The following is a 72,089-nucleotide window of genomic DNA, read 5'->3' as shown; positions in this document are numbered from 1 at the left end:
CAAGGTTGCTCAGGGGGACCTCAGGTGGCCCTGGACCTGGGTTCAATCTCTTTCCTAGTTAGGGGAGAGCCTGCCCTGCCTTGCTAGGCTTCTCCTTAGCTCACTGGGTTGGGAGCAGCCTGGTAGTGACCAGAGGGTTTCCAGGCTAGTGTCCTTTACGAGTTTCTTCAGCCTTCACGTACCGCCCTTCTCCAGAGAACAAGGCAGACACAGAAGACTCCCTCAGTCTCTGGCACCCCATCGTTGGTTGTCTACTCCACCTAGGGCGGAAACCACTCTGTCTCTTGGTCCGTTTCTGGGTACCTTCAGCTTAGTGGATGCGCCCTGGGGAGGCAACCATCCCCCCAACCCAGTTCTCCCAGGCTAATTCCTAAAGTCTCCTTGCCTGTGGATCTCACCTTCCTCTAGATGTCTCCTTAAGTATCTTCTGCAGTGATAGCTAGAGAAAGCGGGGGTGGGCCCTCTAGGGGCTAAGCTGAGATTAAGGGGCGCTCCCATTAATTTTCTTTGGAATAATTTTTCATAAGAAACGGCGAAACAAATACGTTTTAGGTTGGGGAGAGTTCTAGAGGCTTTGCAGATGCCGCTCCCCTACTCTCACGATTATTTCTTGTGTCTACAGGACAAGAAGGGGCTTTCTGGGAAACAGAATAATTACGAGCGGAAAGCGGTGTACCAGAGGCAAGTCAGGGCGCCAAGTTTGCTGGCCAAAAGCATTTTAGAAGGTAAACTAACGTCAAGTTGTCCTTTGGCTTTTTGAATCGAGTTGAGGGATGCTTATCATTTAGACGCATGACGTTTGTATTAACCCAGGAAGGAGCTAATCTTCGGGGTTTGCCTCGGGAAGGGAACTCATACCTGGAAAGTGCATGTCACACACTCGCAGCGTTTTTTACCACCAGTTTTTAAACTCTGACTAATTAATGTCCCCCCGTGGCAGTGCCTGTGAAATTTGCCCCAGTGGGAGGGACGTACAAAAATGCACTGTCAGGTGATCCTGGAAGCTACCTTTGGGAAGGAAAACAATTAAAACTCACTCCCACCCGACTCTCATAGTTATTGAAGGAGTTTAATGGGCAGAGCAAGCCAAGCAAGAAGATTACAGCTGTGACCAAGAGTCACCTCTAGCCTCAGGTTTCACTCTTGAGCGTTGCTCTGTTTTCCTCTGGAAATCTAGATGATTGCTGCTTCCCCACACTTCCTTCCTACGGCTCCTGTCAGTCAAAGCTGTAGAGTGGGAAAGGATTTTAATCAAACAAGCAAACTGGGGGCTCCCTGAGCAGCTGCCAGTCAGGGTCTCCCCGGGGCTTATTTTCCACCAATCCTAGAGACACGTGGATTTTTTTCTTAAAATAGCGATGCTTTTCCAAAGCATTTGGATTTAGGCATGGCGTTTATTTATTGACTGGCTAGGCAATGTATTGGCCATCACCAGTTTCTGTGACATTCTTTACGTTTCCTTTGCCTTTATCTAACATGAAGTTACATCCACTTTAATCAGTTCAGCTTAAACAGAAGGGCTTCTGGGTTCCTTGAAGTGGGCAGCTGAGGTTTTTTTTTTGTGTTTGTTTGTTTGTTTTTCTTTTTCTTTCTTCTGAGACTTCTGAGCTTAGCTGATGCTGGACGGTTTTAAAGTTTGTGTCTCAGTCTGTGCTGTGCACTTCTGACCTTGGAGAGTTTTGAATTTGGCTGCAAAGTAGGTAATCATGTATAACCATAGGGACCACACTGATCAGTTGAAAATTCTGCCAGTGCAAGTTGAGACATTCGAGGACTCAATGGAAAAAGTAAATTCAAGGAAATGACTTTCTGGCAAACACTTAGCCTAGAAGTGGAAACAATAATTTTCAATTTGTCTTTTACTTGCAAATGAGTATAATGGGTTTGTCACTGTGTAAATACAAATACCATACTGGGTCTTCTGAAAAATCTGCTAGTGTTGAGTGTTTGGGAGTGGTGAAATACTCCAAGCATTCAATTTATGTTCTGTTAGTTTTTGTTTTTGATTTTGTCTCTGTTTATAAACTGTGCATGACTTCATCTGCATCTTAACGACTGCTTGTTCAGCCCTTTCGGTATTTGGCCAACATGAATGAACTTGAGGTGGGGGAGGATGCTTGAGATCTGTAGCTGGAGATGCTTTCCTCCCTCCCCCCCCCACCCCATTACTGTTTTGTCTTGCTTTGTTTGTTCAAGAGGTCAAGGGGAAGCCTGGCTGGATTGTTAGGTGGGCTGTGTGTTTGGACTAGTTAACAGCTCTTTTTAGTTTTTCTGTGCTTCTCTGTGTCCTCAAGTCTTTCTTCCTTTCCTCCTTACTAATCTTCTTTAACTTTCTTTTTCTTTTTTTCCTAGTTCTCCTTGGATTATTCTACAGCTGTAACAATGTGTACATAATGAGACATCTTTAGAAAATAAAAGTGACATCAGCTGTAGGTATAGATATCTTTTATAATAATGCAAAAAGAAAAAAAAAGATGATACGGGCAATGAAACATTGATGAAAATAGATTTCTCTGTCGATGTCTAGGGACCTGGGAAGAATATTAAAATCTCGGTCGATATAGTACACTTGCTGAAGCAGACAAGCAGACATACCTCTACTAACAAAAACAAGGACAGCCAGAAGCTACCCTAGGGGCACCTTTTCCCAAAGGGAAACCATCTTAAATTAAACCTATACTTCTGCTTTATATATTAAACTATCAGTGATATGGAATTGTAACTGATTATCCTGTGCTTTGTGATGTTACTTTCGCCTTCTGGATCTCCAGATTCTTCTTGTCAGGGTGTTAATCTGCTTTCTTTGCAATACTTGCTTATTTTAGGCTATCGCCCAATAACAGCGGAGACTTACCTGGGAGGAACCCTTCCTCTGCCTCCACCTGTTAGTGATAGGATGAGGAAGAGAAGAGCCTTTGCTGACAAAGAGTTGGAGAACATTATGCTGGAGAGAGAATATAAAGAGAGGGAGATGTTGGAGACTTCCCAAGCTGCCGCCTTGTTCTTGCCCAACCGTATGGTGCCAGGACCCGAATACAGTTCCTACAAAAGTGCCTACAGCCCCACTACGGGGGAGCCCCCAAGCAAGGACTTCTGTAATTTTTTACCAACCTGCCTTGATCTCACCATGCAGTATTCAGGGTCGGGGAATATGGAACTGATTTCTTCTAATGTCAGCGTGGCCACAACTTACAGACAATATCCCCTGTCCTCACGATTTTTAGTTTGGCCCAAATGCGGTCCCATTAGTGACACCCTTCTCTACCAGCAATACCTGCTAAATGCTACCACTTCTGTTCAAGCCCTGAAGCCTGGGGCCAGCTGGGACTTGAAAGGAACCCGAGTTCAGGATGGCCTCAGTGCAGAACACGACATGATGCCACCCAAACCGGAAGGCTCCCTGGTGCTGCCGCATCTACCCGAGACCCCAACCTCAAGAACTGACCTTCAGGCTCACCAGGTTGTCCCTGAGAGGTCTGCCTTCTCCCCACCCAGGCGGAATTTCTCTCCTATTGATATGGACTGCCTGGCAGCTCAAGGGCACGTCTTAACCAAGATCAGCAAAGAAAACACTAGGCACCCTCTGCCACTTAAACATAATCCATTCCACTCAGTATTCCAGCAGACGCTCAACGACAAATCAGGCCTCGAGTTGAAAACACCATTTGTCAAGGAAGCCTTTGAAGGGACCCCAAAGAAGCACAGAGAGTGTTTGGTCAAGGAGAACCAGAAGTACACATTTACAATAGACAGATGCGCCAAAGACCTCTTTGTAGCCAAACAAGTTGGAACGAAACTCTCGGCGAACGAGCCGCTGTCATTTTCTGTTGAATCTATTCTTAAGAGGCCCTCGTCTGCCATCACTCACGTCTCTCAGTGAAAAGGCTGCTTAAATGGAGAGCTGGATTTTTCTACAGTCTCAGAGGGGTCTTTGTAGATGCCTTTTCTGCTTTTAAAGTTAAGATGTTTGTATAAAGAAATTTCTAATGTAAACGATGATTCCTAAGATCCTATGTATTTCCTCTGCATGTATCTTTTCTTATCACATGAGTATATTTAAAGATGGAAACTGCTTACTATGCAAATTGTAAGGTTCTATGCTTTACACGACACTCCAAAAAGCAATAAAAATAACATCGTCTTCCAAAGAGCCAGTATTCATTGAAGCAAACAGCTGTCTAGATCAAAAAGCTTGTGTCTTAGAAATGCGTTCCTTATTTTCCATAAGCCTATGTGCTTTCAAGCACTCTTAATGATCCTTGTGAGCCACAAGAGAATATCTATAAGCTTATAATGCTTTTGTTTGCATTATTTTTAAATTTGCAGATAGTGTGAGTCAAATTCAGGGCCTCACACATGCTGGGTGAGTGCTCTTCTTTATACTACATTCCTGGTGCTTCTTGAAGGAAACATATATATTATTATAGATCTATAATATCTATCTATCTCACTTTAACTTTTCAAGACGGAGGCAAAGGGAGCTTGGGGACGGAGTCGGGGCTGTTTGCATATTGATGGAACCTTGGTTTCATGTGCTTTGACAAAGTTGGAATAATTAGAAGGGGAATCAGGTGCAATAAGATCATGTATTTGATCGTGTATTTAGAGATGGATGGATGTGAATTCTCTGGGCCTGTTTCTTCCTCAGGTAGGACTCTGTACGTCAAGCTCTAAGCCTCCTTTCTAGGAAAGGGACATACCCTTGGACATTTCTAGTTGTTCTAAACACACCATGTCTTTAGTTTCCTGGTGACCACAGATCAGTTCTCCTTATTGGGTGTAGTCCATTTTGCCCACAGCGGGGTCGAATCCCCCCTGGCTCTTGAGTTAGTTCACTAGTCCTGAAAGATTGGTGACAATGGTGGTTTAGATGTAGGCCCTGTCAACTCTCAGCTGGCCCCTAACTACCTGTTTACACCTCTCATGGGTGTACCTGTGTCAAAGGCTGTCAGAGCAATTTTCTTCTGGGATTCAAAACATTTATTATTCAAATGTTATCAACGGACACTTGCTGAAGCCTACGGATGTTTATCCTAGAATGCAGGGAGCTTCTCTCCCCCACCATTTGTAAATTCTTTGTTACCCTCTTGTTTTGCTTCACAAGATATTAAGTGTCGCTTCAGAAGTTTGATAAAATGAGTGTGAGACGGTTGTGAAGATACTAATCTTCGATGGTCACCTGTGGGCTCGGGACGATTTGAGTTCCTGCTTAGCGTGCACAAAGTCCTGGGTCTGAGCCCCTGCACTGTATAAACCAGGCTGCTCTAGTAATCCCCCGCACTGCGAGGTGGAGGCAGGAGGATCAGAAGTTCAAGGTCATCCTTGGCTACCTATCCACTTTGAGGCCAGTCTGGAATTCGTAACACCCTTGTTGCACATATAATTCACGCACTTGGAGGTTGGAGGGTATTGATAGTGGCAGGAGGATGGTGTGTTCGAAGCTGCCGTGGGCTATGTAGCAAGACCCTGTCTCAAAAAACCAAAGCCACACCATTCTCACTTCACTTGTGGATCCAAATCAAGTTCAAGTTTTGGAGCTAAGATGATGGCTGAGTGGTAAAGAAGACCGGTTCCTGCAAGTTGTCCTCTGACCTCCACATGCAAGTACATGAACATTGCACACACACACACACACACACACACACACACACACACACACGTAAATAAACAATGTAACAAGACCTTTGAAGATCTAAGATATCAAAGTCACTTCACTATAGAAGACAAGGTTTAGCTATTTCACCGAGAGAGCTGCCCCTGGGCTCGTCTGGATATCAAAACCGTTTTGGGCTTGTGGAAAAGGGACAGGGATTTCAACAGCATAAAGAGTTTCTTGCTTGCTCTTGAAAACATTTAAAATCTATTGAAAATGCTTGTGCTACTGATTAGCTCATATAAACCTCCAGGGATTCTCTGGGTTGCTGCTTAAAATTAGCATCAGTTTCAAAAACCCAAGCCCAAACCTAGGTTGATTTTCAGTTTGTACTTGTAAAATAATACTTGGTTTTGTTGAGTCAAATTTACTTACTGTTACTCTTGCAAAAGCCAGAGCAAATGGAAGCTTGCCAGGGAAACAGAACAGAAAGCAGGCAGAGATTTCAATAGCTGTTGAGGATTATCATTAAGTGGAAAAGGTGGTTTCCAGCCAAGTCTGCCCCAGCGTTAGGTGTTAGAGGTCTGCCTTTAGTCACCTGGGGTTTATCTACGCAGTCACTCACTTTTGTTTTTCTTCTGACAATTTGCCTTTTGTATAAAGCCTTAAATGTAAACTGAACATTGAACCACACCAGAATCAACAAGGGGAAACTCATTAGAAACATACCATTTTAAAATATCTCAGTGAGAAGGGGTTCTCCATCCAAAGATGGATTTATTCTCATCCCCCCACCCAGCACCCTCTCTCCAGGGTCTCATGTAGTGTAGGTTGTATGGCCGAGAATGACCTTGAACTTCTGGTCCTCCTGCCTCCATCTCCTGAACACTGGGATTACAGGCTTGTGCTACCATGCCTGGTTTTAGGCAGTGCTGGGGATGGAAATGCGGGGCTTCAGGCATCTTAGGGGAACCCTCGACCAACTGCGGGGAATCTTAATTTTGAATACTTCTATTTGTCAATATTTTCCCTTTTGTATCCAATGACCAATTGGGACGTCTTCTTTGTCCTGTCTCTAGATCACTTTAATCCCATTAAGTGAATCCAGTTGGCTGTGGCTCTTAGTGGTTTTTCTCACAATGCAAGTGACTGGAATTTTATTGTCCCTGAATGTTTATGAGGGAGAGTACTTTTCCTGGCAAATTTATTAGTTTTGCTGTGATGACAAGTTCTTAGAATTTCCACCTACCAAATCTACCATTAGCCACGTAATCAGAGCTCTGTTCTTGGCTGGCTGTTTGCTTTTTAAAATCATCGGGCTTCCCTGAAAGCTTCCAGTCTTCAAAGAACTCTCTTTCTGACATATTAAGGCGAACTCCTGGTTCACTTCGATCACTTTCGATGTTCAAGGTAATGGATAGATTTGGCTTGCATCATTTCTTGAGGACTTAAGGGCTAAGAAAACATTCTCCCCTTCTCTCAGTTTAACTCACAATACAATAATGCAGTTTTAATGAGTTGTTTTCCTTCCATGTCAATTGATCAGGTGTTAGTTTTTGCTCTATTTGCAGTTTTCAAAAGCTGACGATAGTGTTTCTTAAACTTTAATGGACAATTGAGTTTCCTGGACCCTTGGAAAAATGCAGACTCTGATCCCGCTGGTCTGGGTGGGCCTATGGTTTTTAGCAAGTTCCCAGATGTTGATGCTACTGGCTTCAGACCACACTTTCAGTAGCAAATGATTACATTTCCATTACTTTAATGCACATCTAATGCAATGTGCCGTGGGTTGTGGATACTAATGCAATGATAATATTATTAGCATGAATAATTCCATATACATTGATATCGAAAAAATTCCCCTTTCTACTAACCCTTTGGTGGCTTGAGTAGGTTAAGACCCAGGCAAAGGCCACAAAAACTGCAGTAATCTCTTCCGAGGCTGGTGCCCCTGAGAGTCTAACCAATTCCCAGAGGTTCCACTTCTTGACCTTCCCACCAGCTTAACATCACCGCACTGGGGGCCGTGTTCCTGGCATGTGACACTTGGTCAGATGCTCGCAGACCACATGCAAGCCACAGCTGCGTGCACATCTCTTTGAACTGCTCCTGGCCACTTGTTTGGGTACAGACATTCCCCTCTCATCACCCAGGCCCCACCAACCTATTTACCCATTTCCTGTCTTTGGAAACTGAATTTTCTCAGGTAGACACCCCTTCCACTCTGTACCTCCCTCAGCTGGTGCAGTATTTCCGGAATCTCAACGCGGTTGTCACACAGAGAGGCTCTGATATCTGTTACATACTTTTTGGTATGAGTCTGAGTGTGTTATCAGTCATTTGAACTTAAAAACTGAATTCCAATTGTGTAAGGAAAGCCTGCAACTTGTATTAAGAAATGTTCCACAACTCCTTAAGCAGAGTCTCCGAGGTGCTAAAGGGAAAAAGAAATGGCTGAAGGTCAAGATGAAGAAACAAGAATCCACAATTCCCAGCTGAATAATAAAGACATCACTTAATGTCAAGGCTGTGTTTTCAATTGAGACAAGAATTATTACAGCCCACCAGATTTCGTGAATTTTGGATCAACTTCTCTATTTCTATTTTAGGTCTACTGCTGTGGCTAACTTCCACAACTGGGGCCCAGTTCATAGAGCTAATAGTTTCTGAGATGGCTGGACTCCCCATTATATAAACCTGGGCCGGTGGCACCCACTTACATTAATTTTTATGATTATATTAAGCTTTTATCATGTTTCACCTGCTTCATTATTTTGGCTTCAAACTTGTTTGGTTTAAACGCATTTAGAACATGCTAGACAGAGACACCTGGAAATGGGTTGGCAAGATGTAGTGGTAAATGTGCAATAATAATAAGCACATGCATTTAGAGCCATCTAATTTAGAAACACATTTGCATTTATTATCTCTAGTATATGACTGGAAAGGAACATTTTTGCTGGCCACAAGAAGAATCTTTTAATAGTCATCCTTAGCTGGGAACTAAGCATGTTATTTATGATATTTGATGAGTCTAAAAATGAGCCCTTGTTATAGGCTTGGGGTGGAAGGCATGCTCACTACCAGTCATGATATAGGACAAAGGACCTGGCATTCGGAGATAAGAACATCCTTACCTACTTTATCGATGGTTACTGTCACCTTGGAGAATAGAACTTAAACCTAGCAGGATGGAGATTTCCTAATGCTAAACTCTCCAGGGACACAGACCGCCCACCTAGAAACACCTGGCCCACCACACCTGTCCGGCATGTGAGCAGTGATTGAGAGTCTGTGGCCTCTGCATGCAGGGTGGTTCTTGACAGGAAGGAGGGAACCAGGAAGAGGTCCCCAAGTCCTTTACCTTCCCAAGACCTGGTAAGTTATTCTCCTTTAAGCTTCTGGCTTAACATGTATGTACTTGTCATTTTCTTTGTTTTGAATTGAGGTCAAATCAAAGACCGTATGCATTTACATTTCATGACTGTGATCAAAATTTAAGTCCTTGCTGAAGATAAGCAAGGGAAAGGGGCACTTCAGATTTACTAACTGCGTTGAAGATTGTGTATATTATTATTTTCAGGGTAACAAAGAGAACTGGAGAAGTGACTTCATCTATATCCCAGTTGGAACTAGCATGCTTAAGACAACATGCCGGCAAGCACTGAGGTATCTTGCAACCATGTAGTCACTGCTTGATGCTGCTAAGTAGCATGGACTGCTCTCAGTCATCTGCCCCTCTCAGTCATCGTCAGATTGTTTACACAGGATATTATCATAAGAAGGTACCTGAGATGTTGTGAAGCTGAGATGCCAAACTAATGTATTGACTCCTTGTTACAGCTATTATGGAGGTACCAAGAGGGCAGCATAGGCAAACCATAAGTCTAGCAAGGCACTTAGGCAAAGTCTTTCAGGATGAAGGGTTTCAGAATTGGTAACTGTGGTTTGAATTTAACTGGTTCCCATAGGCTCAAAGTAGTGGCACTATTAGGAGGTGTGGCTTTGTTGGAGTAGGTACGGCTTTGTTGGAGGAAGTGTGTCACGGTGGGGGTGGGTTTTGAGATCTTATATATGCTCAAGCCACACCTAGTATCTTAGTTCACTTCCTGTTGCCTGTGGGATCAAGACCAAAGATGTAGCTCCTTCTCCAGCACCATGTCTGCCTGCATGCCACCACGTCCCACCGTGATGGTAAATGGACTAAACCTCTGAAACTGTAAGCCTTTATAAGAGTTTTCCATTATAAGAGTTGCCGTGGTCTCTTTATTTTAAGAGTTGTCATGATGTCTCTTCACAGCAATAGAAACCCTGACTAAGACAGTAACAGTGAAGTCATAGGGGTTTGCAGCTGTTTGAACAGCTAGCTTCTACAACATTGAGCAATATATTAATATCAATTTTGTGGAAGGTCATTTGTTTCCTGGCTCCCAGATCCTTTTGTCTTCACTTATATTCTAGTTGGCAGATAAAAGGATAAAATACTGCTTATCAAACTTGTGGGTAGTATTGTTGGGAGGTGGTGGATGCTATAGTTGGTTAGTTGGACTAGCTGAAAATTCTTGATCAAAGGGCAAATCATTTTTTTTTTTTTAAGACAGGGTCTCACTCTATAAGCCTGGCTGTCCTGGAACTCACTATGTAGACCTCAAATTTAGAAGAGATCCACCTGTCTCTGCCGTCTACATGCTGAGGTTGAAGGTGTGCATCACTATGCCCAGCTCAAAGAACAAATTTTATGTCAGATATTAAAATAACTTTCACCTAATAATGAAGCAATCTGTTGAAAGAGAGTTAACTTGTTAGTTTTATGTGAAACTGAGCTGAGAGTCATAGGGGACTGCAAAGTTCAAAAGGGAACAAGAATGAGTCAAAATTGTGAGCAACTGCTAATGCAAACTTGGATTCCATTTAGAACATCCAGATCAAAGGAAATGCTAGCCACAACCCTTCTCTTGCATCAGATCAGATATGGAAGTGTGTAACAAGCTTTGAGCGTTGCATGTTAAGTGTAGCCATTGATGGATTTGGCAGCGAGGGTGGTGAAAGGACTTCCAAATTGTGTCTAATCGTGAAGTTCAGGATGTTGCAGATGTGGCCCTGAGCAGAGATATCTCAGGGGAAAAAGTTTATTTCATGTAGAGGAAATGTTGTCATCTTGAGGGGAGGGGGGAGAGTCAAGTTCCCTTGGAGTCTCTAGAAGAAGCTAGACTGGCTCAGAAGAGGACATGGAGGGGTCAAAGAGGCACAGTGATAGGATGACCCTCTTCAGGTTTGGCTTGTCTGTATGTGAAAAGTACATCTGGAGGTCTTCACGAGGAACAGGGAGCAGACGCCTGCACTACGCGTTAGACTGCACTGGCAGCAGAGACCGCTCCAGCCCGCATCCTACCGAACACCGTGGCACACAAATGCCATGGAGAAGTGTTAGCTGAAGCCAGCTATGGTGGCTCAAGCTACCACAATGGGGAGGCTCAGGCAGGAGGATTGCCATGAGTTTTAGGCCAGCCTGGGCTACAGAGTAAGACATTTTTCTAACACAAGAAGTATTTAATAAGAATTATCTCCAATTCTGGTAATTCATTTTTTTCCCCCAGGGTTTCTCTGTGTAGTTTTGGTGCCCGTCCTGGATCTTGCTCTGTAGACCAGGCTGGCCTCGAACTCACAGAGATCGACCTGGCTCTGCCTCCCGAGTGCTGGGATTAAAGGTGTGTACCACCACCGCCCAGCGTAATTTATGATTTTATGACAACTTTCTGTGAGAATTATAAAGATTAGCAATCTTTATAAATGTTTTAGAATAATTAAAAAATTTTGAGTCTTTAAACAGAGCGTACTCTCTCTCTCTCTCCACACATATATTTAAGATAGGAACATAATGTTTTGAAACACTTATATATAATCAAGCAAATTAACATTATACTCTGATATAGATCTTACATATATGTGGAAACTAAAACTGTATCAAACATAGAGACTGGACAGGTTGGTTCTGGGGGGAAAGAATTAAGGCATGTGTGGTAAGATAAAAACTGAAAGTGCAAATGGACAGTAAATACAAATTTATGGCTAATAATATTCAATTAGATATTAGCAATTCGCTGAAATAGTTTTAGGTGCTTTTGTTTTTTGTTTTTTTTTTCTAGAGATAGGGTTTCTCTGTGTAGCCTTGGCTGTCCTGGATCTCACTCTGTAGACCAGGCTGGACTCCAACTCAGAGATCTGCCTGCCTCTGCCTCCTGAGTGCTGGGATTAAAGACGTGTGCCGCCACCACCCAGCTAAGTGCTTTTACCATAAAATTCTTACAATTTAGAAGAGGCCATAAAGAAACCACCCACTAAAGATCAGAAGTCATGAATCACTGTGAATAAGAACACTGCACCTCTGCTGCATACATTTTCCCTTTTCCTTCTTTTTGTTTAGCTGAATAATAACCTCCCCCCCCCCAAGTATCTAGATGGGCAAATGCCTTACATTTGCTGGTTTTTTTTATTGTGATATTCTTAGGGTTTAGTAGTGTGGAAAGTCATATGTATATATGACCCACTGGTTTGCTTTTGAATAAAATTAATTTATCTTTGAATTCTTAGGGTTGATTAGGTTAAAAATAATTTTTAATGTGATGATAAACACTGAATTCTGAAAATGGTTCCATTAATTTAGCCAACTTAATCAATTTTGATTGAAAAATCAGATTTACTGTGGCTTAAACCAATATAGATTGAATTGACATTCATTAAGGTAAAATCTGACTCTATTCAAGTTTAGTGAAGTTAAGCTTTGGTTTTATTTTCAGGTTAATCAAATCTGTAAATCTGAGTCTTTATATTTGACACACTGCTATCATTTAGCTCCATAAATATTTATTAAGCACCTCCTATAAGCTGGGTAATGTTGAGCTATGAGAGGAATCAACAGTTAAGATACTGCTTTCCAGGCTGGGCGGTGGTGGCGCACGCCTTTAATCCCAGCACTCGGGAGGCAGAGCCAGGCGGATCTCTGTGAGTTCGAGGCCAGCCTGGGCTACCAAGTGAGTTCCAGGAAAGGCGCAAAGCTACACAGAGAAACCCTGTCTCGAAAAACAAAAAAAAAAACAAAAAGATACTGCTTTCCAAAATGTACAATCTGGGGCCTGGTGAGATAGTTTCATTGAGAAAGTACTTGCCATATAGGCATGAGGACCTGAGTTGGATCTCCAATACCCATACCAAAAGCCAAATGTTATAGCTGGTGCTTCTAATCCCAGCCTGGGAAGATGAACATGGGCAGATCCCTGGAGCCCACTGGCCAGCCAGCCTAGCCAAATTGGCGAGTTTCAGGTCCCAGTGAGAGACCCTGTCTCAAAAAACAAGGTGGATGGATGGCTCATGAGCGGTTTCCTCTGGCTTGCATGCACACAGGTGCACCTCAACTCTCAAAAATGTGTAGTCAGGAAATTCAGCAAATCATGTTGGTTATTTTTCTTTCCACATATTCTCTGAACACAGGCCACCATTTTCTTCCACATTCCACTAGAAAACAGTCCACGATGATTCACTGTTACTTCAGGCATGGGTTACTTGGACCAGATTCAGCTTTCTTTCATTTTTCTCTGCACATTTTATTATGGTCAGGGCTTTAAAAACAAGACTTGTGGATTCAGGAGTTTCATGAGAGAGGTAGTGGGCTTTGCCTCAGCTTCCCCAATTTGCTATGGTATTCAAGGATGGTAATTATGAGTATAAAATCAATAGGAGATAATCTATTTTTTAAGTGTGTGTGTGTGTGTGTGTGTGTGTGTGTGTGTATGCTCACATGTGAGTGTGAATACCATAGTGTGTGTGGGGAGGTCAAAGGGCACAGAGGACGACCTAGGGTGTCTTCAGGTGTCAGTCAGTCCTCTCCTCTCACCATATTTGAGACAATATCTCTTGTTGCTCACTGCTGCACACACCAGGCTTCCTCCCACTCTGCCTTTACCCATGGAGCATCTCCCAGCCCTTAGTGGCACTTTAACACTAAAGCCACTGGAGACTCAAAGCATTTAACACACCAGAAGGCACTGGAAGCTTGCTGCTGATTATAGTTTCGTATGAAGGGTTTGCAAAGTCCTAGTGGAAAACAGCTCCAAGCCCTCAGCACGGTAGTCAGGGGTAAGGGGTGGAAGGCTCAAGGCAGGTATGGAGCAACTGTGGATAAGCAACAGAGCTGTATGACTGCCCCTGAAATTCAGTTCAGTTCAACAAATACGTTTAAAACATATTCTTTCATTTTATGTGCCTGTGTGTTTTGCCTGCATGGATGCCAGTGCACGTGTGTTTACAGTGCCTATAGGGGCCAGAAGAGGGCATCTGATCCCCTGGAACTGGAATAACAGGTAGCCACCGTGTGAGTACTGGGAATCCAACCCCTGGTCCTCTTGAAGAGCAGCCAATGCTCCTAACTGCTAAGCCATCTCTTGAAATGCTCCCTGCCCCGCCCAGTTCAATGAATATTTAGTCAGAACATTTTGTGTACAGATATATGCTCAAAATTGGGTTTATGTGTGATTTTTTTCCTTTTCCTTCTTTTTGTTTATTTATTCTTTATTTTTTGAGACATTGTTTCTCTGTTAGCAGCCCTGATTGTCCTGGAACTCACTCTGTAGACCAGGCTAGCCTCCAACTCACAGAAATCTGCTTGCCTCTGCCTCCTGAGTGTGGAGATTAAAGATGTGTGTCACCACACCCAGCTGGTTCTGTTTCTTTTAAGCAGAAAAAAAGTCACAAGTTAACTCCAAGTCATTTAAAAAACAAACAAGCAAACCAACCAACCAACCCCACAGGATTTATTTAAAGGAGACTAGAATAGGGAATGTGAAATCCCAGCATTCAGCAGTTCTCCCAGGTACAAGTTCTCCCAGGTACAGGGCTCGGCCTGGATATGGAAAGATGGCTCAGTGCGGGTGTGGCTCCATTCGCTCCTGAATGCTTACCCTAGTGTTAGTACCAGAAACTGCTTGTTGCCTCTTCATGTCTGCTCTCCCGTCTGTTGGTAACAGAGCTTTTAGACTGGCATGCGCCCAGGTAAAAGGCAACACTTTCCAGGTTAGTTTGCCTTTGCATCAAGGTGTGGCCACGGAGGTGCAGGTGGCCAGTTATGCATGGGACTTCAGGAAAATCTCTAAAAAAAGAGGATGAACACCTTTTGAGTTTTTCTTTTCTCCCTATTTCTTTCTGGAATTCGGACCTCTGCCAGCATCTTCTGACTTGAAGGTTGGCAGCTATGGTTAAAAAAAAAAAAAAAAAAAAAAAAAAGGCTGGAATGGAAAAAACAAAGGATGCTGAATGCCTGTGTGCTTTGAGAATCTGCAAAATCAGCTTTGGACTGTGTTCCTCATTCCACATCCATGCTTTGCAGGAGCTAAGTAACTATTTACACAATAAATCTCTGTCATAGGTCCCAGTTACAAGCAGCTGAATAATAAGAGGGAGGCTTGATGGACTGTGTCTGTCTTTCTTGTGGTCCCCACTGATGACTCTGCATCCTTCTTGCCCTTGAAGTTTCACTGTTTTCTCTGTGTGCATCCTTTGACTTTTGTTTCTCCATCTGACTGTTCTCCGATGCTATACACCCTTCATTCAAATCTGAGAGTGAGATCTAATGGGTTCAGTTAATTCCTGCTGTCTTTTTGTGGGAAGACTTCTACACAGAGACTCTTTTTGTGTGCCTGACCCGTGGTCTTCCCTCCAACTATTTCCATTTCACTTACTGTAACATTACCACCCACAAGGAGAAGTGAGTGGGTTTTAAGAAATAAGCATTGCGGGGGGGGGGGGGGGGATCATTCATGTTACCACAGAACTGTTGCTCATCTCATGTAATTTTAAATATTATAATAAATAAGTTTATTATAAAATACATTACATGTAGGTAGGAAGGCTCTGCAGTAAACACATGGAAACATATGGGCCTCTTTTCTAGATTTAATTTTTTTTTTGGACAGGGTTTCTCTGTGTAGCCCTGGCTGTCCTGGAACTCTCTCTGTAGACCAGGCTGGCCTCAAACTCAGAGATCCACCTGCCTCTGCCTCCTGAGTGCTGGGATTAAAGATGTGTGTCACCACTGCCTGGCTTCAAATTGTGTTTTTAAAGGGGAATTTTACAGCTGATAAGACTACATACTATATTCGGAGCAGAGTGTTTCTTCTTATACTCCGAACTGTGTCTGCAGAAGTTAAACCCTCCCATGTCCCCCCTGATACAGGCTAGGGACATACATCTAAGTACAGTCAGTCTTTCTATGTGACATGAGTGGGAACATGCCTTGAGTTTAGCTCTGCATCTTGCTTTCCTACTGACTGGTATGTCTTGGAGAACATTTCCCACTAGTGCCTACCTTAGGGGTTCTGCTGTGATAAAATACTATGACCCAAAACAACTTGGGGAGGAAAGTGTTTATTTTAGCTTACAACTCCGAGGTCATACTGCATCACTGAGGGAAGTCAGGGCAGGAACTCAAGGCAGGAATCTGGAGCCAGAAACTGAAGCAGAAGTTATGGAGGGGGGCTGCCTGCTGGATTGTTCCTTATGTCTTGTTCAGCCTGCTTTCTTATACAACTCAGGACCACCAGCCCAGGGATGACACTACCCACATGGGCTGGACCCTCCCACATCAATCATCAACCAAGAAAATGTCCCACAAATCTTCCCACGGGGCTTTCTAGTGTGTGTGGGGCATTTTTTCCCTCTTCCCAAATGACTCTAGCTGTGTCAAGTTGACAAAAAACTAGCCAGAACACTACCTGTGAGCTGTTTTAATGTGAACTTAGACCGTCGGGTTTCTCATCATGTAAAGGTTCTTAAGCTGGTTTAGATCAACTTTTCATTGCAAAAAATGAGAACACCGTGTCTCTTCAAGGAGTTATGGATGGTTCAAGGTTTAGGTCCCTTGATTTTTATTCCAATGGACTTTCCTCTCAGCTTATTATAGGCCGTTCCCTTCTATCCTGGACAGAATTCTGTTTATCTGACCATGGAACACAAAGTCACCTGAGCAGTGTGGCATGTGGTGGCATTGATATGAGGAAAGCATCCTTAAGTATCTCATCTCTATTGTGTATCCTAATAAACTTGCCAGAGGATCAGAGGGCAGAGCCATCCACCAGACATAGAGGTCAGATAGTATTGGTACACATCCTTAATGCTGTCACTCAGGGGCAGGGATTGGTCTGGGTCTCTGTGAGTTCAAGGCCACACTAGAAACAGAGCCAGGCATGGTGACACATACCTTTAATCCCAGTACTGGGAAGCACATACACCTTTAATCCCAGGAAGTGATGTCTGGGCAGAGAAAGGTATATAAGGTGTGAGGAAACAGGAACTCACTCTCTTTAGACTGATGATTTCATAGAGGTAAGAACTAGTGGCTGGCTGCTCTGCTTCTCTGATCTTTCAGCTTTCACCCTGATGTCTGGCTCTGGGTTTTTTATTAAAAGACCATCTATGATTCAAACAACACATCTCTGTTTAGAAGACGGGCTTGCTGCTTTAACTTTACTGCCACTGATACCCTTGACTCTTGAGTGGAAGACAATATCAGGAAGCTTTATAAACCAGATGGTAACTGGTGGCTTTTCCTCTGTAGGGAGTTTGAGAATGAGGGCAACTGTGAAGCTGCCTTAGGCCACGAGGAACATTCCTGGGGACGCTGTCTGTGGTCGAGGTTGAGCTTTTTCTTTGTCCTTGAAGAACCTGGGATCTCATTGCTTTCCTTTTGCCTCTGTGTAGCAAAGGGTCTATCTCGGTGGGGCTCCCACTTCATGTCTTGTGCAGAATGGGGAGGTGTGATTCCAGCTGGGTGTTCTGGAGGTAGACTGAAGAGCTTCTGTAAAGTCATTCTTGTTTCTTTCTCTAGCGAACATGAAAAGAACTGAGGCCAGCCCCCAGGAAGGGCATGTCTTGGTTCATTCAATATTCTTCCTTCCAAGCGTGGGTGATATGGGGAAGCACTGGGATGGTGTCTTAGGGTTTTCATTGCTGTGAAGAGACACCATGACCACGGCAACTCTTACAAAGAAAGCATTTAATTGGGGTGGCTCACTCACAATTTCAGAGGTTCAGTCAATTATCCTCATGACAGGGAACATGGCAGTGTGCAGGTAGATGTGGTGCTGGAACTGAGAGTGCTACATCTTGCAGGCAACAGGAAGTCAACTGACACACTCAGTGGTATCTTGAGTATAGGAAACTTCAAAGTCTGCCCCCACAGTGACACAATTCCTCCAACAAAGCCACACCTCCTAATAGTGCCACTCCCTATGAGATTATGGGGTCCAATTACATTCAAACTACCATATTCCATTTCCTGAGCCCAATAAGCTTATAATAATATCATAATGCAAAATGCATTTAGTTCAACTTCCAAAGTCCCCATAGTCTACAACAGTCTTAATAGTGTTTAAAAGTCCAAAGTTCAAAGTCTCTTCTGAGATTCATGCAATCTCTTAACTGTAATCACCTGTAAAATCAAAATAAAAAAAACTGACCACATACTTCCAACATACAATGGCACAGGAAATACATTACCATTCCAAAATGTAGGGAAGGGAGCATAGCAAGGGAATACTGGACCAAAGCAAGACCAAAAATCATCTGGGCAAACTCCAAACTCCATCTCCCTGCCTGGTATCAAAGTCCTCTTCAGATCTCCAACTCTGTTCAGGTTTGCTGACTGCAACACACTCCTTTCTCTTTGGCTGGTTCTATTCCCTGTTAGCAGCTGTCCTTGGCAAGTATCCCATGACTGTGCCATCTCTAACATCTTAGGTTCTTCAAGGCAACCCAGACTTCAACTCCACAGCTTTACGCAATGGCCTCTCTACTAGATCTCCATTCAGGGACACCCATGACACATGCCTGGTCTCAGCAGCTTTCTCTAGGTGCAGAGACAAATTCCATAACCTTTTTTTTTCTGTCTGTAACTCTGAAGTCAGAACCACGTGGCCGAAGCTGCCAAGTTCTGCTGCTTATTTGGGTTGGGACATAGCCCCTTTGTTCAATTACATCTTCACCAGCTTTTTGTCCTTCACTGCCTAAGCTTGGCTATCCTGAAACTTGCTCTGTAGACCAGGCTAGCCTTAAACTCAAAGCCTGCCCACGCAGTGACAAAACTTCCTCCAACAAGGCCATACCCACTTCAACAAAGCCACATCCCTAATAGTGCTACTTCTTATGAGATTATGCAGGCATATTACATTCAAACTACCACAGAAGGTCAAACTCATCCTTAAGTTTCCCCTTTTCTCTGATTGATTCCTAAACTTCTGCTTCTAGTTTTTGGATGAAGACAGCATCCCTAGGAAGAGCAAACCACGGCAGTCCTGGGTGCACTCTGTATTATCTGAGACAGTATCATATGCTGAAAGAACATTTGAAATAAGACACTAACAAACTGGACCAATCCAGAGGAGTATACATATGGGAGAGGCCTAGAACATTTGGCAGGAGAACATAACAGCATTCTGCTTACAGCTGAAGACTTCCCCTAAGGGCAGAATGAACTTCTCCTTTCATAGGGCCACAGGATGGGATTTGAAGGTACTGGTAGAAGTTACAAAGAAAATCTTTCTGATCTCAATACTTTTCAAAAGGGAATGGATGGGCCAATCAAAGTGGCTTACCACAGATGCATGCTGGGATGCAGTTCCTGCTCTTGGAAAGAAGTGGACCAGTCATCCAGAACTCATCAGAATTGCCTAAAAACATTTCAATGCTCTTGTCCTTGGGACTAACTTCAGGAAATTCTGATACAGCAGCTTGTCCCCAAGACCTGAGCTGTGGTGTTTCTGAAGACATCTCTAGTTGATTCTGATAGGTGTCCAATTCATCTATGCCTCAGTCTACAGTGAATTAAGTCCTGTCATAACTTGCATGACTTGGGTCTTGGAACCCTGACAGGGACAGCAAGGGCACGAAGAAATGATAGACAACATAGATATGCATACAGGAAAGCTGGAGTCAGGTGGGGGTGTGCACTCTGATGAAGGGTACATGCTACAGCCCACAACATGGAATGTCAGTATGTTTATTAGGTATAGCACAGGAGAAGTTAGCTAGCTTCAGTAGGAGGTGTCTGTAGGTGGGCAGTCTCAGGCTGTAAATATCTGGGAGGAGGAAGCTGCAGTTGCTAGTTTTATACACAGTGTTCACTCTCTTTCATTTGGACACCTTAAGAAAGCTTTGCAATCCCTCTTGAGCCTGGACCTTATGGCGACTGGTTTGCCAACTTCCCATGGTTCCACAGCCTTGGAGTCCTTGGCGTGGCCATATTCATGTCAGAAACACACATTTACTCAGGTCTTCCCTCAGTCGGGTTCCTCTGATCCCTACGTCTCCCCCTTTCTTATTTCTTAGATGTTCAGGATGGATCTCATGACTGGTCCAGGGGCGGTTTGCTGTTACGCTCAATACAAGACTGTAAAGATAAGAAGCAAGAACATAGCAGCCACTTTGCCCAAAAAACAAAAGGAATGTTTAATAAGCTAAAGGAATCAAAGCCCTGAAGCAAGAGACACTTCTGATCCTATAGGCAAAGGAAGGAGGCTGAGAGCCCAGACCTCTTGGGAGGATGAGATGGTGCCAAGAGGAGGAAAGGGGAGCTATTCTAGGCATTGGCCTTGGCTCTTCCTCTGGGCCGAGGAAAGAGCGGCCTCAGTATCGAAGCCCAGCAAGTAAGGCAGAGGAGAAAGATTGGCTTCTTCTAAAAGAATCAAAAGGTAAGCTATCTCAGCAACACGCCAAAGTGTTGCTGCGTCACGCTGCACACTGTGTCAAGGCTGTCTTCATGCTGTGGTGCTGAGTGCTTTCCTTAGTCCCATGTGACATTCTCTTCTACAGTAAGTGCATCGTGTATACACTCATGCAGTATCAGAACCAGAGAGGATCTTGGATGTGTCTTGTGATTCAAATTGCACTGTCAAGGTCACCAAACTTACTAACAGCAGAGTTAGAGGTAAAACCCAAGGCCAAAATGACTTCAGTTCTGCTTGATGATATTAGGGGCATTTCCATATTATTGTCTAAAGCAAGCAGTGATCAAGTCCAAACTCCTGGTGGGGCGGGGAGGGGGAGAGGAGGAGGTAAGGGGGAGGGGGGTGGGAGAGTGGATGGGATGGGTGGGTAGGTGGGAGAGGCTAAGCCTCCAAAGGATCTGGGGAAGGGGAAGGAGGAGATGGTCAACATTTGGTAACAGGGATCTACTACCATTGGCTAATGCCAGTCAATGTAACAGGTGTGATGCTTAGCAAAATTGTTTTTCATTCTATATCATAAGCTTAATACTCAATTCCATCTCTACCATTACCAGTTCTTTACTTTTGATGATTTTAGAAATAATTAAAATAAATTTAATTATAAAAGACAAAGGATAGCAAAGCAGTGAATAGCATTGGTCATAAAGGTAAAATAACTAAAAACTCCATACTGTCTATATCAGTTACTCTGTTTTATTAATAGGGCAAAACACATGGTTGAAGCAACTTCAGGGAGGGAAGATTTATTTTGGCTCATGGTGTGAGGGGATTTCAGTTGATTATGGTGGGGAAGGTGTACGGACGTGACTCAGTAGAGGTGGGAGAGTGGAGCAGTGGCTTCTTAGACGGTGTTGACCAAGAAAGCGACAATGTGACAGGAAACAGCCAGGGGATAATGAGGGTCTGCCCTCAGTGAGCTAGTTCCTCCTGCTGGGTCTCTCCTAACATTTCCAAAGTCTTTGAAAAAAGTGCTACCAGTTTGAGACCAGGTATCCAAACACATGAGATTATGGGAAACATTTTGGAATCAAACCATAACATTCTACTTCTGTCTTCCATAGGCTCATGGTCAGCTCAGAATGCAAAATGGGTTTAGTCCAATTTCAAGAGTCTCTACAGTCTTAATTGTACCAACACCATTCAGGAGTTGAAGCCTCTGCTGGTACTGAAGGAAAACCCTTAGTTGTTGAGCCCCTGTAAAGTAAGAAATAAAATTGCATGCTTTCAATATTCAACCATACTGAATAAACATTTCCATTCATAAAGGAGACTAAAGCCACACAAAAGCCCTGAAGCACCAAGTCCAGCATCCAGAGCAGGTGCTGGTGTGATATGAACTCTGACAGTCTTGGGTAGCTCCAGCTTTTTTTTTTTTCTTTTTTTTTTCTTCGAGACAGGGTTTCTCTGTGTAGCTTTGCGCCTTTCCTGGAACTCACTCCATATCCCAGGCTGGCCTCGAACTCACAGAGATCCACCTGGCTCTGCCTCCCGAGTGCTGGGATTAAAGGCATGTGTCACCACTGCCCAGCTGGGTAGCTCTAGACTCCAGCATTTACAATGTATATGGTTTCAGCCCTGCCACACATTGCTCCACCTCATCAGTGGTTTTCTGGAACCTTGTTATGAGCCTCTATGATGGCACCACTCTTGCCTTTTACATTTCTGCAAAACCCAAACCATGTGGATGATGTGCAGTTCTATTGTTGTCTCCACATGTAGCTGGGCCCTCTTGGACCAGCACTGCAGCATCCTTTGAGTGCCTGTGCAGATTAACCAGGGAAAACACTTCCTCAAGTTGCCCTTATTGAAGCAGGATGCTCTGAAAGCTCCCTTCTTTCAGACACTCAAATTTCTAAATGAATTTACATTTTCATTCCTTGGAAACTTCCATGAGTGGGGTCTTATAGTCAAGATACCTTTCTATTGTTCTGTACAAGTGTATGTCTTTTATTTAATAGCCCTAAGCTTTTAAATAATTACAGTTACGTTGTCTACACACAATGCCTTGGCCACAACTTTAAATACATTTATGATCCTTTTCTGCACCAAACTGCACGTTCTCTGCTCTTTGCTCTGGATTTTCATTATTAACTCGGTTAAAGGAAGCCAATGACAGCCACACTACGGTCTAAATACTATGCTGTTGTGAAATTTTCTCCAACAAATAAATTAGCCCATCACCTTCTAATCTAAAGTTTGAGGAAACAGACCATAGCTAGAGTCTTCGATTGATAGAATGTAACCCAAATTAGGAACTTTAGGCTAGTTCCTAAATGAGCCCTTGCTCTTGTCTGCAGCCTCATGCACTGGACCTCTGCTGTCTGTATTTGTCTAGTCTTCTACACTTCTATCAGAATGGCCCGTTGAGCTCTGCTGATAGCACCCTAGCCTTCTCGAGCATAATACAAAATGAAGACTTTTAGAATATGAGAGTTTCCTGTACATTACAGAAGAATTGAAAATTGAATCTCAAAAAAGACAAGGGACTAGCCAAGACCCAGGAACAGTTGTCTCTCTAGGACTCATGTTCATCTGCCATCTCTTCTTGTTGTTGTGGTCCTCCATCATTGTCTCTCAGTGCAGACCAGCTTCCATCTGAGCACCACACTTACTGGTGTCTACTCTGGAGAATACCGAACTCCTGCGCCTGCCTTGGTTATCAACCCTGGGAAAGCTTTGACTGGTCAGGCTATTGACATTCTGGAATTAATCTTGATCAGGAAGATGATGACATGAGACAAGGACAAGGATGCTGGAGACCAGAAGAGTCTCCCATGCCAGGTAAATCTCTATTTGGTGGCCACCACAATGTGCCATAATGATTTTTTCCAGATATCCCAATTTCTCCTTACATTTCATGAAAAACAGACAAACAAACAAACACAGACAAAGCACAAACCACTAACCATACCAACAAACCAAATGCACACCAGCCACATGCATTTAATTAGTTCTGGGCTGATCATTCAGAGTAGAGGCCTGGAGGAACTCTGGGTGTTATAGCTTTAGCCCACATGTAAGCCTTTGGCCTAGAAGAATAGATGCTCTTAGCCAAAGGAGAAAGTGTGGGGAAGGTGTGGAAAGATTCTCACAGCGTAAATCCCATAGGAGCACTCATTATTTTGGAGTCAAGGATGAAGATGAACACAACAGCACTCTGAGGTTTTCTTTTGCTTCTAAACGACGAGTCACACCAATAACTCATCCACTTGCCCTCAGAACAGTACTATCCCATCTCTCCATCTTTCTGATACTGGATGGAGACACTGACTGTATCTAATATCACAAATAATTTGTTCTCTTGGATGAAAGTGTTTGCTGAGGCAGCAGATTCCCCTGATGGAGTCTTTATTTGCGTATTAAAATATAATAATAGGTCCACAGTCTTCATCTTGGACCAAAAGGAACATAAAAAGCGTTTGATCTCTGGCTCATGATGTAGCTCCTGGGGTCTTGGATAGATTATTTCTGAGTAGGTGCCCTTTGCCCAGAATTCCAGTGAGTACTCCAGGGTCAAAGATAAACTGTGTATCGAGAGATGAAAGGACAGTTGTTTCCCCACAAAACCTCATAAATCAGTTTAGATATCTCTCCCATTTTATTTTATTTTTTTCTGGCACCACAATATTGGGGCTGTTTGATGCATTTAACTGAGGCTATTTGTATAGGGCCTTTCCTTTTTCTCTTGTGATGAAAAGCATTGCCTCAAAAAAATGAGCTGATAAACCGAGCATCCACCCCGTGTCAGGCTGAGGATCCAACATCTGATTGTACTTAGCGAGGAGGAAACCTGAAAAAAACTCAACCCAACTTTCATTTCTTGCTTCTTTTATCCTTAAGCTCAGCAATAAACTAGCACTCTTTGGTTAAAAAGTCAAGGGAACAGATGTATAATTCTGGTGCTTCAGCATCTAGATTTCAAATGGAGCATGTAAATTATGAGAACCTGTCTCAGCTCCAGTGGGAAAGTTGGAGCACCCGTCCACTGCTGTCAGTCACCTTGTTCCCCACCCCCTTGGGAATAGCTCCTCCTCCAGGCTGGCTGGGTCCTCTGAAGCTGATGCAAATGAACCCTCCAAGCAGGCCATGCTATTTCTTGGGGGAAGAGGTAAGTGGTTGCACCGTGGGGAACTTTACCACTAAAACCCGGCCGCAGCAGAGGGTCACAGGGACAGCCTGGAACAAGTGCTGCATATAATTAGGAGCACACTTCAGGGTCAGCAAAGCAAAGACAGCTTTTCCTTTCTGAAGGTCTGGGCTGAGTTCCATCTGCCCTTGTGACCTTGGGAAAGGTATGTCACAGGTTTCTGCTCTGAATCCCGAGGATAAAAGAGCCTTTAGAGGGCTCTTGAGAATAAGTGAGAAAATAGTGTGTGAAGAATGTTTAACTTAGTGCTTCTATGTCTTTAAAAACATTAGAACTCTCTATGACTTACAAGAAAGTGGTATTGATTAAGGGGTCATGAACAAGTGAAACCCCAAAGCTGGAAAGGACCTTTGGAACCACGTGCCAATGTCCTCCTTTTGAGATGAGTGTGGCTTTCCCACATGGATGGCCCAGTCTTAGCTGAGCCATCCTTCTAGGGCAGCACATGAGTGCTAGACTCCAGCGGCAGCAGGCCTGGCACCATAAGGTGTCTCCTGTACCTGTGGCAGTGCCTGTCAATCAAAGCTGTTCAGCAGAGACTGAAACCAAAATGTGCTATCGAGCTAGACTTCTTTTCCTCCCCTTTGTGTTTCAGCTCTTAAGTCGTTCTGAAGAGTTAATGAGCATACTATTGCAAACTGTTTAATGCACGACACAGGTTATTAAACAGCTTAATATGCGGAGTAAGTGAAAAAAATTGGGATATTAAGGAAAACCACTAATCCATGTGTGAAAATACAGTCGGAACTCCATTTATTCTACAGCAAGCAGAACGCCGGCTTTTAGATGCCTGCTTTATACTGCAGATTAAGTTGAGTCAGTGTGTTGGATGAGTGGGGAACAGCGGGTACAGAATTATGGGTTGCCAGCCACCCCACAGAGATGTGCTCAGGCAGACAATTCTCCTGATATTCCCAAATTGCCTCCCAGATTTATAGCCCCCATTTCCTTTTCTTAGTAATTAAGATTTCAAAAAGGCACTAGTGAGCCGGGAATGGTGGCAGACATCTGCAATCCTAGTCATTGGGAAAGTGGAGGCATGAGGATCAGAAGTTCAAGGTCATCGTTGGGCACTTAGTGAGTTTCAGACCGTCTTGAGTTACATGAGACCAAGCCCCGCCCCTCCCTGAGCCGGCCCTGGTCGCTCTTCTCCAAACTACCCTTGTAAAAGGGTGATGGACGGACTCTCTGGCATGGCCAGCCAGCAGCTTTGTTCCCTTAGCAAATGGAGCCCACAGTGACCCTTATTCACCATTTCTACCCCTTCCAACCAACTAAGGTAGGTGGCTGTTCAGAGGAAGGGTATAGTGGTACACTACATACCTGCCGCATAGGGATTCGCAGGCTTCAACACTGGGAGGTGAAGGGACTTCTGAAACACTGTCCCTTCTTACTAGGAGGCAGAACCAGATAGGAGCAGCTGACTACCTGGTGGGCGTCAGCCTTGAACATCTGCACACACATCCCATGTTTGCTTGGGCCACATTTAGGAAAAGCAAGAAGTGTAGCTAGAGTTTTCCTGCCTGGCCCACGGTCAGGGCAAATCTCTCTCATCTGCCAGTCCCACAGCCGCTCAGACCTAACCAAGTAAACAAGGAGACTTATATTGGTTACAAAACTGTATGGCCGTGGCAGGCTTCTTGCTAACTGTTCTTACAGCTTAAATTAATCCATTTCTATAAATCTATACCTTGCCACGTGGCTTGTGGCTTACTGGTATCTTCACATGCTGTTTGTCATCGTGGTGGCTGGCAGTGTCTCTCTGACTCAGCCTTCCACTTCCCAGCTTTATTCTCCTCCTTGTCCCGCCTATACTTCCTGCCTAGCCACTGGCCAATCAGTGATTTATTTATTGACCAATCAGCGACACACTTGACATACAGACCATCCCACAGCAAAGAAGTTCAGCATCTCCCTTCCCCTCCGTCCCCTCTCCTCAAACTCCTCCGTGGTCTTAAAGATGATTCCTCAACGTGAACAACAGGAGTGCTGCACTGTGATTAAGTGGATTAAGTGGGGGGTATTTGTTCCCTGAAATGGTTAAGGCTTTTTCCCTGTTTATACATGAATTTCGGATGACTGTTGGAGTTGTGACTAACTCTGCATTGTCTCCTATGGCCTTGAGTGTTAAAAAACCTCTTATTATTATTCATATATTTCCCTGGGAGAGGGGCCACACACAGCCCCACCCCATACAATTTATTACCGGATTCTTTCTGCCTTCACAAAGTACTTTCTGTAATAAGAGTGCTAGGAAAAATAATTTTTCCATATTGCTATAATTCCAGTGATATTTTTCGCACCTCTTAAATAGTTGCACCCTCGGTAACTCTTGTCTGACCCACCCCTTCATCTGGCTCCACATGGAATGGAGGAGAAAAGGGGAAAGAAGAAACGTGTGGTAACGAGAGATCACTGGGGATGTTTAAAAGCTCATAAAACACAGATGAATTTGCAACGTGTGTAGCCGGAGTGTAAGTCACCGTTTGCCAGAATACACCAAAGATCCAGAACATTAGGAATAAAATCTATTTTAGTTCATTTCACTCCACTTCCAATGAAGGAAATAACAAACTATAAACTGTAGACTTTCTATTCTTTCCGAACGTTTTTATGGCGTGATGCGATTTCTTTTTAGTTGAAAGTGAAAACTTCTCAGTTCATAGTACCTTGTCCTCATTCATCATGGGTCCAAGGAATACCTTTCTCATTCTGCTATCCTTCTACCCCATCCTCCAGTCTCTATTCCTGGTCCCCTAGCCCCAATAAGTTTCCAAGCTAATGTGTTGATAACAAATCATTTGAAATGTGTTCTAGTAAAATATCAAGTATTGTTTAGAACATGTTTCTGTTTTTCATTCACCATTCAATCCTGTTTTTAAGATTAATATTTCTATAACTACAGATTACTATTTTTAACTCTTGTGAGTTACTCTATATCGTGGACTCACTTTATTTTTTATTTTATTTATTTATTTTTTTTGGTTTTTCAAGACAGGGCTTCTCTGTATAGCTTTGCGCCTTTCCTGGGACTCACTTGATAGCCCAGGCTGGTCTCGAACTCACAGAGATCCGCCTGCCTTTGCCTCCCGAGTGCTGGGATTAATGGTGTGCGCCACCACCGCTTGGCCCACTTTATTTTTTAAAATCTTTAAAAATTGTGGTAAAATATCCACAATAAGGATTTTACAATATAAGCAGATTGTAGTTGTGTATGCTTTTAATTCTAGCACTTGGGAGGCCAAGGTAGGTGAATTCTATGAGTTCTAGGGAAGCCTTGTCTATATGAGAAGTTGCAGCCATCTAGAGGTACACAGTGAGACCCTGTCTCAAAAAAAATCTTATCATTTTTGTCATTTTCAATGTGGAGGTTTTGACATGAGGCATGTTCACATTCTTCTGCATCCACTCTCCCCATCTGTCTCCAGAATTTACATCTTTCCAAACTGGACGTCCATCTATTAAACACTAACTCCTCATTCTTCCTGATCCCCAGGCCTTGACATCCATTGCATCTACTATATTTGACTCTTCCCCTATGGATGGAAACATAGATTGTCCTTAAGACCCACCATCATAGCCGGGCGGTGGTAGCACATGCCTTTTATCCCAGCACTTGGGAGGCAGAGGCAGGAGGATCTCAGTGAGTTCCAGGCCAGCCTGGTCTACAAAACGATTTCCAGGAAAACCAGGACAGACTGTTATACAGAGAAACCCTGTCTCAACAATCCCCCGCCCCCCCCCCCCCAAAAAAAAAGACACACCATCATGTGTTACACCATAGCCAATGACCTCAGGTCTTTGCTCTTAAGAAATGTGCAAGAATTTCTATGTCACATAGATTCAGAAAGAACTTGGGAGACAAAGAGGATACTTTGCATTCCAGAATGGCAGTGCCAATTTCCTGTGCCCTTCACAGCATGGCAGACTTCCTAAATTCTTACAACCTGTTGTCCTTGAAATGATCTCAACTTATTTTTTTACACCCTATTTTATTACCTAGTCTTATTTTATTCCAAGATTTTTTTTTGTTTATGGAAAAGCATGAGTACTTCATAGTGTTCTTAGTAGTTATTTGAGAATTGGCTGTTTCATACTTTGCTCCTTCTAAAAAAAAATCAAGGTTTGTGTTTTGTTTCTTACTGATTTTTCAGTAGCCTTTTTGGTATATTATATATGTTACATTCTTGCTTTTTTTCATGTTATAAATATTTGATCCCAGACTCATCAATCTGTTTCTCTGGGCTGGTTTGGGTTTTGCCGGTATTAAGGTCGTCATTACAAGAACTTAGCATTTTTATTTTGAGGGTTCTGATCCAGAGGTCTTACCTCCATGCCCATGTAAAAATGGCCTACATTTTCTTTACCTTTCACTGGAGAGTTATTCTAGTTTTTCTACAGTTTTACCTTCTCGCTACACTTGGGCTTCCCACATTTGTGCCTCTAGTTGATGTGAGGAACATCTTTTTGAAGTTACAAGATTCCCATGTTTAACCTCATCATCAGGATTTGTTTCCTACCACAGTTTTTCTCTTCTTTTTTCTTTTTTTAAAGACAGGGTCTCACTATGCAGCCCTAGCTGGCCTGGAGCTCACTCTGTAGACTGGGTTGGCTTGAACTCACAGAGATCTGCCTGTCTCTGCCTCTCGAGTGCTCAGATGAGAGACGTGGGGAACCACTCCCGGCTTCTGTCACAGTTTCCAGTCCATCGTTTCCTCACTGTGCCTGTAGACTTCTGTAAAGTTCTCATATACATGTTGTTCTCATTCTAAGAACGGCTTTGACCAGTGGTTTATGTGTCTGTTCCTGACTCTGAAACCAGGCTGTCTTCATAGCCTAGTCACATATCTCCATGGCTGGTGGGGTGAGTCTTCACTTTCTGCTTACCTATTTCAGAACAGCCTTAGCTGTTTTCTATGTCAATATTAGAATGGGGAGCTGGAGAGATGGCTCAGTGGTGAAGAGCACTCTGCAAGAGGACTCAGGTTTGATTCCCAGCACCCACAGGGCAGTTAACAACTGACTTTAAAGTCCAGTTCCGGGGGATTTGATGCCCTCTTCTAGCCTCCAGGTGCACCAGGCATGCACCTGGTGCACAGACACGCATTTGGGCAAAACACCCAAAGTTATAAAATTAAAAAAAAAATACTAGAATGTGTTTGAGGTATGACTTTTAAAATATCCCCTTGGAAACTTGATGAGATTCTGTGACTATGTAGATTAACTTGGGGAGCCCTGATAGCTTCTCTCTGAAGGGTCATTCTGTCCATCAACCATTGAGAGTTCTCCATTTACACAAGCTTTCCTTCATGTTCTTCAATAGGACACTTATCTTTAATGTGTTAAAGGTTATATGCATACTCATAGGGAAATGTGTACTCTAGATACACTATTTTGTTACTATTACTTATTTTCAAGGTTATCATTGCTAATACATAGGAATATTAGTTTTATAAATTTATAATACAGCAACTTTTGCTAAACTCTAAATTTGAATGGTTTCGTTGATTTTCTATGTGGATAATACTATTATCTGAAAATAATACGTTTTAACTTTCCTAACTAATCCTAATATTTCATTTACTGTTTGGGGAAACCTATGGGATTTAAAAAATTTTTTGAACTATTTTAAATAGAGAAGTGATAATAGGAGTTCTTGTCTTGTGTCCAATATTATTTGGAATACATTTCTCCTTGATATAAAGTGTTTGATATGGGTTTTTAGTAGAAAGCAAGAATTTATAGGCATTGAAAATATCTTATATGCATAGTTCTCTGGGATAAACTCTGTCAAATGCTTTATCTGCATATGCTTAGATAGCCAGTACCTTTTATCCTTCATATCACACACCCTACTCTTAGGAAACAGGGAGGAGAAAGCAGAATCATGAAGCATCTCTCCCATGCCAGAGAATCCTGGTAGGCTAAGCCAGGATTATGCTGAAGGAGAGTTAGAGGGACATAGGTAGTCAAGGAAAGAGAAGGAAGGCTCCCTGAGATGGAGGCTTCTTGTTCCCAGAAGACATTGGGAAGAAAAATGGTGGGGAGATATGGGGGTTGGTTTTTAAACAGGACCAATAAGGGAGAAGGGAGGACCCAGGGTCCTACAAAATACTCAAGCCAGTGTTTATGTGTAGGTGGACTTTTCTGTCTGGCCAGCTGCTTCCCAAATATCCACCCAGAGACTTAATATTAATTATTAATGCTTGGCCATAGCTTAGGCTTGATACTAGCTAACTCTTACATTTTAAATTAACCCATATTTCTTATCTACCCTCTGCCACATGGTGGTACCTTCTTTCAACACGGTATGTTCATCTTACTTCTCTCTTCATCTGCTTGCAACTCTCTAGGCTCCTCCCTTCTTCTTCCCAGCATCTTCTGTGTCTGGATGTCCCACCGAGACCTCCTGCCTAGCTGCTGGCCAGTCAGCTCTTTTATTAAACCAATCAGAAGGTGCCTTGACAAAGACACATCTTCACAGCGTACAAAAAGATTATTTCATAACATTTGTGTATTGGACTTACAATCATAGCCCCCCCCCAGGGATAAATCTGTTATTTTTCCTTTTCTCTCCAGTTTGTCTTTGTGTTCAGTTTTTTTTTTAATCTATGCCAGGGAATGAACCCAGCAGTCCCCTACATGACCACCAGCACCCCCATTACTGTGGGTAGACTTCAATGAACAGCATCATTGTCAGATAGCATGTGGCTTTTCATTTTAGAGTTTTATAGGAGGCTGTTGAGGGGTTATGAGACAGGAAATCATATTAAAACTGCATAATGTTATGATTTGAAGTGGAAAAAGTAATGTAGATTTTTTTTTTGAGTATTATGTGTCAGGGTCTGAGTTGGGAGGTTTTAAAGCTGTGTCTCAAGCCACATAACAAACCTTTGCAGTATATATTATAGAATAAAATGACAGAACAAAGACTGGGGAGGTAACACTGTGCCCAAGTTCTTGTATTTACCAAGTGGCAGAACCCGTGCTCAAGCTCGTGTCTCTTTCCAAAGCCTGTGTCTTTTCCCCAATGACACCTACTCAGTCTTCAGAGACAAACACAACAGTTCCTTTCTGAGCTAAAGAGAAAGAACCAAAGACAGAAAAAGGTGAAGTAGGCTACAGCGGTTCCTATGGCTCAGCAAAATATGCAGAAGTAATAATAAAGCCAATCATTAGTAGTTTGAATGCTATAACCAAACATTTGTATGTTGAAGGTTCTATTTTTTTTTTTGTCAGAAGAGGGAGGGCATGTAAATACACATCATCATAGAAATGGTGGTTCCTTTATTTAAAAACAAAATTGTAAGGCAATCTGTAATAAAATATTTAGTTCACTTTACATAAAAATGTTCACGAGTATGACTGTCAGCTTACTTGAAGTGGGGAATTTTTATAATTTGGATACATTTTGATTTAAACATTAAAAAATAGATTAGTGAGAATGCATTGCTATGGCAGAAAGTAAAGGTGTTCTCATAAGAAGTGATAGAGCCATGTCAAAGGATGATAAGAACAGCTGGAATGGCTTCCGGCTTGCCAAGTCGGGGGAAATTTGAACACAGAAGGAAGCAACCCATTGAATAAAATACAATCTCAGGAGTCTGTACTGGAGATAATTGTGGTGATATTTGTAATCTAAGAAATAAAGCTTGCCTAAAGATCAGAGGACAGAGTTAGCCACAGAGTTAAACATAGAGGTCAGGCAGTGGTGGCACACACCTTTAATCCTAGCACTTGGGAGGCAGAGATCCATCTGGATATTTGTGAGTTCAAGGCCACACTGGGCTACATGAGATTGATCCAGTCTAGAAGAGAAATAGAACCAGGCAGTGGTGGCACACACCTTTAACCCCAGTATTTGGGAAGCAAACACGCCATTAATCCCAGCACTAGGAAGGTTGAGATAGGAAATGAAATGGCTGGGCAGAGGAAAGCAAGGCTTGAGGAGACAGGAACTAGAGAGCCTTTCGGCTGAGGACTCAGAGGCAATCAGTCTGAGGATTCGTGGAGTTGTTGAGGTGAGAAGTGGCTGTAGCTTGTTCCTTTGTTCTCTCTGATCTTTCAGAATTTACCTCAGTTTCTGGCTCCGGGTTTTTATTATAAGACCATTTAGGATTCGTGCAACAGATAATTAAATAAATAAAGTGAGAAAAAAATTTCTTGTTTGAAGTAGAAAAATGAGGAAGGAGGGTATAGCTAAAAAAAATAAGTCTTTTAAAGCCACTGGAAGGTGGGAAGATGGCCCAGCTGGAAGTGTACTTGGCACACACACATGAAGACCTGTGTGTGGATTCTCAGAATCACATAAAGAGCCAAGCATAGTAGCATGGGTCTTAACTCAAGCACTGGAAGGGGGGCAGTGGTGTCTGATCCATGCAGATCCCTGCGGCTTGCTGGTCAGCTAGTCTAGCCCAACCAATGAGCTCCAGGTTCAGTGAGAGACCCTGTATCAAAAAGTAAGGTGGAGAGCGACAGAGGAGGACATCTAATGCAGACCTCTGTCCTTCATATGCACATTTACATATGTACACATACATCCATACACACACATGCATAAATACAAGCACACACACACACACACACACACACACACACACGCATGCACGCACGTACGTACAGAAAGATGGTTCTAGGCTTGAGTCCTCAGTGGATGCTCCACATAAGTGTAAATTTATATGTAGGCCTTCATGCTTGCTGAGTCTCATGATGTACCTCCATAGATTCTGTATGCAAAGGGGAAGAGCAGCAGATATGTTGCGGAGACACTGGACATCACTTTAGAAGTTGACACAAGCCATGATATCTCCAGATGCACTGCTCTAGTGGACACTGGAACTTCATGTGTTCTCTGGCTGCGCCTGTGCAACCTGGAGCTAACTCAAAGGAACCATCTGCCAAGCTCCACCTGAGGAACATCCTATAGTACAGCTGAGCTCTACTGCAAGGCCGGGGAACTGTTCCAGATTCAAAAAACATCAAGAAGAGATGGCATGCACAACTGAGTGTATGGTCCTTAACAGCGTCTTGTAGCAGGGAAGGAAATGTATTAAAAGACATTATGGATAGCATTGAATTATGAACTATAGGTTAAGCTGTTATCTTTGGTGTTAAATGTTCTGATTTTCAGAACTACTTTAGCAATATGGAAGTGTACTCCTATATTGTAAAAAAAAAAGATTCAGTTTATTCTTATTTAAATAAGTGCACATGTTTGTGTGGGAGTATGTGCATGTGAGTGAAGTGCCCTGTAGGGCCCAAAGAGTGTGTTAGATGTCCCAGAGCTGGAGTTGCAGGTAGTTGTGAGCTGTTTGATGTAGGTGCTGGAGTCTGAACTAAGGTCCTCTGAGAGGGCAGTAAGCACTCTTAACTGCTGAGCCAGTCTCCCAGACCTGCTTATTGTCAAGAAATATACACTGAAGTATTTAGGAGAAGGGCATTCTGAAGTGGCCGAGACAGGGAATATGGCAGTGTGGTAACAGTCAGCAGCTTGTTAGAGTAGGGTAGTGAGACCAATGAGGCAAGGCTGTGAGTCTTCAGGAGTCTTCTGACGTAATGGGATAGAATAGTGGGCTAGGTCGCGTGTATTGTCATTAGCATCAGTATTTTCATGTGTACAGCAGAATGACGTTTCAGTTTCACCCGTGTTACCTCTGTTGTTTCTCTGAGCACTTTGGGGGTAGTTTGGGCCCTACTGTGTGGGTCAGAGTGGTGTCTACTTTCTCTTTGTGTCTCCTTTGTGTATAGCCATGTTGTCTTTTGAGTTTCTGTAGGCTGCCATCACGTTTTGGCCCCTTTCAGAACATAGTGTGCTTTCCCTATATCCCTGTCAATATCCCAGGCTTTCCTGAATCTCACTGCCTCTAGGCACTGTGGTGAAGCATTGATCCATGGAAAAAGCACATTAAAAACTTCAAGTTAAAAATACCCTTTGGCTGTTACTGTATGGACAATTTCGTTCAGTCTATATTTTCAATGAAGGGTTAAATTAGTGTGTTTTTAGTCCTTTAATCCACTCACCCTGAAGGAGAAAAATTAATGAAGTCCTGTTCAGATGTGGAACTTAGAGTCCTCGGAAAAATGTTGTAAACACAGCACACTATACTGACTGGTGGTTTCTGCTCATTGTTTATGTGAGCCTGAAGGGGAGTGGAGAGGCAATAGCTTACTAAGAATGTACCATTTGGTCTTTTCAAAAAGGTTAATTCATATTCAGGAAGATTTGAAAGAAGGGAGGTGGGTATTGGGCCAACAGGTCGGTGGCTTGGAACGTCCATGACACTAGGGAGGTAGTGGGAGGAAGAACCGCAGAAGGAGGTGCTTGTAGTGGTCCGCAGACAGCTGAGTGAGCTGAAACCAACCGGCTCATGGAGCACAGATGTAGCTGAAGGTTTCCTGTGTCCCACCTGGCCCGTGGTCAGGACAAATCTCTCTCACCCACCAGTCCTGTAGCCGCTTGGACCCAAGTAAACACACAGAGACTTATATTAATTAAAACTATTTGGCCATTAGCTCAGGCTAACTATTGACTAGCTCTTACACTTACATTAACCCATAATTCTTATCTGTGTAGCCACATGGCTTGGTACCTTTTCTCAGTTCTGCCTTCACATCTTGCTTCCTCTGTGTCTGGCTGGCAACTCCTGACTCAGCCTTCCTGTTCCCAGAATTCTCCTCTCTGCTTGTCCTGCCTATACTATCCTTGTGGCCTGGCTACTGGTCAGTCAATGTTTTATTTATCAACCAAATAAGAGCAACACATTCACAGCATACAGAAAGACATCCCTAGCACACAGAGTTGAAAGTGTGATGGTGAGCAGCAGAAGGGAGCCAGTGTGGGGTGCTGTGGTCCTGACATGGATATGGGAGGGGAGACTGTGGTAGGGAGATGAGTGACATACAGGAGGTTGGCTATCTGCAAGAGACTGATGTTCCTGAGAAGTGGGAGTTTGGGGGTGATGCCCTGTACCTCAGTCACCCCATCTGAAGAGGGTTCAGCAAACACTTGTTAAGTGTCACAGGTAGAGTAACGCCCTAACCCGTGGAACAGTGAATGTGTTGCCTTACGTGGCAAAAGGTACTATTGAGAATCTAATGAAACTAGCGATAGTGAGGCAGAGATGATATGGTCAGTCTAGGTGGACTCACAGTAATGACAAGGTTTTTATTGCGTGAAAGAGGGAGCTAGACCATGGAACATGACTGGAAGATACTACCATGTTGGCTTTGAAACTGGAAGGGAGGCCAGCCAAGGACTGCAGGGGTAAACCTGGGAGCTAAATGTGGAAGAAGCATATTCTTTCTACCCTGACAACACCTTGATTTTAGCCTGGTGATAACAGTTTCTGATTAATGAACAGCAGGACTCCAAGGCAATGAATTTGTTTGAAGCCACTGAGTCTGTGGCACTTTGTAACAATAACACTGAGCAACTAACACATTGAACAAGTACTAAATGGTACAGTAGGCTAGGAAGCATGAAGCTAAGATTTGATTCTAATCCTAAAACGATTATCATCTCGATGGCCCACGTTGGTGATCCCTAGATTTTAATATGCAGGGAAGTCAGATGGAGAAACTTCCTAAAAGACTGAATCTGAGGGGTAGCACTGGGGTGACCTCAGTGCCTACATGTCCAGGTAGTTCCCAGGTGGGACGGGGCAGGTCTGGAGACTACATTTTGTTTTATTAAGCTCCAGTGTGTATATCTGTTATAGAACTGGGGAGCTGCAACCATCAAAAGGTTTGGCTTGTTAAAATGGCAAAAGTTATGGTTTTGGGCATAGAAAATTCCTGGCAGCCACATCTGGATCTAAAGCTTAAAGATCAGAAACCTGTGAGTGGTGAGAAGCTGGTGGTCCAGGCTCTCTGAAAAGGTTGTTTTGATAATGAAAGCAGAGGACACAAGCGCAGTCATAAAGCTCCATGGCCAGAGGCTGACACTGTCCACTGTCTGTTTAGATGTTTGGAGATTTGGTAAGAGGCACACATCACCAGAATTCCTCCTCCTGCTCGGTTGAAGTAAAGTCTTTGATGAAAAGAAATAATTAAAAAAATTTCTCTTAAGTCCTCTACTTGTCATGGCCATTATTTATATATAGAACAGGTCATTTGGAAGCCCAAGCAAATAAGAAGCTTAAAGCAAACAGCCATCTGTAACTCACTAATGGAAAGATATCCAGGAGGTTTCCCAGGGGTGTGTGTTGGGTTGGTCTCCTTCCTTTTCCTTGAATATTATAGAAAAGCACACCATTAGAACTTTGTGTTGTATATCATTATCTATCTATCTATCTATCTATCTATCTATCTATCTATCTATCTATCTATCTATCTATCTCTATCATCTATATCTATCTATTGACCATCTATTATCTATCATATCTATCATCTATCTATCTCTTCCTATCTATCATCTATATCTATCTGTATCTATCTATCTATCTATCTATCTATCTATCTATCTATCTATCTATCATCTATCTATCTATCTATCTATCTATCTATCTATCTATCTATCTATCTATGTGTACATCTATCTGTCTGTCTCTCTCTATGTATGCATGCATGCATGTATGTATGTATGTATGTATGTATGTATGTATTTATCTATCTACATACCTATCTATCTTCCATAATAATTCCAGTCATACCTGGAAATATTTTATCCTAAAACTGTAGTTGTCAAATGGGGACAATTTTGTCCACTGTGGGCCATGTCACAATGTTGGGAGACTTTTAAAAAAATTATCATGTCTAGGGGGAAGTAGCTACTGGTATGGGGTGGATAGAGGCCAGGGATGCTGTCAGACCCACAATGCCCCACGGCCAGTCAAGGCTGAGAAGTCATGTACTAGAACAGTGGGTTGAATTTAGCAGTCATCAAGATCATCTGGACAGGTCCTTCTCTCTCCCCTCTTCTCTCTTCCCTGATTTCTGATTGAGGGAGTCTGGGATGAGGTTAAAGACTTGCCTTCTAGCAAGTTCTGAGGTAATGGTCATGCAGTTAGTGTGGGAACCACTGAGAACACTTATGTGGGGATGAACAGCTTCACATCACTTTTGCCTCTCTATTCCATACTTCTACTCATGTTTAATTAGACTGATTTCGTGTCTCTGGCAGGTTGCAACACTCTCTCGAGCTTAGGCTACGTCTCCCCCTTCCCTTAGTTTATACTGCCACACTGAGAACACAGTCTTACTGTGGACCAGATGGTTCCATTTGACTGTGTGGACTTGACATCATTTAAATGACTCCAAGGACTTATGAGAGAGTTGTTGGTCTAGGGGAGACTGGAGAGCTGGAACAAGGGAATGTGAAAAGAAAAGAAATGAAAGAAATGGCCAGGCCATTTTTGTTGTATTTAATGCCCCCCGCCCCACTCCCTGAACCCTTGAAACTCAGCACACCTGGGCAGAGCAGTGCACTTTTTGAAAAAAAAAAAAAAAAAAAAGGGAGAGTGTTCTAGTCAAGATGGTCACCATGGTCAACTCCAAATAGAACAAAAGTCACCGGTATTCGAGTCAGGTTAACTTTTCACTGCTATTGCACCAGCAGGCTCCAAAGATTTCTCTTTCAGGCCCCTGGCTTTGTATCTTCCTCTTCTCTCCAGGACAGTGTCTCCTTCTCCAGCTCCAGTTCATTCAGCCTGAGAACTGCACATGGAGACCTTGATTAGAGAACAAATGGCCTGTGCTCTGCCCCAAGAGTACGTTGGGCCAGGGAGTGCTCTGAAACTGCTGGTCAGAAAGCATTGACTACTGAGCTCAAAATGAGTTGATGGGTGAGTGTCAAGATCAAAGGTCAGGAGAACACTTGGGATGTAGGGTCCAGGAATGGGAAAGCTCAACACTGAAGTGAGGTCTGGTGTTGACTCCTCCTCCAGGACATCTGTCTGGAAGAGGAATACAGCGGGCGCCTACCTCGGAGAGTGGAGCTGGTTAGTCTGGAGAATTAGGCACACCCAGGGAGGAGAAGAAATCATCCAGCTACCTGGGAGTAGTGTTGGGTAGAGAAGGCTACACAGGGCATTTCAGTACTGCTAATACTGCGAAGACATGTTTATCTTGCTGGTTTTTAAATACTCAGAATAGATAAAAGTATATTCTTCTGTAATCAACAATTAACCAAGGTCAACAATAGGTAGCTGAATCCCCATCAACAGTGGAGCAAGGTGATTCTCCCCTAACGTTAGAAAAAAGGAGGCAGGAATGTGCACTCAATTGTGTCTGTCTTCAAGAAAATTGCGTCTTTCGATAAAGTTTGAGGCAATTTGGGACACAAGTTCTTTGAAGAGTTATTTTTTCCACAGAGGGAGGGTCACTTAGCCTCCAATATGAATTCGTGTATCTAATATTACAGCCTGCTAAAATGTAGCCACTGTTTCAAAAGAGTCTTTTTTAAAACATGGTTTCCCTTTCAAATATTTAAAATTTACCAGTATACTAAGATGTCCTATTCTTTTCCATTTTGATTGGCAAATTGTAGGAAGGGAGAGTGGACTTTTCATTTTGGTAGTATGAGATACCATCTACTTAATGCCCAGGGCATTGTGGGCGACATGGTAGTCCCAGGAAAACATGCTGGCTCCTCAGCTGTACATCCTGGCATCAGAGTCGCCTCTGAGGTGCACATAAAATGGTGCTGTATTTCCCTAGAACGTTCTACCCTCAGAATAGGGTTGAGTCGGAATGGTACTGTACCTAGCCTAGCATACTGAAGATCCAGGAAAAGCTTGGTAGCAGCTGGAGGAAGGTCCATGGTTTAGGGGTCACAAGGGCTTACCATCTTTATCAGACATCTTCATCTGCTACCATCTTTTATCGACATCCTGGGGGAGGGGCGGGGGCTGTGTCCCAGCATCCTAAAGCATTAAGAACAAAGCTGTCGCCGGGCGGTGGAGGCGCACGCCTTTAATCCCAGCACTCGGGAGGCAGAGCCAGGCGGATCTCTGTGAGTTCGAGGCCAGCCTGGGCTACCAAGTGAAGTTCCAGGAAAGGCGCAAAGCTACACAGAGAAACCCTGTCTCGAAAAACCAAAAAAAAAAAAAAAAAAAAAAAAAAAAAAAAAAAAAAGAACAAAGCTGTCGTCAGTGTGGTAATTCCAACAGGAGATACAGGACATAAAGCCAGGACTGTGCCGTTTGGCTAGAGCCAGACCAGAGATTGCCTGTCCGCACGGCCAGGATGTGATAACTGTCTCGGAATTTGTGTTTAATTACGATATTTTTAAGTATGTTCTTCTTGAAGAGCCCTCTTACTCTTCCTGGAATCCCAGTCTCCCTCTGCAGCTTACCTGGCCTGTGCCCTGGGCCTCTGTCCTCCTGCCTCCTGCAGTTTTTCTCGGTAGCAGCTTCCTCTTTGTTTGTGCCTACAGTGGCCGTGTTGGGAGTGTGGTGACAGCCTTCCAGGCCCTTCCCTCTCCGCAGCGCCCACTAGGTGACGCCTGTGGATGGAGCAGGCTCTCCTCCCGGTGAGCGGCTTCCTCCTTCCCCTCAGGCCCACATCTTTAGAGTGCCTGGAGGGATTCTTTGTGTCTAGTCTCCTCACTTTCCTTTCTTTCCATGAGCTGTTTCTGCTCCGTTGAGTTACAAAAGCAGAAAACACCCCCAACCCCGCATAAACCCGGCACCTTCAGCTTTCCTCACAGCTTTACAAATGTAAACAGAATCCCCCAAATCCTGGTAAAACCGAGTTTGTGAGCTCTCTGGAAAGGAGCTTGGAGACAGGTGAGATCATCTTTCATGACCAGGTGGCTCGTGAACTTGAGTGGGGTTCAGAATCACCTGGGAGAGATGGTGAGCACACAGACTTCTGAGTTTCACCCACCCTCTCTGATCGGGGTCTTGGGAGGGGGACTTTCTGTCTATAACACCCTTCAGTAGCAAGGCTGCTGCTAGCCTGGGACCTCACTTAAAAAAAAAAAAAAGCCCAGCCCAGCAGTGTTTGGTTGAAAGTGGAAGAGAGCAAACACTGAGAGAGAGAGAGAGAGAGAGAGAGAGAGAGAGAGAGAGAGAGAGAGAGAGAGAGAGAGAGAGAGAGAGAGAGAGACCTTGCTGGAATCGGCACAAACAGATCCCCTCTTAAGCTGCTAGGTTCCCAGCATTCTCCTGCAAAGAATGCTGTTAGCACACTGTGCTTTTGTTAGATAAATGCAATGGCAATTCAGGGACAAATAACCAGGCAGCTGGTCCATTGCAGGAGATACATGGAGGTGATTTATTTAAATTTGCTTGATTGTTTTTCTAGTAGGGAAATGAAATGTTCTCTCTGTACCGCAGGTGTTCAAGTACCTTTTAAATGGCTGAATACTTAAAGTGACAGCCAACTCAAGGGTAAGAAGGTTATGTGAATATATGTGTGTGTATATATGTACATTCAGGGCTTCCTGAACATCCTGAATTTTTAAAATAAAGAGCGAGACAGTGAGTATGTGATGTGTGTATGGAAATATGATTATTCTAGTTACTCTCAAATTGCTCTCTGTTAGCACAGCTCCGAGCCTGGTATGTGACTTGGCCTCTTTCTGTAGCCTATTGGATGCTGAGACCTCTCTCTTTCTCTTAACCTATCCTGTATATCACAAGACAGGTTAATGTGACAATCTCTGCCTTATCAGTGAGGACTGTGGTCCGGGGAAGCTAACTGATAGGCAGTTCCTGACTTGGCATCCAAACTGGAAACAGGAAGTCCTCCAGCTTGAATCTTTAGGCTGTCTCCTGTTCTCAGGCCGGCTGTTCAACCTCAACTCTATTAAAGCAGCTCTCACTCAAATTCCCACTAAGATTTCTGCAGTTGGATGCTGTCCTCACTTATGACAGGGGCCCCCTGAAGAGATGGTCTCTTTCCCACACTGAAGTGTTCATTTCTCGGGTTGAAAGCATGGCAGGCCGGCAGGCCGGCAGGCAGGCAGGCGGGCAGACATTCTCCATTCACACAATGACTGTGAAATCCCTTCCATGAGAACATAAAGGTTTTGTTCTGGTCTGGTCCTAATCTCAGAACAATATGCCTGCAATGCACCACCACGCACCGGAAAAAGATCACAGGGTGACTGACAAGGTGAGGTCTTTGTTTGGTTGTATTTCAAATCTTTCGCTTTCCCAAATCCTTAACACTTTGGCTATAAATCACTAAAAGGTGGATGTTCTCTGAAATGAATTTTGCATGAAATGTCAGCCAGAGTTGAGGGGACAGCTACAATATTTACGACTGGTGGTATTTCTTAGGGGAGGTAAAAGAAAATGAGGCAATGTAGTTTAACTTAGTTCTAGGGGCTGGTGGGGGGGGCGACGGGAAAGTTGAAGGACAAATCTCTTTCACAGTGTTTTCTCTCTTCTGTTTTCAGTGCAAATACAAATTGCTATTCTCAAAGCAAAGGGTTTTGGAGTGTTTATCCACATGGGCAAAGCATGGGTTTTTAGAGGAATGTGGGCAGCCGTGGGAAGGGGTGATAAACAAATCTGAAACTATTTATGGGATGCACTTGTTAAGGGGGGGATTGCTTTACAAAGTCCTCTTTCTGAAGGACAGCTTCTCCATCCTGGTGGCAGCTCCTGCAAGTCTTAGAGTGAAAGCTGCTGCTGTGTTTATTGGGGGGAGGAAATGGTGCAGAATAAAGGTAATGCCCCCTTGTCCCTCATCGTCGGCACCAGAATACACACTTCTGTACTTTGTGGGTCTGATATTAAGTTAGGTTTTCAGCTTATTTTCTGCCAACATTCTCACTATCTACGTTCCCATCCCAAGGATCTCTTTTCAATGGTTTCTGGTCTTCCTTGGAGTTTTGACAATGATTCTGTTGAGTATGCATTCTGGAGTCCTTGAACATTTTCAGTCTATGGCACATCCTCTTCCAGTCTCTCTGCCCATGTGGCTCTTGTTACAAACATCACTATTGAAATAAGCCACATAACCTTTTTTTAAACCAGTTTATACGCACCGTTTAAGGGCTTCTTTGGTCTGTAGGAGTTGTACAAACATCAATTCAATCTAAGTCTAGAGTATTTTTATCATCCCCCCAAAATTCCACATGCATTAATATTCCATATTGAGATACACTTTTGTCCAGATATGTGGTTTTTCTATTATTTATTGATTTATTTATTTAGGATTTTTGAGATAGGGTTTCTCTGCGTAGCCCTGGCTATCCTGGAACTCACTCTGTAGCCCAGGCTGGCCTTGAACTTACAGAGATCTGCCTGGCTCTGACTCCCGAGTGCTGGGACTAAAGGCATGCGCCACCATCGCCCAGCTGGATTTTCTCCTGTCTCAAAAAAAAACAAAAAAAACAAAAAAACAAAAACAAAATTAAGTTTTTAGGTTAACACACTAAGTAATGGGTCTCATCGTGGTATCTTCATATGTATGTGCTATTGTATTTTGTTCTCAACACTTCTCCTCCCCACCCAGAGGGTTCCCTTTCTTCACTCAATCTTTCCTTCTGCTTTCATATCCCGGGTATTCCATTACCATATTCCATACCCACCTTTTAAAGATGGCTTCCTCTGTTCTCATGGATGCTGTCTAGTTGGGACCTCATCTCACATACATAAATACATGATATGCACATATGTATAATTTTAAATTTAGTTTTGCATATATGTAGTATTTGTCTTTCTGAGTTTGGCTTATTTTACTTAACATTTTGTTTTCCAGTTTCATCCAGTTTCCTGCAAATGTCATGATTTCATTTTTCTTTCTGGCTGCATAAGCTTCCATTGTGTGTATGTAGCAGGTTTTCTTTATTCATTCATCTGTGGACAGACATCTAGGCTGGTTCTGTTTCCTGGATTTGGTGACTATATAGTAGTAAACATAGATGTGCAATTGTCTCTATGCTATGTTTGCTGAGAGTCTTGGGAATATGGCCCTAAATGCTATAGCTGGGTCCTAGAGAGTTTCTGTTTTCAGTTTCTTTTGAACTTCCATAGTGGCTGCACAATTTACATTTCTGCCAGCAGTGTGTAGGGTTCCTCTGGCCTCCCACCTGACTAACATTTTTTGTTACGTTTTCTTTATGGGAGCTCTTCTAACTATGGTAAAATAGAATGTTAGTGTTGGGGAATAGTTTTTGTTTGTTTGTTTTTGTTTTTTTTTTTTGAGACAGGGTTTCTCTGTATAGTTTTGGTGCCTGTCCCAGATCTTGCTTTGTAGACCAGGTTGGCCTCCAACTCACAGAGATCCGCCTGGCTCTGCCTCCTGAGTGCTGGGATTAAAAGTGTGCACCACCACTGCCCAGCAGGGGAATATTATTTTAAGGTGTGTTACTTTTGTTTGTTGCATTAGTTTAACTCTGGGAAGCTGTGTTACTGTGCCTGTCTAAAACACCTGATGGTCTAATAAAGAACTGGCCAATAGCAAGGCAGGAGAAAGAATAGGGGCTGGCATTCAGAGAGTATATATAGAAGAAGAAAACTGGGAGGGAGAAAAGCTAGGATCCAGAGAAGAAGGACTCCAGGGGCTGGCCAGTCAGTCAGCCAGTCAGCCAGCCAGCCAGCCAGCCAGCCAGCCAGCCAGCCATGAAGTAAGAGTAGGATTTACAGAAGAGAACCATAAAAGCCCAGAGGCAAAAGGTAGACAGGATAAGATAAAATAAGAAAAGCTGGCTAGAAACTAAGCCAAGCTAAGGCTGGGCATTCATAATTAAGAGTAAGTCTCCGTGTGTGATATATTTGGGAGTTGGGTGGCGGGCCCCACAAAAGAGCAAAACCAAAAACCAGCATGTTAGTGCAGTTTTAACTTGCTTTCCCTGAAGGCTAAGGATGTTGACCACATTTTCAAATATTGATTAGTTATTTATATTTCTTGGTTTGAGGAATTTTTTTTTTTGTGTGTGTGCATGGGACCCAATTTTTTAGTCTGATGACTTCATTGCTTTTGATATTTAATTTTCAGTTCTTTCTATATCCTGGGTAATAATCCTTTCTGATGTGGACATTTTTTCTCAACTGCAGTTGACCTCTTCACTTTGATAGTAGTTTTGCCTTACAGATCTTTTAAATTTCATATAGTTCCACCCGTCAATTATTGGATGCATTTTCTGTGCTATTGAAGTCCTTTTCGGAAACCCCTTGCCAACCCATGCCTTTTTTTGAAGTGTTTTTCCTATTTTTTTTAAAGCAGTTTCCAGGTTTCATGACTTAAAGTAAGGCCTTTGCTGTGCTTTGAAATGATGTTTGTGTAGGATAAGAGAGGCCTCTGGTTCCAGTCTTCTTTACATGGATGGAGATCCAGGTTTCTCAGTGCTGGTTGTTGAAAAGAATGCCTTGTCTCTGTTGAGTATTCTTGAACCCTTGTCAAAAGTCACGCATGGGCAGGCAGCTGTGTGGCTTCATTTCTGGGCCCTCTTCTCCTGCTCCAGCATTTTTCTTTCTATTAGGATTGTTTTGGCTCTTTGGGGTCTTTTGTGATTCATAGAAATTTTAGGATTCTTTCTCTAGTTCTGAATGGCATTGGTTCCTGTCCCAGCTCCAGATTTCTCCCTAATCCCTTAATGGTTCACTCTGTCAAGGTATCTCTTTACTGCTCTCCCTCTCTGTCCCTTCCCCAACTCGGGCATCTCGAACCCACATGTTCCCACCTCCTCTCCCCTCCCCTCTGCTCCTCTCTCCCAGTTTACCCAGGAGATCTTAATCCTTTCCCCTTCCTGAGGCCATCCATGCTCTTTACCTAGCTTCTCTGGGGTTGTGGATTGTAGACTGCTTATCCTTCAATTAGTTGTGTGGCTTGATGGGTTTGTGGGTCCCCTGGCAATGGAATCAGGACTTATCCCTGGTACACGAACTGGCTTTTTAGAGTCCATACCCTATGGTGCGATTTCTTACTCAGGCATGATGTAGAAGGGAGGGGCTTGGTCTTGCCCCAACTTGGTATGCCAGCCTGTGTTGACTACCCAGGGGAGGCCTTACCCCCTATGAGGAGGAGATGGGGGGGGGAGTGGGGAGAGCAGGAGAAAGGGAGGGAGGGGGAACAGGGGTGTGGAGCCCGTTCTCGGGTTCCTCGTGGCTTTACCCAGCAGGTCCGCATAGAGGATGATTAGACCACGGGCCTGAGTGCAGGTGTCTGAGATGGTCTGCACTTGGCTGTGCTGGGGGAGGAGGTCTTTTGCTCCACCCCTTGGCATCTCTATAAAACCCCTGGGGCAGAGACAGTCAGGGCCCGTTGGAAAAGGTTCCAGGCCCTCTCAAGGCTATCCTTTATTTTCTATCTGTTTATCTCCGCAAGACTCTCCACAATAAATCCTTCTATCTAATATTTCCTGCTGCTCGCACTCAAGAAAACTCTGGGGAGCTGTGGGGGTGGTGGGTAAACGCCCCACACAGGGGTCGATATGTAAAATGAAAACAAATTAAAAAGACTGGCATTGGGATTTTGGAAGTGATTGTGTTGAATCTAGATTACTTTTGGTGATGTAGCCATTTTCACAAAATTCTGCCTGTCTAGTAGTATCTTCAGTATTAAAATTTTCATGGTGGCAATCTTTTACCTCATTGTTTATGTTTATTCCTAGGCATCTAATTTTTTTGACTTTCTTTTCTTGACTTCATTGTTTGCACATTTGCTAGTAGTAGATAGAGGAGCTCCTTATTTTTGTATGTTGATTTTACATCCTTCTACTTTGCAGAAAGAGCTTTCTGGCCGAGTCTTGATATTTTAAATATGAAATCATAGCTGCAAATAGGGGTAGTTTGATTTCTTCCCTTCCTACTTGTATTTTATTTCTGTCTCCTGCCTTATTACTGTGGCTAAGACTTCAAGTACTATATTGAGTAAGATCGGTGAGAGTAGACACATTGGTCTCATTTATTCCAGAGATTAGAGATTTAAGCTTTCCCCTACTTTGTATAATGTTAGTGTCTTAGTTAGGGTTTCTGTTGCTGTGATGAAACACCATGACCAAAAGGCAACTTGGGGAGGAAAGGGTTTATTTGGTTTATACTTCAGCATTGCTGTTATCACTGAAGGAAGTCAGGACAGTAACTCACACAGGGCAGGAACCCGAAGGTAGGAGCTGATGCAGCGGCCATGGAGGGGAGCTGCTTACTGGCTTGCTTCCCATGGCTTGCTCAGCCCACCTTCTTATAAAACCCAGGACCAGCAGCCCAGGGATGACACCACTCACAAAGGGCTGGGCCCTCCCCCATTGATCACTAAAAGACAAAATGCCTTACAGCTTGATCTCATGGAGGCATTTCATCAGCTGAGGCTCCTTCCTCTCTGATGACTCTAGATTACGTCAAGTTGACAGACAAAACCAGCCAGTACAGTTAGCTGCAGTTTGTTCTATATGGCTTTTATTATGTTGAAGTATGTGTATTTAATTTCTAATTTCTTCAAAGCTTTTATTATGAAAGAATGCTGAATATTATCAAAGGCTTTTTTTCCTGTAAGGATTGAGATGATTTCTGTCCGTTTTCCTTTTAAAACTTATAATCTTTATTATAAAATTTGCAAGTAAATAAACACATCACATACCAAATTAATCAGATCCAACATCAATGAACTGCTCTTCAGTTACAATTGACACTGGGAACATGAGCTGTGAAGTTTCACATTAAATTTTACACTTTTAGTACCTGACACATTTTATACACCTATCCACCACCCAAAGCAAAAATTCCATGACAGAATTCGCACTAGAAATCAATTAGCCTTACATCTTCTCTCATAACTTGTGTCTATATGGGTACCGTATAACATGAAGAAAAGAGAGTAAGAAAGGACTGAATCCACATAGCAGACATGAGTGATCAGCCCTGGGAGGTGGTCCTGGATGCTCTCAGAAAGCATAGTGAAGAATTTATGAGGAGCAGAGCAGTGAGTAGCCTTTCTCCATGGTCTCTGCTTCAGTTTCTGCCTCCAGGTTCCTGCCTTGAATTCCTGGCCTGACTTCCTTCAGCAACGGAGTGTGTGGCTTGAGAGTTGTAAGAAGAAACAAACCCAACTTACGTTTGATCATAGTGTTTTATCAGAGCAATAGAAACCTTAAGGACGTCAATACGGTTTCAAAGTACCCCCTAATGATTCTCTTTATTCACTGCAATGTGTTGTAACGTCCTCTATTTTTTACCTCTATTGTTATTAATTTGTGTCTTCTTTCTTTTGGCTAGTTTGGCCAGGGGTTTGTCAATCTTGTATAATTTTTTTGAACAACGAACTCACTGACTGATTCTACTATCACATTTATTGATTTTTGGATGTTAAACAACTTGGCATTCTTGGGGAGCAAATCCTACCTGATCACTCTGAAAAATCCATTTCACATATTAGATTCATTTTATTAGAATCTTGCTGAGGACCGTTGATTATGTATTCACAAACAACATTGGCCTGAGGTTTCCTGTGTATTTTTAACACCTTAGTCAGATATTTGTTTGAATTCACTAAATAACAAACACAGACCTGGGCATTGCTTTGTGGGTTCTAAAATGAATATTTTACTTTTTTGTTTTACGTTCCTTAGGCTTTTCTATTTCTTGAGAAAGTTTTGGGAATTTTTGTCTTTCTTAATCTTTGTCCACTTTCTCTAATTTGTCTGTTTCGTGACAGTTGCTCATGGCATCTTCTTATGCTCTTTTTTCATTTCTGCCAGCAATAATTTTGCTTTTTGTTTTTTCTTTATTATTATTATTATTATTATTATTATTATTATTATTATTAAGAGATTTTTCTATTCATTTTACATACCAACCACAGATTCCCCCGTCTTCCCTCCTTCTGCCCCCCAGCCTTCCCCCCCAACCTATCCCCCATTCCTACCTCCTCCAAGGCAAGGTCTCCCATGTGGAGTCAGCAGAGCCTGGTAGATTCAGTTGAGGCAGGTCCTAGCCCCTCCTCCCTGCACCAAGGCTGTACAAAGTGTCTCACCATAGGCACTAGGCTCCAAAAAGCTGGCTCATGCACTAGGGGCAGGTCCCACTGCCTGGGGGCCCCCTAAACACTTCAAGCTAAACAACTGTCTCACCTATCCAGAGGGCCTAGTCCAGTACCATGGGGGCTCCTCAGCTATTGGTCCACAGTTCATGTATTTCCACTAGTTTGGCTAGTTGTCCCTACTTTTTCCCATCATGGTCTCTATGTCCCTTGCTCATAGAATCCCTCCTCTCTCTCATCAATTGGACTCCTGGAGCTCTGCCTGGGACCCAGCTGTGGATCTCTGCATCTGCTTCCATCAGTCACTGGATGAGGGTTCTATGATGACAGTTAGGGTATTCAGCCATCTGATCACTAGAGTAGGCCAGTTCAGGCACCCTCTCGACCATTGCCAGTAGTCTATGGTGGAGTCATTTTTGTGGATTCCTGGGAACCTCCCTAGCACTCTGTTTCTCCCTACTCCCATAAGCTAGGTGGTGCATGCCTTTAATCCCAGCACTCGGGAGGCAGAGCCAGGCGAATGGATCTCTCTGAGTTCGAGGCCAGCCTGGTCTACAGAGTGAGATTCAGGACAGGCACCAAAACAACACAGAGAAACCCTGTCTTGAAAAACCAAAAACCAAACCAAAAACAAAAACAATAAAAAAACTTGCTTCTTGTTTTTAAGATTAATTTCTTTTTATTTTATGCATATGGCTATTTTGCCTGCTTGTCTGTCTGTGCACTATGCATATGCAGTGCCTGAGGAGACCAGAAGAGGGCATCAGATCTTCTGGAACTGGAGTTACAGAGGGTTGTCACCGTTTGTGGACGCTGGGAACCGAACCCTGCCTGGTCCTCTGCAAGGGCAGCAAGTGCCTTGACTGTGGAGCCGTCTCTCCAACCTCTGGCTTTGCCTCTAATTTAACCCTTTATTCTCTTCCTTGATCAGTTTGGCTAAAAGTTTGCCGATTTTTTTTTTGTTCTTTTTAAATAACTAAAATTGGTGGTATTGAGTGTTTTCTATTGTTGATAGCTACAGTCACTGCTTTATCTATTCCTAACCTAATGCTTATTAGTGCAGGTGGGAAGTCCATAATGCCAGAGAAAGAACAGTCCTTCCTAGGAAAATGCCATACAGTTAGAAATGGGAGTTTTTATAGAGGGCTGGAAACAGCATTTCTGATCAGCATTTGGGAACTTTGGGTTGATGTAATGCCATCTTCAACGACTAACTCACTTAGGATGTAATTTCTGTGAGTCAGGAACTATACTAAGTACTCTATGCCAGTTTACTTAACAGATTTACAAGGCAGATGTATCATTATGAACATTATTTATAGCCAAGAAAATAGAAGCTCAAAATGTTGAGTACATTGTCCGCAGTTCCCCAGTGGCAGAGCCAGGCTTCAAATCTCAGAGTTTATGTTCCAACATCTGAATCCTAATTGGCTGCAGTGGTCTATGGCCAACTAAACGTGGTTCTAGAGTTTGGTGGGCTGTTAGATGTTAATTCCCACTGAGACCTTGCTTTGCCAGGAACAGTGGGAAAAGAATTTCATTGATGTGCTCCAGAAAAAAGACAAAAAAAAAAAAAGCACTTGAATCAGAGAATGGTAATAGCCACCTTATGTACATCAATCAGAGATCATACATACCGTTTAGACATAAATAATACAGCAGAATGGGCTTACTATACAATTATCGATTAAAGCCAAGAGTTTGGCTATAAATTTTGGCTTTCTTTCAGACTTATATAAATCATCAAGTCTTATTTTTTTCAAAGTTTATTTGCTTACTAATTTTCTTTTAAGTTGACACATAATAATTTGTACATATTTATGTGCTTTTGTGTGATAATTCGATATGTGTATACAACGTATAACATCAGAGTCATTAACATTTCCATTTCCTTGTTGTTTCTTGATATTTGTTATCTTTGAGCTCCTCTCTTCTGGCTCTTCATAAAGTGTATTCAGTAGGTTGTGAGGAATTTTGATCACTCTGTTGTGCCACAGAGCCCTGAAACATAGTTCTCCCAGCTAGCTGCCTTTCAGATCCCATTACCTAACCTCCCTCCATCCTTGCTCCTTGAATCTTCTAGTCCCTTGTAGACATTATTCTTTTTTTTTTAGGCCAATGTTTTAAGGGAGGGAGACCATGCAGTATCTCTATATCTGGTTTTACAGAACAAAAGGAGAGGATCACCAAGTCTTATTATTTAGTACCCCGACTAACTACCTCTCCTAATTTTCTTCAGATTTTTGTTTTCATGGCTTCCCTGGAGTATTTTAGCAGTCTGCTTACTGGTACCCTTGTTTCTAGTCTTATTTTTCCTCTAATCCATTCATTCTGTGCACTGAATTTTTAAAAATAGATCTCAGGATATCACATCCCTTATTAGACCCTTTATTTATTTTTAAAATATATATATTTTTTACAAGAACTTTATTCATTCCTACTAAGTGACTTTTGTTAACGGACTTATTCTACCAGCCTGAAGACATTCAGATGGATGAATGCATTTTGTTTTGAATGTAGTCATTTTTAAAATTTGATTCATGGCTTTGCTTTTTCAGTTTGGTTTCTCTTAAGTTTGCTTAAAATATAATTTCATTATTTTACCTTTTCCTTTCCTCCCTCCAAACCTCTCCCACTTTCCACTCCCCAATGCAATGGCCCCCTTTCTCTAATGCCCTGAAAAGTGTTTCTAGATTAAATGACTGCATGGTGCTTTCTTGCTGCTGGAGGTTAAAGATGAAAAAACATCGATCCCAGAGAAGCACAGGGAATTTTAATTGATAGGACAGATTTGAAGTAAAGGCAGAGGAGTGAGGTATTCATGCCAGTGTATGAGCCTGGGGGGCGCCAAGGGAAGAGAAAGACAAGTCCCAACAGAGAGGAGGCCATGTAGGTAAATGGTCGAAGGAAGCTCTAGGTGGAGAGAACAGCAACTGTGAGAGCTGGGGAGGCCTTGGGGTGTTTGGGGAAATAATGAACACTTTGGCTGGAATAAAGGTGTCACGTTGGAGAAAGATGGAAGCAGGGGTTGGAATTATAGGCCTTTGACAGCAGTGAGGTTGTTCTGGGAGAAATGAGAACCAGAGGTAGGTTTTAAACTGAGCATTACTGGTTCGGATGAACACCCTAGGGCTGACTTTCTGCTCACAACGTTGGCAGTCAAGGGAACTCTTGTCCCTCCCTTGAGATATTTTTTTGAGTTGCCAACTCACCTGAATTTGCTCTTCTAGTGGTCAATGCTAACCCTCTAAATCCCTGAAGATGGAGGAGTTTTGTAGGATGAGATACTCAACATCTGTTGGCATAGGTCCGTATTTTTCTGACTTGATGCAGAGTGGAGGCCAAGAGACACAAATGAAAGTATTGAATGTTCTAAAGAATCCATGGATTAAGTTGTTGAAAGGTGACATTTTTCTCCTTCATGAGCTAATGGTGTATTCTTTTAAAAATTAGCAACTTTACCTTGAGGTTTTTAATACCTCAGAAGATGTTCACATTCATATGGTCAGAGTGACGGGCTTTCTACTTGGAATGTGGTGACACCTTAAAAGGCTTCTATTGTTATCTTTAAACTCACATGTCATAAATTATTCTCTGCATACAATGTGTTCTCTCTTCAGTGCAACTGTGTGGCAATGTTGATATAGAATGGAACAGCACTTTTAAGTTCTGAGTTATAATTGTTGGACAAGGATCTTGACGATGTCAGACTAATCTCTTCTGATTGGCGCTGTATTGATGCAGGCTGACAACATAAACCCATACTGCAATATCCCATCCATCACCTGCCATTGGAGGTATTTTATCTCAAGCTTTATGAACAGAGAATCCATTTACATTCATGTTTCCAAGTGAGTTTTCCAAAGAATGTGATTTCTTTAGCTTACCACCCACCTCTTCCAGAGGAGCAATCGCCTCAGGCCATGATGAAGTTACAGAAGCAGCAATACATTTCTAACACGTCCTTACTCTCCCTCAGCATCACATACACTCTTGTCTTTCAAATCTGGTCTTTGCATTACATGCTTTCCTACTGAATCCCCATCACAGGGAGCAATGGGGCGTAGATAAGTCTTTACAGCTTGCCTCCTACCAGAATAGTTGTTTTTCCCTTATCCAGTCCTTGGTTTCTTGGTGGAAATAGCAGCAACCCAGTCATGATAGAATAAGGACAGGCATCTCCCCATGCCCTGTGAGAGACTCTGAGCTATAGATCCCACAAGATTAGTCCACTGGGAGTAGTTTTATGCAGCAAAATATAATCTGAGCAGTTACTATTATTATGATTGACACATGGACAGTCATAAGATTTTAATAACTGAATTATTAAAATCTAGTTTCCTTGTCTTTGAGGCTGATCATAGTCATGTGGGTAGTCAGGTGACTATCAATTGCCTGCTATGCATACGTGCTCTTGTAGACATTATATATAAATATGTATGCATGTATGCACACTTGATTCTTGTTATCACAGTAATTACATTTGATACAGTTTCCAGACATACTCAGTCAGCAAATATTGAAGAATTGTTTCAGGACTGGAGAGGTGGTTCAGTAGTTCACAGAACTTGCTGCTCATGCAAACACTCACTTCACTAACCAATCTTGTTTCAGTTTTAAAGATGCCTTAATACACTAGCATTGAACTCACTGTCAATAACATTCCAATCATGCCCAGCTAAAGCTTTTCTTTTCTTTTTTATTTAAAAACATTTTTTTTATTCATTTTACATACCAACCACAGATCCCCCTCTCATCCTTCCTCCCATTCTCCCCGCTAAAGCTTTTTTAACACTTGATAAAGCATATACAGACCTGTTGGCCTTCTTATGCTTAAGAATCCTAGCTAGCACTTCAGTACTGTGGTGGGGCTGTTTAAATGGTTGGACCTTCAACAAAAGCATAGAAAACCAGAAGAGCGTGGCACTAGATAAGCCATGGGAAGTCACTTGTTTTCAGCATAAAAACTGAACAAAAAAAGTGGCATGTGTCCTTGCTTGATGTCAGATGAGGAGGATGTGGCCTCTGCATGAGTTATATGGTCACCACTCTGAATATCCTTGGATGATTAATACTAATGTTGATTGTTGACTGGATTAGATTGAGAAATGGATGCCCCCAGGATTAGAAAAGCAACTTCTGGACGTGTCTGTAAGGCTATACCAGGAGATGATTGCCATTGGGACAGCAACTGAGGAGGAAGACTCACCCTGGAAGTGGGCACCACTGTCCAGTAGCTTGGGAACCCAGAATGGACACACCTGAAGGAGGGAGCCTGTCAGGACAGGTTCTGCTCTCTCTGTTTCTTGGATGCTGTGGGGGTGAGCTGCTTTCCCCTGCCATGCCCTTCAGACTTGATCTTGTGCCTCATGACAGTCCCCTAAACACAGAGCCAAGTGACCATGGATGAAACCTCTGCATGGTCAAATAAATATTTCTTCCTTTAAGTTGCTTTTCTCAGGTATTTGTAATAGCAATAAGAAACCAGCACAGCTGCTAATGTGCCCAAGTTTGTGGCCACAAATACATTTTAAAGAGAGGAGGCATTTGCAAACACAGAGTCTGCAAATAGTGAGTGCTGACTACATGTCTAATCTCATTTACTGCTCTGTGGCTAAGATGTAGGGTTGGGCACTAATGTTTCCCCCTAGATTGCTATAACACTTACTCCACTGCTGTTCTTGAACTTTTTAGATGTTAAATGAGATCATGTGTGTAGCAGAACATTATCAGAAATGTCCAAAGTATGAACCCTACATGCCTAGCTAGTAGTGTGCTTTCATGAGGATATTAGCTAGTATTCTAGTGAGAATGTCTTAGTTCAGTATTTAATTATATGAACTTGGAAGACAAAAGAACCAGGTAGAATACCAAATTCAAATGATTTTTTCCTGTTATTTGTAGATAGCATAAACTTATATAAATTATATTTTAAAATAATGAAATGTACAATATTTTCAATTTGCCTGATTCTGAGTATAACTTATGTGTCCTATAATTCTCCCCACAGAGATTTGTAGGTCATGGCATGGATGTTAAGAGAAAGAGAGTGCCAGTAGTTACTATGCATGCCAGTTGCTGGCTACTGTTCTCCATCCCAGACATATATTCATTCTGTCTTCCCAGAGCCCACCTATGGGAGCCAGCAATAGGACTCTTGGTAGTCTAGCCAGATTTGTTTGCTTGCTTATTTATTTATTTATTTATTTATTTATTTATTTATTTATTTGGTGTGTGTATCATACACAGGCATGGTGTGTGTTATAAGGGCACACGTGGAAGTCAGGGGACACCTTGCAGGAGTCAGCCCTCTCCTCCTACCATGTAGGTCCTGGGGATTGAACTCAGGTAACCAGGCTTGGCAGCAAGTGTCTTTACCTGTCAATCCATCTTGACAGCCTAGCCTATAAGTCAGGTTTGAACATCCGGAGAAAGAGGTTATTAGTCCTTGGCAAAGCAATGTCCTTAACCAAGGCAGTACTGCAGAAGAAATTTCTCAGTTTCCACGCTCCTTTACCAAGAGCTAAATCTGATGCATTTCCTTCATGCTACAGAAAGGCTTTTCCTTTAATTGATTCCCTAATAATGGCTTAATATTTTCCATAAGAAATAGGATGCAATGTAGGGGGAGTTCAGTCAGATGGGAAGAAATAAGAAGCTTCCCCAGCATCTTGTTGGAAGGACAAGAGAGACAGGCAAGAGAAGAGATGTTTTGGTTAACTCATGTTATGGCTGTATCTCTATTCCCTTGGTAACTGTTCGGGCCCAGATTCCAAGGAAGAAGCATCAGAGGTGCATTAAGAGGAAGGTGGAAAACAGAATTTTTCAGGAAACAGGCCAATGGGATTCCATGTGTGCCAGAGAATATTGTTGCTATAATGCAGTCAGGCAGAGGGGAGGACCTGAGTCCAGGTCGCTGCATGCAATTCTGCAGGGTGTATAGAGAGCCACTCTAGGTCAGCACTCACACAGATTGCTGGGATGGATGCTTTGTCCTCTCTAGTTGCTGCCTGTGGCAGCCCTAACCTTCCTTGGCTTTCTAGTCTGTTTTGGCTCATGGGTGGTATATAGAGACTCACATACCCTGTGACGACACCTTTAGTAGCCAGGATGCCTAATGGTCAGCACTCTTAGCATGGGGTATCCCCAGCTTGTGAGAACAGAGACTAAGTGCTGCAGGATAGCTTCATGGACTGAGAATCACAGGGGAGTTGGATGCAGACATCAGAGGATGTCTACATGTGAGTTTGGAAAGGATCTGCCAGGGCTCATGGTGTTGGAAGAAGAAATTCTAAGTTCATTGCTTCTGTTGACAGAAATCCGGAATGTGAACAGTGGCCACATCAACACAACCCTGTTTTACAAGGACCAGAAAAGGTTCAGAGATGAGGACTCAGTTCGAGTTGGAGATACGACAATGAAAAACTTACTTCTGCTTTTTTTTTAGGGGCATAGGAAAGACACACAGAAATAAATAAATGCAGATAAAATTTAATAATACATTAGAAACTTGTCCAAGACAACATGGGAACACAAAGCATAGCTTGGTCAGTAACCAGGGAAGAACACAAAGGAGTCCACAGGAAAGGTGATGCCATTCTGGGTTTGTAGGGTATTTGACAGGTTAACTAGGTGGGAAAATATGTTGTAGAGGACAGAGGAACTAGCATAGACAAACCCCATGAACGTGGAAGAATCTGGGCTTTGAGCACTGAGGGGAAGATGGGCCTGGCATCTGAGGCATAGCGAATTTGCTGGGGCTTCCATGCTCTGTCCTCACAGCTGGACAAGTCTTAGAAATTTTACCTTGGAACTGACATTTGCAAATATAATTGGAGGGAACATGGGTGTGCGTGTGAGATGATGAGACAGGGCTCACTATGGCTCTCACCTCCCTAGAAACAGATCTTGGCTGCCTGCCTCTTTCTCCTACCTCAACACCCCTTCCTGGGAACTCTAGTCCCTACCTCTGTCCTGCTGTCTTTCTGTCTTCTTCTTACAGACAGGAGCAGTGTTGCTCTTTGCTTGTTTAGGGCTGGAAGGGATTGCGTGGGTCCTGTAGATGTTAGAGTGGGGTGAGGAGGTCCTATCCTTGCCTCGGCCTGGGAGGACATTCTGCAGGTGACTTGGTGGATCTGATTGTCACTCTTGCTTCACACCTGCATTGTGCCTGGTACAGAGGTGGCAATAGCTCTAGGGGCCACAGATCACCATGGATTGGGGTAGCAGGTTGTGGGAAGGGAAAGGGTAAGCCTGCAGCAGAGGGGCTGGCAGTCAGAGGTGCCCGTGTGACAAGCTGAACCTTTGACTAAGGGTTTGAACTCTCCCCGCCGGTGTCCCTGTGCTGAGGGAGTCAAGCGTTAAGAAGCAAATAAGAAACTCCATGTCAGGTGAGGAGGAAGGCTGGGAAGTATTTTCAATTTCAGAACTCTCCTCTGCCCACTGCGGCAGTTTCATTTTTCACTGGGTTCGTGTAAGTATGCAACCTGTCCTGAGTGTGGAGGAAAGAATGAATGAATGACTGAGTCGGGGGGCACCAAGCCATTGCATCTTCCCGTGCTTCATTTGGGTGTTGGGTAATTTTCAGTTAGTTCCTGATTTACAGATGAGCTCAGATCATGACTCCACTTCATCTGAAAAAGCCAGAAGGGAGCCAGTACCTCGAGGTTCCAGCGCCAGGATTTGCCCCCTTGTTAATCCAGAGGCACCTGCTCTTTCCTAGTTCTCCACGGCTAGAGACACGTAAAAAACTTGCAAGGTTTGTACAGGGAAAGGAGAGTGGCTGATTTATCATCCCACAAAGTGTTAAATGGTACCTCAGTGGCCTGGGAGAGTTAATGCATCTTCCAAAGCAGGTAATTTACTAGCCCCTGACTGAGAAAAGAATATGGGATCAGAAGATAGTAGTGTGGGGGAGGGGTTCACTGGAAATCATAGAGCCTGGCTCTTTTTTTTCTTTCCATAGTCCACATCCAGGTTTTCTTGAAAGCAGAAACACACACAGACACAGACACAGATGCACACATGTGTACACACATGCACGCACAGACACACGCACACACAGACACATGCACACAGGCACAGACAGACACAGGCACACAGACACACGCACACACAGACACATACACACCCACACACACCCACACACACATACACACAGAGCAAGACAGACAGAGAGACAAGAGAAGGAGAGAGAAGAGAGAGACAGAGAGAAAGACACACACACACACACACACACACACACACACACACACACACACAGAGAGAGAGAGAGAGAGAGAGAGAGAGAGAGAGAGAGAGAGAGAGAGAGAGAGAGAGAGAGAGAATGAATGAGAATACAAAAAGTCAGGTCTCTAGCGGGGAGGGGATCCAGGCTGGAATCCAAGACTGTCTGAGCCCAGTTACCTGGGGATATGAAGTAGCTTCCTCACAATTGTGGTATCCTTCTTCCGGGGCTGGGATTGACCTAGATTCTCGAATCTCATGACTGAGACCTGTCTAGTTCCTCTGTTTCTTCCTTACATCCTGGAGCAAAGAATTCATTTGCCATTTGTGTGGCACTTTGTAGAGTGATGCTTTTTCCATTTCCCCATGGCAAGAGGTGTTGTCAGCAAACTAATATCTATGATGATTCACATTTTTTGAGGATGAAATTTATTATGATGTTTATAAAACTGGCCCCCACCAGCAGGCTTTCCCGAACATGGCCAATAAGTAAACAAGATGCTTTGTCTTTAAGTTAGTATGAGTGTCTTCCTTTTGCTGACTTAGCAGCAATTGATACAAGGCACTTTGGTTTTGTTTGCTTGAAGTTGGATGCCAAGGGCTTGCAGGTGTGTTCAGCATGTGAGCTGAGAAATCCCATGGCTTCCTGGAATAGGAATGCAGAGCAGAAAGTGGTCCGGCAGAGTCCTGTTCCAAAACTGTGTCTTCATTCTAATCCAAGATAGTCAATCTACTGCTTAGCACTGGTGTGCTCCCATTAAGTCAATGATTAGAATGATGGGAACCCAGCTTCCGACATCCCAGTTACAGAGAATGGATGTGCTATGGTAGCTCACAGCATGCTGGAGCAGGTGCTGAGGTGAGAAGCAGGGTGGGTTATTTTCCCAAAAGAACATCTGTGTCAGTAGACAAGGCTATCCAGAACAGAAGTAGAGAATACTCTTTTGTTGTTGGCCTCGCTTCTGGGATGTGTCTTGGAAACATTGTGCATGGCTTGGTCTAGTCTTAGCCCACCTCAGCTCTTTCCTTTCCTTCTCAACTACTGATGCTTTGTGCTGATTTAGTATTCTGTATTCTAAAGAGAATCATGGAATGTTATAATGTGAGGAGGAGACTTTGGATCCTGGCAACCAGGTTCCCCATTGCATTGACAATGAATCTGGGAGCTAGAATTTAGTCACTCATTCCAGGTGACCCCAGCAAGTTAGCAGTAGGCCTGGGAGCAGATCCCATGTTTTCTTGCATTGTGCCATGGTTACCTACAAACATGTCTGTAACATAAATGATGTCAGGAGAAACTCTTGTAACAGTAGACAGGGCTTTCAGAAATGGGATGTCAAGTGATGTCTCAGGAAATCTGTTTCTAATTATCTTGTATGAGTACTGATACCTAGTGACACAGTGCCCTCTGGTCCATGTCATGGGACTGCTGTGGATGTGAAATGGCTGGCTGGCTAGGCTTCCCAGTTCTTCAGTTAACGTGAAGGAGAATTACCTGCCTGAAGTATAAGATCTTGTCTTAGTCCTTGTTTCCACCCTGGTGTTTACTGTGGTTCTCTGTGCAGGTAGCTCCTCAGAGGTTTGAGGATTCCAAGTTATTTTTACCTGTAATATTTCCACCCTACTTTAACAATGTTGACCAGAAGATGTCAGAACAAAGAGTACATCAGAGAGAAGATGGCCTTGCTACCTTTTGGTCTTAGAGAATTCATCTAACTCTTCTGGGCCTGAGTTTCCTCATCAGACAAGATAATTAGACCGATAGTTTCCTTTCCAGTGCTAACAGTGCATGGGTAAAACAAAACAAAATGAACAGGCTTAAACCCAAAGCATTGACTTTTCAATAATAGGAATTTTTATTGAGACATTGGATGTGTATACGTGTGTGTGTATGTGTGTGTGTGTATGATGAACACACACACATGCATGCATACTTGGTTTGTTCTAGAGACATAATATATGGAAGGTGGTTTTATAGCTTTGAAAATCAAATGCATATGGGTTTAAATGACTCTTCAATTGTAAATGGGCTCACTATTTCTTCTTTGGCCTACTGGACAGCAGTAACAATAACCATTATAAAATCAGAAGCTTTTAAGTGGTTTGTAGAGGGGGGAAAAACCCCTAAAATTTATTCTCAGCTAAATTAAAATGAAATCCGAGGAAAGTATTTGTTTAATTTGAAAGGCACGTTGCAGTATGTATTTGGAAACCATACAACTCATTCCTCTGACCGTCATAAACCACTGTGCCCTGACAACCAGGATACCACAGTGCATATTGTGTTAAGGTTGAAGATGCTGTAACTCACATTCAGGGTGCTGGATTGAGCTCAGGCTCCAGGATTTGATTTATAGCTTGAGGTGAAACCAGGAAACCACATGGGCTGTTGTCTGAGAATAAGTATGACCAATTGCACCTGTATCCCTCAAAGCTAATGCTACTAAAATCCCCACTCAGCATACCTTTACTCTCGACAGGGTTCAGGGGTTATTAATCATCGACTGTTCTATGGAAAGAATTTACTTAAGGGGAATTGACAACATTTTCATATAGTTCCTCAAAGTTCAAGCAATGGGGAGGGGGTCACGGAATCAGAAACTCTTAAGGGTAGAAAGAGGCCATTTAATTCAACCTTCTTATTATATAGATAAAATTGAAACAGGAAGGTTTAGGGACTCACTTATGGTCACAGCTAGTTCCAAGCACTCACAGGAATGAAAACATGTGTCTTATAACTCCCTGTCCAGCACGCTATACTCCAGCCCCACTGGTGTGACCGGTACTCTTGTCTATACTCCAGCCCCACTGGTGTGACCGGTACTCTTGTCTATACTCCAGCCCCACTGGTGTGACCGGTACTCTAGTCTATACTCCAGCCCCACTGGTGTGACCGGTACTCTAGTCTATACTCCAGCCCCACTGGTGTGACCATACTCTTGTCTATACTCCAGCCCCACTGGTGTGACCATTATTTAGATCCTAGGGCTCACCTCTCAGGCATTGTTTCCTATGTGCTAAGCGTTTTACGTGCTTCAGGTCTATTAATCATGAAAATAACTAATTTATCGTCAAGGTGATTCAGCTTGGAGTGGTCCCCAATATATATATTAAGGTCACATAGCAACTAAGATGCAAGACTTGGATAGAAATTAAGGCAAGTTAAATTGGAGTCAAGCTGGGGTATGTAGGATACTCAGTTACATTTGAATTTCACACAAGGAAGACATGATTTTTTTTTTTGGTGTATAACACTCTATTAGGATTTAATTTATATATTATAAAATTCAACCAATGTGTACAATTAAGAGTTTTTGGTATACTTGGAGGATAAAGCCACCACCACCACCACTAATTTTGGTATGCTTTCATTCACTCTCAAAGTAACATGCAGACCATTAGCAATCCCCCCTATATATACATGATTTTAAAAGCACAACCATGCACCAGATACTGCATGGGGCAAAATTAATGCATCATACTATATTTACACTTGACAACTATGGAAAATTTAGAATGGGCTAGCTCAGGGTCATTTTTCCCCTCAGGCTGTTTCAAATCCTTGGCTCTTAGGAGCAGCACGTTAGTGCCATCTTTCTGCTGGTGTTTTTTTGACCCTATCACAGAAATGAAAAAAAATCTATGATCCCATCCATTTGGATTTCTTCCAGTTCAAACTTGATGCAAGTCTGCTGGGAGCTAGGTGCTGAGAAGTGATCTGATTTGGAGTAGAATGGACCCTGATGTTTCCTGATATGTCCCTAAATGCGGTGTGCAAGCCGTGATAGTGCTGCAGGTAATCGGCTGGTAGCTATGACTTCCGCCACTGTTTTCCTCCGACTTACGACTTAGGCAGTTTTTGTCTCTTCTCAAGTTCATTCTACAGTGACGCGTGTTGAGTCAGAAGGTGATGCAAGTATTTATCAGGAAGGTATGAAGTTTTCACTCTTAGGAAACCTCTTGAACCTCACTGTGTTTCCCACCACAAGATTGTTTCATTAAATATAACTTAAGCTTGTGGTCGAATCGAGCACTTGTTCCCATTAAAATTAGTATGTAGTAATGTAGGAGTAGAAACAAGTTTTCTTGAGTTGGGAAATGAATGTACAAGAGACCTGTGGTTGGTTCCATACTTAACAATGAATTAATTTTTCTTCTAGGGGTAGGGGATGCCTCAGTGGGTAAAGTGCTTATCATGCAAGTATGAGAATCAGAATTCAAATCCCCAGAACCCATATAAAAGCCCACCAGGACTGACCGACTCCTGTGATCTCAGTGCTTGACAGAGGCAGAGGATCCCCAATGCAAGCTGCCTAGCAATACTAGCTGGGTTTAGTGAGAGACCTTGTCTCAATAAATAAAATGAAGAATGATTGACTAACACACCAAATATCAACTTCGGATCTCCACATGCATCCACACACATGTATATCTACACACACACACACACACACACACACACACACGAACATATACATACATACACACAGACCACATGCACATATAAAATGGAAAAGACAGCATTTCCAATCCTATCAAGAATGAGACAAGGAGTGAACAGTTTTTGGATGTCATAGCCAAGGCAATGGGTAAAAAGAAATAACAAGAAAGAGAGAAATTGCGACCACTGGTAAACTAGCTAATTGTACAGCAAGAAACCCCGGACTATCAACCAGTGCTTATTAGAACTTAATAAAAGGAGTTGAGAATTGTGACTAGTTGTAAGAGTAACATGTATAAACTGTTAGACACGCTTGTATTTAAACTGTAGCAAGTTGAGTAGAAAAACATTGAAAACCATGAAACATGGAGACAGGAATACTCTGTGGATACAGGTGTTCATCCCGTCCAGAGGAAGCTTTACAATCCCAAGAGGGTTCTTTATGTAGCACAGTGAGTTGGCGTGCAGAATTCTGACAGACCAGTGAGAAAGCAACAGCTCAGGAGAGATGTAAATCAGAAGCAGCAGTCAGGTACCCACCATCCATACGTCAGAGGGCAGCAGTTAGCAAGAAAGGGGAAATACACACATTTACTTAGTTGTAAATTGGTACATATCCTTTTTGGAGTTCAACTTGGGTGGAGCTATTTAGATTTAAAAACCATTTCAAGAGATTTATTATATGGAAACGCTCATGTTGGGACCACATATGTGGATGGAAGCAGATGCAGAAGGGTATTCCTATTCAGCAGTTTGTAAAAGAAACTTTACATATGCCAAATATTGAACTCAAGTGCTTCCATCGTGAGACATGTGACCTTTGGATTTCAATATAGAGATGAAATGATAGAAATGGTTCTCTATGGGCAGAAGGAGAAAAATCTAGAAGGCATTGTTTAATGAAAACAACAGCAAAGAAAAAAAAAGCAAGTTCCAATACGATTCAGTTTATGTGAAAAATGCCTATGGATTATCAGAAGGGTGAGAGTGTATGCTTCATGTTTTCACATTAGTTACTTCTGAGAGTAGAGAGGAATGTGGGGAAGAGAGTTGAGGGGAAGTGCCCCCTTTTGATTCCATTATTACTGCATTAGAAATTTTCTTCTTTTTTTAATTAAGAATTTTTTAATTCATTTTACATACCAACCGCAGGTCCCCCTCTCTTCCCTCCTCTCCCCTTCAGCCTTCTTCCCCAACCCACCCTCCCATTTCCTCCTCTGACAAGGTCAGGCCTCCCATGGGGAGTCAGCAGAGCCTGGCACATTCAGTTGAGGGAGGTCCAAGCCCCTCCCCCTACATCAAGGCTGTGCAGTTTTTGCTATTTGCAGGCGATACGATAGTATACATAAGTGACCCCCAAAATTCTACCAGAGAACTCCTGCAGCTGATAAACACCTTCAGTAATGTGGGCAGGATACAAGATTAACTAAAAAAAAATCAGTAGCTCTCCTATATACAAATGATAAACGGGCTGAGAAAGAAATCAGAGAAACATCACCCTTTACAATAGCCACAAATAATATAAAATTTTTTTGGGGTAATTCTAAGCAAGTGAAAGACCAATATGACAAGAACTTTAAGTCTCTGAAGAAAGAAATTGAAGAAGATATCAGAAAGGGAAAGATCACCCATGCTCATGGATAGGTAGGATTAACATAGTAAAAATGGCAATCTTACCAAAAGCAATCTACACATTCAATGCAATCTCCATCAAAATTCTTAATGAAGAACACAATTCTTCACAGACCTGGAAAGAAATTTTCATAAGCGTTCATATATGTATTTTTGTAGTTCTTTTACATCTTTAAAAAGGACTTCTAGGTAGTTTAGGGTCTGAATTAGCAGCGAGTAGCTGCAGTAGAAGAAAAAGAGGGAAAATGTACAGATACCAGCTATTGAAAAATGTTATCCACATGTATAATATATGACAATGTAGAAGTACACAAGCAGGTACACAGAACAAATTTGGAAGAACACCTCATGACTACAAATAGGGGCAGTGGGAGTTGGGAGCTAGGCCTCAGGTTTTCTTTTATACTTGTATATTTTGTGAACTTGTTTGTCATAAGAGTGAAATTCAGGGTGAGGCTCTGTTTCATTTTAACCTTCCTGGTTTTAAGGATTAGCATAGAGTGAGATAGGGGGAACAGAAGTGACAGAGTGTCTAGCTTCTTTAAAAAAATGTCATTTATTACCTATGAAGATATAAGAGGTATGAAGAATGAACAACTTTCAGCAGTGGTCATCCATTGGATGTCACCAATGTCTTTTCAGTGATGAGTTCTTGCCAGAGCCAGCTGAACAAACAGGGCCTTCACAGGCTCCCTCTGGAAGCGAGAGAAGAGAGATCAAAGTCTCCCACAAACTCCTGGTGAACCTTGTAAAACGGGGGTACTTGTGCAGCTTGAGGAAGATGTGACTTCCATTTGTCTCTCACATTCTGAATGTTTGCAGTGATTTAGAGCATTCATCGCTTCCCTTTGCTGTCAAGGAAATGAAGGAAACACTCTTCAGTAGCACTTCTCTGAATGCGCTTCTCTCCAGCTCCTGCTAGAAATATGTGGTGATCAGGTTCTCCAATTGCCCCATAAATCAAGATCGCCAGTCAGAACTTCACTTATGTCCTATGACGTCCTCTCCTCCCCAAGTTATACTGTGAATTTGACAGTAACCCCCCTCCCCAGAGATAGAAAGTAACAAACAAAAAACCCAAAAGTTTTCTTTTAGTTTAAATAATGCTAATTTCATGGCTTGATTTATAATAGGCTGTGTGACCCAGTGACAGGTTGATGAGATGATGTTTGAAAGTCTCTAGTGGAGTCACAATCATGCTTTTGGTGCAAAGAAGCAAGGAAAAGGTAGTCATGGTTGCTTTTGTCAGGAACTCAAAGTCAGCTGTGAGGTGGTGGTTTGGTTTAAAAGGAAAGATCAGCCGGTAAGGAACATGGGAATTTGAAGTTTGAATGTTCCATTCCTCCATCTGTTCCCCTACACGTCCTCCCCCCCAACGCCAATTAAAACTAGAGGATAACTTGGCCACTAATGATACCTCATTCTTTTGAGGAGTTTTATCGATTTGAAATTTAGGTATATAACAAGATCTTTTGAGCATTGATGGACAATGAGGGTGGGTTGTAAGCATTCCAGAACTCAACACAATAATTCCCTTCTGCCCACTCTAGAATTTCCTTATGGCAACCCTTGTGATGATCCCAGTGTTTCTGTCTTCCTAACTCCAAATTCATGTGCTGAAACCTTGACTTCCAAAGGAGTAGCTTTGATGGCCATGTCTGCTTCTTTGGCATCTGTGGCTCAGTACCTGGAAGAAACAATCTATAGTTGTAAAGACTTACTCTATGATTGTGTCTTTTTCAATACAGGGCTTGTCACATGCTTGACGAAACTTTTTCACTGACCTTATTCCTGACCCAAAATGTTTCTTTTTAACTCAAGGTTTTAGTCCATCATGCCATGGACACAGTCTAGTTCATGGCTGTGGAAAAAAATGGCATATCACAAGGGATCAGGAAGAAAGAATGCTGGGGGTCTTAGTCAGATTTACAGAACCAGTCATGAGTTTCCTCCTGTGGAACTTACATCCAATCAGAAAGTTATTGGTTATCTCCACAACATCGGGGCCACTATTGCTCCCCTAGGCACATCTGGCCACACTGGTTATTGTAACACAAATCTTAAAAGATCTTATTAAAAAAAACCCAGAGCCAGATATTGGGGTGAAAGATGAAAGATCAGAGAAACAGAACAAGCCAGTCACTTTCTTACCTCTACAAAATCCTCAGCCTCAAGAGAGGGAGTTCTTGTTTCCTCACGCCTTATATACCTTTCTGTGTCCTGTCATATTACTTCCTGGGATTAAAGGTGTGTCCTTCCCACAAGATCTCAAGTGTTGGGATTAAAGGTATGTGCCACCACAGCCTGACTTCTGTGTCTAATTTAGTGGCTGGCTTTGTCCTCTGATCCCCAGGCAAGCTTTATTTGGGTACACAATATATCACCATGGATTATTATTGTAGCACACTGGATTCACAGCTGGGTAAAACTGTTGATGATTTTCTCCCCCATTAGCCTGGACAGCACTTTCTGGTACTAAAAAAGTTAGCCAGCAGGGAGGAAGCATCCTGGTCAATACAAACTTGATTTCTCAATATCCTGTGACCAAAGCATGTGATGGCTCCAGGGCTTATCATCAAGTTATGGTGGACAACCTGTATTGTTTTGAGGGTCTCCAGGACACCCCCTGACCAAAAACTGGAGGGAAAGTATTCCACATCTGGAACTGGGCTATTTATTTGACAACCTATGACTCTTGGGAAGAGCATGATTCTTGTATGGGGCAACTCCAGTTAAACTCTTATATTAGTGTATTTTTTTGATTCATGTATACATTTTGTAACAAAGGAGCAGTTAGCATGTCTAATACTTTGAGCACTTACTTGTGAGATCATAAAAATCATCTCATTTATGTTTTGAAATAGTCCATAAATTCTTAACTTTACTCACTAGATACTCAAACCTATGCTTCCTATCTAAGTATAACCTTGCATCCATTTGACCAACCTTCCTCTCTGCCCTCTTTACTGCCTGCTAATTATTGTTTTTCTGTATTTGTCTGATGTCAGTTGCTTTAATTTAACATATCAATGAAGTAATGTAATATTTAACCCTACATACCTGGCTTATTTAACTTAATGTCCTCAGTTGTTTACCACTCTAGAATGGCAGTGGGACCTGGGAGAATGGAGCTGATGAATGAGGCAGACTAAAGTCTTATGCAATAGCCACCTTTATTCAGAGCATCAGACAATTTATACTCTGAGGGTTAAGAAAAGTCACCTGAATAAAGTGTACAGTCACAAGGACAAGATGCATGATGCAAAAACATGTTTTTCTAGAGGCACATAAACAGATAGCATTAGTTGTAATGAGTAATTTGAAGTAAACTCACTCCTATCCACTAAACCTGGGAGGAGCTTAAACACATCTTCCAAGAACAATTCCAAGTTTTGAAGAAACTGAGGTCACAAGACTCTTGTTTTCTTAGAGTTTTCTCATAAGCACCCAGAATTCTCCTCACATGACTCCATTCTTGGACTGTGTTCCAACACTTCGTGGCTTATTTTATTCAGTGTCCTAAGTGAATCACACCAGACTATGAAACTTATTCATGCCAAGTACAATAATCTACAGAATAAGTAGACAACCTGCAGAAAGGAAGAAAAAGCTTGTAAATTCTGCACTTGATAAAGGGTTAATGTCCAGAATATATAATGTATACAGTTAAATAGCAAAGCCATATATAACCATATGTAAGAAAGTGGTGCTTATTCAAATAGGTATTCATAAAAGAAGATGTACATATGCACACTGGAACATTAGACATGCTCTAAATCATGAAGGAAATACAAGTCAAGCTGCAGTGTATTTGATGGGTAAATACAAAGTATTATATATACATGAAAATGTCATAACAACCATGATAATGATCAATCAATATATACCAGTATGGAAACACCCCTACAGTATCTTATGACCTCACATAAGTCAGAATGACTGTTGTAAAGACATAAAAGAAAAAGATATAGTGAGACTTATGGAGAATAAGGAACCCTTGTACATTGTTGATGTATAAATTAGTATACTTGTTAGTGATAACCATGTGCATATTACTTAAAAAGTTAAAATAGTGGCTGGGTGTAGTGGTGCATGCCTGTAGTTCCAGCACGGAGGAGGCAGAGGCAGGCAGATCTCTGTTAGTCCAATGTTAGGGTGGTCTCCATAGTGACTAGTAGCCTAGGAAGGGCTAAACAGTGAGACTCTGTTTCAAAAAACTAACTTAAAAAAAAAAAGGAAAAAAAAACATTGTATAGTTTTGTGCTGTCTAGTTTAATGTCAACTTGACATAGGTTAGAGTCATTTGAGAAGAGGTAATCATGACTGAGAAAATGCCTCCATATGATGTGGCTGCAGGCAAGCCTGTGGAGAATTTTCTTAGTGATTGATGGTGGAGGGCTCAGCCTATTAGGGGTGGTGGTCCTGATGGTCCTGGGTTCTGTAAGAAAGCAGGCTAAGCTTGTACATTTTTAATGTCAAGATTTGCATCATCTTAGAATTTAAAGCCCTCAGAATTTATTCTGGCTGTGATTGTTTATAGTGGTTTTTTTTTTTTTTTTTTTTTTTTTAAAGCCTCACAGCAGCATTGACTGCAGCTGGAAATTTCTCCAGTCCTGCCTTGCCCAGCAGTCTGGATGAATCTCTCCCACCCATGGGTCCCACAGTCGCTTATAAAATAATTACTCAGAGGCTTATATTAACTACAAACTCTATGGCCTATGGTTTCAGCTTCTTGCTAGCTAGCTCTTTCATCTTAAATTAACCCATTCCTATTAATCTATATGTTGCCATGTGGTCATGGCATTACTGGTCTGTTGGCATCTTGCTGCTCCTTGGGCGGCAGCTGGTGTCTCCCCTACCTCTGCCTTTTTTCTTCCTGTCTCTGTCTTGGATTTCCTGTCCACCTATAATCTGACTTCCCATTGGCCAGAGCTTCTTTATTAACCAATCATAGCAACACATATTCACAGCACACAGAAAGATATCCCATAGCAATTGACCACCATACTTACCACCATTTTAATTATTATTATTCTGAAAATGAAGCTATGAGTTTTGTGCTTTTGTATAAGTTATTAATCAGAATTATTTAATTTTAACTTAAAAATACCATTACTTATTTCTATAAGCTAGTCCTGTGAACTCTTAGCTTTTCTCTGTCTAGGAGAATTTTTATTTTCTGAGTGACATTTTAATCTCTTTTCTAAATGACAGTGTAACTGAAGATGTTATTGGTGACCTGAAGACTTTCTCCTGAGAATTCTGCTTGTGGCTGCATTGAAGTTCCTGATATGTCATAGGTTTCTTTTTTTTTCAGCTATAAAGAAACATTGGCTTTATTAATCTCAGTTTTTAAAATACTGAAGCAGCTAGCTAATGGGGGCTCTAAAGTGGTTTATTCTAGGGCTTTCAATAATGTAACATATAATGAACTATGCATTAAATACATAAACCCATAAAATATTTTAAGTAACATTGATGAGAGCAACATAATCATATCTCACATGCTATTCTGAAAATATGTAGACATATGTAGACCTAATCAGAAAAATGTACCTCTCCCTAGCAATTACATCAGAAGCATTAAACCCAGAACCTAAGCGTAGGAAACAGCTGAAACTCTAACCAACAATTTAAATTCTGCTACTGTGCTTTTACTAGGTAACACAGGAGGAGGGAATGTTTTCACCTCCTGTACTAAAGGCCATTAGTTTGTATTTTGTTTTATATAACTTCTTTATTTACTCTTTGAGAGTTTCACATTTCGCACTCCAATTCTGTTCACCTCCTGATTCCCCCTTGTCCTCCCTTCACCCCTGCAGCCCCCCAACAAAAGAGAACAAAACAAAGTAAGCAAGTAAGCAAACAAAAACAACCTCCCCCGAAACCAAACAAAAACAACAACAGAAAAATCTCTTTGCTTCTCCTCCTTCCCCACCTCTCCAGCACCTCTTCATGAGTCCTGGTGGCAAACGTCATAGGTTTCTTTTCTCTCTCTCTCATGGCCCTCAAACAGTTTGTGTTTGCTTTCCTGTTTTTCAGCACTGGGGCTTGAACCCAGAGCCTCATGTGTGTAAAGCAAGAGCTCTACTGCTGAGCGATATCCTCACCCCTGCTTCTGACTTTAGATCACTTATATGGTTTGTTGAATTGCTAAATTTGGTTGGAGAGCTTTACACACTTCTTATATATAGATCTTGCCATATATCCCTGGATTTGGGAAGTTTGAGTCTTTTTTAAAAAAATCTGTTTTCTTCATCCTTTTCTTTCTCATCTGTAATTCCTGTTATGGGATTGTTAGTTCTCTCGGTGGTGTCTCATAGTTTCTGTAGGCTTTTGCTATCCTCCAGGTGTGGTTTGAGCTCCCAAAACTCATACTGAGGCTTATTTTCTTAATGCAGTTGTGCCAGGAAGCACAGCTTTGGGGAAGTGATTAGGATAAAGATATTGGTCAATGCTTTTCTTAAGAGGTGGGGTTAAGTATTATGTGTAGCTTGAGTTTTCCTGCCTGGCCCACAGTCAGGACAAATCTCTATCACCTGCCAGTCCCACAGTGGCTCAGACTCAACCAAGTAAACACAGAGACTTTTATTGGTTACAAACTGTATGGCCATGGCAGGCTTCTTGCTAACTGTTCTTACAGCTTAAATTAATCCATTTCCATTAATCTATACCTTGCCACGTGGCTTGTGGCTTACCGACATCTTCACATGCTGTTTGTCATCGTGGAGGCTGGCAGTGTCTCTCTGACTCAGCCTTCCACTTCCCAGCTTTATTCTCCTCCTTGTCCCGCCTATACTTCCTGCCTAGCCAATGGCCAATCAGAGTTTTATTTATTGACCAATCAGAGCAAGACATTTGCCATACAGAACATCCCACAGCAGTTATGAGCCTTGGTTGGGTCTTGAAGGTACAAACTTGGTTTCATGGGACTGGGTGAGTTGCTGTGAGAACAAGAGGTTATAAAGCAAGTTTACAAATGATATTTCAACATCTTTCACAGGAGCCTGCCTACTGCTCAGGCTTGAGTTCCCTCCATGAGCCTCTATCTACCATGTTACAAAGTAACATGTGTCCTATATCAGCCTAAACTTCCACACCTATGAGTTAAACAAATATCTTGTCTTTACATTGCAATAAGCACCAGATTAAGATTTTAGAGCAATAAAAATGGACGTAGACAGCTCATTAACATTATTTTTCTTATCTGACTGGATAACTCCCCAAATTCAGTTTTTGAGCTCACTTTGTTCTTTCTTTTGTTTGATTACTGTTAAGTTCAGTCATTATAGTCTTCATCTCCAGGGTTTCTATTTAAAAAATTATTTCTATTTATTTTTATACTACTTTTTGTTGTATATTTTCCAAACTTTTTATTTCATTTCTTTTAAGATTTTTTTTAATGTATGTGTGTGTGCACACGTGTGTGTATATGCATGCATGTGTCTGTGAGCATCCATGGAGGCCAGAAAATAACACTGGGTCCCCTGGAACTGGAGTTATAGATGGTTGTGATAGATGGTGGTACTAAACTTGGGTCCTCTGCAAGAGCAATGAGTGCTCCTGTGCACTGATCCATCTCTCCTGTCTCAACTTTGAACTTTTAAACTGTTGGAATTGTTAAAAACTGTGGGAAATTTTGAAGTTTGGTTGCATCTTGCATTATTAGATGAATATGAGACTTTGGGGACAAGGGGTAGAAGGTTATTAAAGGATGTGTTTGGGTGTCAAGTTGACAAGGATAGGGTGATGACAGTTAAACTCAATTGTCAACTTGATGACAGCTAGATTCACCTGGGAGACAGGCCTTTGGACATGCCTTTTGGGATTATCTAGATTAAGTTAACTGAGGTGAAAAGGCCTGCCCACTGTGGGTGGCATCATTCTCTTGGAAGAGACCCTGGACTGTAGAAAAAGGAAAGTGAATGAGTAAAAGCATTCTTGGTTTTCTGCTGGTTGCCCTCCTACAATAGACTTAACCCTAAACTGTGAACCAGAGCAAACCCCCACACACTTAGGTTGCTTTGGTTAAGGTGTTTTTTTTTTTTTTTTTAATCACAGCAACAAAGAAGTAGCAAAGACAACAGCTTACTAGAAAATTAATGAGATCTGAATATTCAGCTTTCCACTATTGCCTGCCTGTGGCCTTTGATAAGAATACAATTTTGAAAGTTATTGTGTTTTTATAAAATATGCTTAATGTGAATCTAATTAGAAGGAAACAATATGAAAAATCCAGAATGTAGGACACTCAACAAGACCTCTGCTTTGTAGCTCTCTAAATTGTCAATCATGTGAGACCCCCTCCCCCCTCGTGTGTGTGTGTGTGTGTGTGTGTGTGTGTGTGCACGCACGTGCGTGCGCCTGTGTGATGTGATATTCTAAAAGACAATGACAACCAAGGACACT

General features: G+C 42.5%; 1 protein-coding gene and 1 long non-coding RNA gene across 2 annotated transcripts in view; one reads left to right on the top strand and one right to left on the bottom strand.

Annotated features, from left to right (window-relative positions):
* Positions 1–4,148, top strand: part of Dmrt2 (doublesex and mab-3 related transcription factor 2) — a 5,154-nt gene extending 1,006 nt beyond the window's left edge. Inside the window, exons 2-3 of the mRNA XM_059247503.1 lie at positions 623–725; positions 2,826–4,148. Of these exons, the coding sequence (XP_059103486.1) occupies positions 623–725; positions 2,826–3,880 (1,158 nt within the window). The 3' untranslated portion in view covers positions 3,881–4,148. The remainder of the gene's footprint in view (positions 1–622; positions 726–2,825) is intronic.
* Positions 4,149–37,991: 33,843 nt separating this feature from the next.
* On the bottom strand, positions 37,992–39,916 carry LOC131896733 (uncharacterized). Its single transcript, XR_009375502.1, has 3 exons — positions 39,804–39,916; positions 39,294–39,372; positions 37,992–38,164 (listed from the first exon to the last, which is right to left on the bottom strand). It is a non-coding gene; the product is annotated as an uncharacterized LOC131896733 (long non-coding RNA).
* Positions 39,917–72,089: the final 32,173 nt, after the last annotated feature.

The sequence above is a fragment of the Peromyscus eremicus genome, chromosome 1 (assembly GCF_949786415.1).
Source record: "Peromyscus eremicus chromosome 1, PerEre_H2_v1, whole genome shotgun sequence".
In the NCBI taxonomy this organism is placed as follows: Eukaryota; Metazoa; Chordata; class Mammalia; order Rodentia; family Cricetidae; genus Peromyscus; species Peromyscus eremicus.
Note: the sequence above shows the minus strand (reverse complement) of the source record. Positions and strands in the feature narration are given on the sequence as shown.